We start from the raw sequence: 72,089 nt of genomic DNA, 5'->3' as shown, positions 1-72,089 counted from the left end.
ATTAGGAACCATTTGTAGAAATTTCTTTCTAAGATTCACATTATCATTTTGAACATTTGCGGTGGTTGGAAACATGAAAGCAACCGATCCAAAGACGACAACGATGTTGGATATTTTAGTTTATAATTTATTTTAAAGTTAATTATTATTTATTTAAAATATAATTACTATATTTAATTAACTTTTTTGACTTGGTTGTAACCAAAAAAAAAAACTTTTTTGACTTGGTCAGATTGAAAAAGTAATAGCTTGCGGTTACATTCCTATACTTGTGCTTGCACGTTTTATTTACGTTACATTCCTATGCTTATTCAACTCATATTAATTTGGTTTAATATACAAGTCATAAAGGGGGATAGGGTGAGAGAGATGAACAAGGTTTTGAGAGAATATGTATGTGACAAAAGGCTGGCTACTTCAATCTCTCTTGTTTTCTCACTTTCTTCTCTTCTTTTCAATTTTGGTCTCTAATAACTAATAACAAATATATTCTAAGTTCCTGAGACCTTGCTAATTCACGTGCGGTGTATCCTGGAGGGTATTAGCTATGAGATCTACTGCATCGGATAATCTATCCGGGGTGGCAAAATACTCCCGGTGCTTCGTGCACGCCTCGGTCAATAATCGATAAGTTTACTTACTTATTCTCTATTCCATTGTATTTAGAGTTCTATTAATTTAATGCTAATATTTCTTGTTGTTTATTACCTTATAATAATTCTATGTCTAATTTTTCCTACAATCTTAAGAGTATTTATTTGATATAGAATTATTAATTTTGTTTTAAATTTGTCAATTGAATTAATTTTATGAAAATGAATTTTTGAGAAATGAAAGTGCCCTTACGTAATTGAAGTATTTTATTCTCCTTCATATAATTGATCAAGGCTAGTAATTGTTGTATACATATGCTTGATGTTCCTGTAATTGTTTGAGTATTTCTCCTGTGCCGTAATATAGCATGTAAAACTAAAGCCTACTTTAATACGATGATGTTAAATTGATATACATCTATTTACACTGTTGTGAAGGGGAGTAGTGGTTGTGGCATGTCTTGATTTTGAAATACCAATATTCTCTTAACATAAGTTTTATTATTACGATTTTGATCATTATCAATTGTAATCTGATGTGCTCAATTATGGAATGAAATAATCGTTCTATTAGTCTATTCGGTTGAAGTTCACGGAGTGCATTCTTCCGCTTGGTTGCCAATGAAACTAAAAGAGTATGGTGTGATCGACTTCGTTGTAAGTTTTAAACTATTACTCCCTTGAAATCATCCACAAGGGATTAGGTACACACTCAAACTTTTAAACCTCACAAATGTTGTTTTTGTGTGTTGAAATTGCGAGAGTATTGTATTGAATATGTTGGTAAAAATAGTGCCACTAGTACAAAAAATACTTTATAGATTCGTGCTTAAGTCGGTTCGCTCTGCCACCCGTCTTAAGAAGTGATGCGGTGGCAATCTTGTAATTATTTTAAACTTTCTTAAGTCAGTTATAAGTTAACCCGACTTAAGGTTGATAGAATAATAAAACAAAATTATTTATAATTAATTTACTTAAGTTAGTCTGCTGACCACCCAACCTAAAAAAATTTCCCTTATTTTTTTGTCAAGATAAAAACTTTCCATTATTTTCTTTGTGAATCAATTTCCCTCTTTTATTTATTAATTATTAAATTATTAATTAAATAAATTAAATTTATTAATTAAATTTATAGTTATATATCACACAAGGTTTTCACTTTCTCTCTCTTTCTCAATTTCAATCGAACCAGACAAAGCTTCCTTTCTCACTTTCTCAATTTCAATTGAACCTCCATCACGCAAAATCCTACAATCCCACACAAGCTCCCTCACAATCGAACCTTCGTCACAAGCTCTCTCATTCAATCTAACCTTCGTCACTCACAATCATACAAAAGCTCACTCACTTCGTCAGGCACGCCGGAACCTCCGTCACTCACTCGATGAACCTTCCTCGCCACTCGCTCATTCACTCTCTCAGGAACCTCCGTCGCGCACGCCGGATTAAAGCCATCGCTGATGGAATGGAAGAAAGCCATCGCTGCCGGAACCTCCGTCACTCACCCTCTTCGTCATTCACTCTACCCCCAAAGGTATTTTTATTCTTTCATAATTTCTTCTATGATTTGGGAATTAGGGTTAACTGAAATTGTCATGTCTTTGAATTGTTTTGATGAAATTGATAATTCTAGAGCTTGATGGTTTTGATTTCTACGAAAATTTGGGATTAAGAACAGTGAAAACTTTCTGGGCAATAACCATGACTGTATGTGTTTGATTTGAAAAATATTTAGTGTTAGCTCATGAAATTGATTAGGTTCATATTATTAATTTTGATTTTCAATTTTGGATTTTGACTGGAGAAGAAGAATCACTCTGTATATTATGCTTTTACCGTGTAGCAGAATCTTTCTTAATATTAACTAGTGGAGAAAAACACCTTGAAGCCTCTAAAGGCCTTACAAATTAGTCATAACTCATAACACCCGTCACTATAACAATCACATATACTAGGACCCAACAAGTATAACAAGCAAACAAGCAATTCTCTATGGAGTTTGTTATACAAACAAGAAATTCAGTCTAAAGGGAACCATTAGTTACACCAGCAACATGAGAGAGCTCTGTTTAAGAATTATAAGTTTCCAAATGAGTACAAAGGAGTCCTCATGGGTATTATTATAATTGGTATTCATTTGGAATTCGCTAATTAGTAATTTGGTAATCCACAAAGAATAAAGTACTTCTCAGACTATACCATGAGTTGAACGAGTAGTTAACTAACAAAGTATTGATATGCCAACACAGAATACACAAGTATATAAAGATTTGTGACCAATAACAATGATGACAATATTGTTTTATATATCTTTCCTTTTCTTTTACATTTTTTAACCGTATAGCAGAATATTTCTTAATACTTGCTAGTTCTTTTGTTTTGTATTTGTAGACTAAGTGTATGTGATAGTTGCGGCTGATAATTTGCTCTTCGACTAAGTTTCGTTTTGTGGTCTCATGATGTAATTTTATTGTTTGGTATAGATGGTTGTAGAAAATTGAGCTCATGATCTTTTTGGAGATTCGAGTTTCTTAATATCACTTGTTATATTTCTGCCTTGTAATGATTTGCGGTAATTTTTTTAAAGAGAACAAATGATTTTTCTGTTATATATTATTTGACATTATATGAATTTTCTGTTATGTTGACCTGCATTTGATATAAGAGTTCTATTGAGAAATAGATACAATTATTTAGTAATAATGCAAAGTAGCACCACATAGACTAAACCATTATAAGATCTCATGAAATTGATGAAATTGTAGACAAACTACATGTATGGGATCAAACTACACTCAGATTTATAATGGACTTTAAAAATCAATTAGTTTAAAGAAAACCATGTATTTCATTAGTAGTATGTTTCTTAAATAGATCATAATGACTATTTCATTAATAATATGTTTATTTAGGTATAATTGACTACTGTCAAAAAAAATAAAAGGTATAATTGACTACATAAAGCATACACGGGACAATTATTTATTTTCATGAATCTAATGGTTAAAAGAGAAATATTTATTTCATTAGTATAATGATGTGTCTCTTGAATACATTTCTAACAAAAGCAATGGCTATAATACTTTCTTCTTTCTAATAAAAGCAACTGCTATAATGCTTTCTTCCTGTTCTCTCCCACCTGCCCCAAACCATTCCATTTCTATGAAACATTCAAACATGTATTTTTATTGCAATGGGACACGCAACTGCCATGCATGATAAATCTTGCTTGGGAAGTTAACTTATTTTAACCATGTTAATCTTAATTTCAATTTCATTTTTTATACCTCAAAAAGTTCTATACATTACGCTTCCTTCATTACTACTTCACGTTCAAACTCATTAAAAATACTCAACTCCTTAAGATATAGATACTCTTGTATACCTAGTGGCTCACATTTCTTTGGCATAGCTGCCTGTTCTCAGGGGCGGAGGGACCATGGGTGGCTGTGGTCCCCCCCAATTTTTCAATTTTTTTGCGAGGGGGTCAAACATAAAGAAAAAATAAAATAAATTTTAAAAACTAATATATTAAACTTAATCAATAAGTAAAATAAATTCACAGTAATTTTTACTTATATTTAATGAAACAGCAACAAAAAAATAAAAGCTTGCATAAAAAAAAAAACAAAGAAAATAAAAGCTAACAATAGTTATTTATAAAAGTTAAGTTATATAGAGTTTTAAGAAGTCAAATTTATCCATAATAGACACTAAACTAAATAGATTATCAACATTATTTTAATATCATCTCTCTTTAAACTAACAAAATTGTTTGGAGTAGCCAAATAATATATTAATGGGGTAACTATATATTAAACTAGGTTAATTACTCAAGTTTTTTTTTTCTTTTGGGGTAGCCAATGCTACCCCATCACTAAACAACCATTCGCCCCTGATTATATATTACTATTTACACATGGTTATGAATATGGTCCCCTCATTATTAACATTTGTGTCTTTTTTATGTTGGGCCTTTGTCTTTTATAGTAAAAAAATCTTTCTACTTCTAAAAAAAAGTCCATTATGTAAGTTGGAGCCCTCAATTCTATCTTTTATGGTAAAGACCTAATTAACTTTGGATGTAACTTAAATTTCTTATATATATAATGCATTGGAAGATTTAGTGTTTCTTTGCTAAAGTATACCTATTACGACTTGGTCCCCCCAATGTATAAAACCTGGCTCCGCCCCTGCCTGTTCTGGTTTTGCCTTTGCAATTTAGTTTCAGTGTCTACTTTCGGCGTTTTGGGCTAAGCTAAGGCTGGAATATTAATGATGATTTTGTCTTTAACTTAGCTTTGGCTTTTAGGTGTTAACAATAAATATAGTTTTCTGTACTGATATTGTTCTGAGCATCTAATTAGTAACCTTGTCTACTATCTTTGTTGTTGCAACTAGAAATTGCTTTATGTCTGCTATACTGTCAGCACAAATTTTTTTCTTGGCTTAATATGTTCGTCTCTTGTTTTAACTACTACTTATATAAGCTTTGTTAAATCCTTGTTGTAGTGAGACAATGTTATATCAAATAAACTGTGACTGTGTTGCTTTCATTAAAATTTGTTGTATAAAAGCTCTATAATGAAAGGTTGGGGCTAGGGAGAGATATACTTTACATTTAAATAATAAACTAGTTGGAGATGGCAGGTTCAGTGCAACCTGTGTATGAGCACTAGTATTTGCTTATATGCAATTTTCTTATCATCTACTTTTCTGATCAGCCAATATACAGGGGAACATGTGGATTTGTATTCGACCCTGAAACATGTGAGCTGCAATTTTCGTGTTATGAATTGGTTATTATAGATATATACGTAATTGTATTTTGCCATTGTCATTATTATGTATAGTTTCATTTCAGTCTTTTGTGTATTAAAACGGTTCACTAATCCATATAGCTTTGAATTGAATTTTCTGATTGAGAAAACATCGAATAATAGAATGCCTTCTGATTGAGAAAACATCAAATAATAGAATGGCAAACTGTGTTTGCATGGTATGGGTCACCTTGCCTTGAGAAAAAATTGACTGAACATAGGTTGCAGGACAATTATGCATATTAAATTGGATGATAAATTTGATGTTGTAGGATTCTCTAGTGTCAGACGAATTTGTGCGAAATGGACGTGAGGACATCTTGGTGAAATCCCTTGGGCAACCTGAACACCCTGGTCATGTTCGTGCTGCTGGTCGAGGCGTGGGTATTCGAGAATACTTTGGATCAAAATCTCATTCTACCCCATCTGTTACCAGTGATGCCCAACTAGCAGCCTTGACTAAGAAGATTACACAAGACGTGCTGCAGTCTCTTAACTCAACAAAATCAAAATTTCCCAATTTATTCTTCTAATACCACTCAACATGTTAGCACAAAGGGTAGTTGCTCTATTGTTCCGCAGACGCCAGATGATGAAGAGAATATCCCAGAAGAGTGTGAATTGTATATTGATGGAAGCAGTAATGTGGTGGCACACGCTTATGTGTACAACGTAGGGCCCACCATACACAATCCGGTGCTAACTAATGATATGGTTAGAGTGGCTGTTACCAAGGTGATAGATGCAACGACTCAAGTACCTGTGTCCACTAATGAGGTGACAACAATTGCTGAGGCCGTCAACACTTTTGCAAGTTATTGCTAATAAGGTATTTATTATATTTATGTCTATCACTATTTACACTTGATAGTGTTTAGACTTGTGTAAGGTTTTATCATAATGGTTTAGGATGGTTATATACCTATGAAAGTTGATGTTCCACCAAAAGAGTCGGAACTTATTTGTCAAAAATTGATAGTGAAGGCAATGTACATGGAACAAGCTTTGAAGTTTATGGCTGATCATAGTGGGATTGATATTGAGCTACAAAGGGGAGATATCATGGACTTGTGTTTGGGTAAAAAGGAATTACACTTGACTATTTTGCAAGTGTGGCTAACGTAAGTATATTTTATTTGTAAATTTAATGGTCATTCAATTACTTAATTTTATTTATAATGAAATTTTGTTTCACCATCTTAGGTATCTACAACGTCGTTGTGTTGAATTGGGCAAAAGTGGCATGTACGGATTTCTTGATCCATATTACACTCTTAGTCAAAATGACCAAGTTAGTGTCAAACCTACATTCAAAACACGATGGACCATAATAAAAAGGATTTGTACCTAGCTCCTTACTTTAACAAGTAATTTTTCTCTCTCTTTATATCCAATCACTTGTAATATAGAGATTTGAATTTTGCAAATAATTTAATTGTTTAATGCTTGTAGTCTTCATTGGCAATTGCTCATATTAATCCCAAGAAGTGTGAGGTGACCTTTCTATGTTCGTTAGGAAAGAAGCCGGCAGATAAAAAAATATCAGCCATTGTTGATTCGTAAGTATTCAATTTTTTTTTGTACATGAACTGTGATATGTTTAATGATATAAGTTTAACGATTAAGTATTAATTATTGTAGAGCTTTGGAAGATTATAATAAGCTACAATGGGTGAGAAAGCATAATAAAGTAGTATGGTTTTATCCCATTGTAAGTTGTTTACACATGCTACTGCTTCATCTATCATCTCTGTGTTGTTTCTGTATTAAATATCTTCTATTTTGAATAGTTTTTACCGACTAAACGGTCACATTTGATCATATTCAATTTCAGAGTCCAAGGCAATTAGTTTGTTATGAGAGCGGATATTTTGTCATGCTACATATGTTGAACATTGTATCCGATGGTTTTGTGGATTCATGTACGTATAAGATATCTTTAACAACTATTATAAATTAATTAATTTTATTTTTACATGTTTATATGATAAACTAATATTATGTCATCATTAATTTATTCAGTTATTTGCGGATTCAACTCCCTTTCAAAAGGATGAAGTAAAAAATGTTCAAGAACGCTGTTCAAATTTGATTCTGGAACTTATTGAAGCAAATGCCGAGTCATCTTAGTGAGAGACTGGTTTTTGGAGTAGGTGGGGAGTAAGCTTTCGTGTGATACTGGTTTTTTTTAGCAGTTGGGGTTTTAGCTTAGTGTTAGTCCTGTTTTTGATTTTTTTTTTACTATTTGCATTTTGGTTCTAACATGTACTATACTCTGTCAGTGCAATGACTATCTTCTTTCGTATGACAATATAGTTCTATAGTTTTTTTTAATTAGTACATGTGGATTTTGGTTATGGTTTTCTCTTCAATGTATCTTTCTATTACTACAAGTGACATTAGATATTCTGCATGTATGCAGTGGACAACAGGAAAACAAATAGAGCATATTCTGCATGAATGCTAAAAATAAAATGAACTTTTTAAGTCGGTTAAAATTGGGTGACTTAAGAAGTTAATATGATGCCTTAGGACGGTTGTTAAATCTGACTTAAAAAGCAAATACTTCTTATGACGGGAGCTATTAGGTCAGACGCGTGCCTGACTTAAAAAGCCATTTTTAACCGTCTTAAAAAATGATGCCTTAAGACGGTTGGTAAATCCGACTTAAAAAGAAAATACTTCTTATGACGGGAGCTATTAGGTCGGACGCGCGCCCGACTTAAAAAGCCCTTTTTAACCGACTTAAAAAGGGTTTTTTGTATGCTTATGTGAATTTCCTAAAATTGAGCTCTTGTAATTTTCTTTTATGTCTCTACATTAGCTATTGGGTTCTATTTTGATAATGATTAATGATTTTATTGTTGAAATCTTCGAATAATTTTTTAGCTTACATGCTAATTCTTGAATGCGTGAAAATGATCATGAATTTTGTTTTTCTTCAATTGAATGTTACTAAGTAGATGGTGTACGTGATATTAAAACTCGGATTTAAAGATGATTATTAAAACTAGGAGAATGTTAACCAGTGTGCCCCAGGGGCATTGGTTAAGCACCAAAAGAAGCAAGTTTTTGTTAAAAAGTAATGTAATTATTACTTGATGAAAAATGACAGTTTATAATTCCAAGACAAAAAATTCTATTTTTGGATTCCTTAACCAGTGCCTCGGGAGGCACTAGTTAACAAGACCCTTAAAACTAAAGGCTTTTAATAGTGGTGAACTTGGTGTAGAAGGAAATGGAAAATAATTCTCTGCCAATTATATTAGATAGATGTTGTTGTAGACCATGATTTTCGGGTGTCAATCCATTGATTGGTTTTGAACCCTCAATCGTTTGGACTTTCTCGATTTTTCGTGGGAAGGGAAAATGAGTTAAACCCTTATTTGGATCCGGGGGTCGGTTACGATTAGGGAAGGTGTTAGGCACCCGCATCGTCCACGGTACTCCGTGGGAACCTCTTTCTAACTTTATCTTGTTCTAGGTTATTTTTATTTGAAAATTTATTGCTTAAAGTCTAAGTGAAAGAATGGAGGGAGAAGAAGTATGAGTTTTGTTGTTTTTTATTTGATCGATTTGGAAGGAATAAACCCTTGCCTACGTACCCATAAAAGGGATCAAAACCGCCGTACGTAGTTCTCTCTTAAAAATATATTTTTTGTGGGTTAGGTTGATTTTAATTTTTTTTGAAAATGATTTTAAGAAGGGTTGCGAGACCTCAAGATATAGAAGAATAAAATAGAAGTGAGGTTGTTTCATTTTATTTGAGAAATTTGGTCTAAGTTTAATTAAAATTCATTTAGGAATTTGATTAAGAAAATAAAGGAAAAATCTCTTGGATTAGGATCCAAGGTTTATTAAGAAAAATAATTTGACTTTTGCTTATTTGATTTTTGAGATAAAAAGATTTTTCTAAACTAATGGAAAGCTAGCGTAATGATGCGAAAAATAAAGCATGCATAAAGCAACGAATAAAATGGTGTAGTGTCGGTGCTTGTGTCGGTGTGTGCAATTACTACGCTATTACATACCCTTCCTAGATGCAAAGCCCCAAAATAAATTACATCATTTCCCTAATTATACACACTAAATACCATGGGGCTTTCCCAATCATGATATAATGAGATAAAGAGCAAATTAAAAGCATCATATACTAAAATGAAATGAAATGATGATAAGAAAATTTTATCAAGGCATAAAATAAAGCAAGATTCACATGGAAAATTATTGAATAAGACATTAAAATGCATGAGATAAAATTTTAAAGCAAAGAACTAAAAAATAAAATAAGGCATAGAAAATAAAACCTTAAAATGGATGAGACAATATTATTTGAAAGAAATTAAAAGAAAAAAGCATGAAATTATTTTAAAATATTTGTAAAAAATTAAGCAAGTAATGCAGGGGGTGCTGGAGCACCACAGGGAGGGATATGAAGCAAAACAGTAGAGGAAAAACTAAAACAGGATTAAACTGGGCCTTCACTTGGTCCACTGGGCTTTAGGATTTGATCCCGGCCCTTGGATTGATCATAAGGCTAAAAAACAGTGGGCATACAGTAGGCTAAAGGCAAGAAAAGCATGAAAGTAAGCAAGGAACTCCAGTAACCTTCGGATCTGTCTGAGACAAAGGATCTGACGGTCCAAAATCAATAGAGCACCCTATAACCAACTACTGCGTACAGTAATAAATCAAAGAAGCAAGTTGTGACCGTTTGATCGGAGAAGGGAGATGGATCCGAAGGTGTAGAAGGGAGGAGAAAGAACCAGAACAAACCGGTCCAGTTCAGGTGAACCAGACCGGTCCACTTAAGCTTATAAAAGGCATTTGTGGTTCGGTTCTTTCATAACTCCTTCAACTCCCTCTCTCTAAAAATTCTAGTGTGAGAAACTCTCTAAGGAGAGTTGTCTTCTCCGGCAAACTCATCATCGCCGGCGCGACAGTGTTAATGATTGGTGACCCCCCAACAGTGTCATAAATGACACTATTTATACTGGATTATTAGGGTTCAGATTGGTGAGAACAAATGTCGAAAATACCCTCAATTGACTCTGATGAAAAATACCAGCACAACAAAATGAAGTTTGGGGACCAAGTTTCTATTATGACCAATTAGAGACTGACATCTGGACAGATAAATGGACCCAAAGACTTGGACTAACAAAATAAATGAAATAATAAAAAACAAAGAAAGCTGCTTAATTAAAAGTCACTCACGTGACTTAAGGAAAAAGAAAAAAAAAAATTAAAAGAAAGAACTAAATAAAATAAATAATAATAATAATAATAATAATGATAAAAATAATAATGATAATAATAATAGAAAAGGAAATGAAAAATAAAAATGATAATAATGAATAAAAACTAAAAAGTCTCTTTCATTAAATGAGGTATTTGACTGAAACGGCTAAAATAACGCAGTGTTTTAAAATGCGAGCAAAACTTTTTTAAAGCTGTTTAAAAAACGGACAAAGGGGAAATTTTAAATTAAAATTTTTAAAGGAAATTAAAAATAAAAACAAAACACTAAATACTAAAAAGAGCGCGTAAAATATTTTAAAATGCCAACAAACAAAAGAAATGATTTAAATTACACAAAGCTTGGACAAAAGTGAATTTCACTTCAAACTGTAAAATAAAGCCTCAAAAATTTTAAAAGACGATTAAATGACTTTAAATAGTTAAAGCGAAAAAAGAGTTTGAGACGTTTTAAAAATATGACTAGAAAAAGAAATAACTGGTCCAAAATTGGGGTATGACAGATGCCCCTATTTAAGTTTCTTCGTCACGAAGATTTGAAAGAAGACTTTTAAATTGATGGGTCGAAGAGACTTAAATACTTAAATACAACACTTTTGGACCAGTCAAGATGCTAAGAGTGCAATGCTCATGAGTATTGTGGTATGCATGCGTACATTGTCATTATGAATGCAACGACGACGAACATATACTGACTGGGGTACAAAACTAATAAGTAACACTGGGGAGATAAAGCCTGTCTATTACCAACTGTCGCGGTATAGACGGAAATATAGATGATAAAGCTTGTCGGAATGTAAAGCTTGAACAGACGGTAAAGCTTGGACGGAAGATAAAGCTCAGACAACAAATAAAGCTTAAGACGGGAAGTAAAGCTTGAGACGGAAAGTAAAGCTTGAGATAGAAAGTAAAGCTTGTCTATTACCAACAGCCCGTGTGGTAGAGACGAAAATAGGGAAGATAAAGCTTGAGCTGAAGATAAAGCTTAGACGAAAAATAAAGCTTAGGACGGGAAGTAAAGCTTGAGACGGAAAGTAAAGTTTGAGGCGACAATAAAGCATGAGACGGACAATAAAGCTTGAGACGGACAATAAAGCTTGTCTATTACCAACAACACGTGGTAAATGACGAAAGTGCGGAAGATAAAGCTTGAACTGAAGATAAAGCTCAGACGGAAGGTAAAGCTTGAGACAGAAAGTAGACTTGAGACAGAAAGTAAAGCTTGAGACGGATAGTAAAGCTTGGGACGGAAAGAAAAGCTTGAGACGGAAAATAAGGCTTGAGACAGAAAGTAAAGCTTGAGACGGAAAATAAGGCTTGAGACAGAAAGTAAAGCTTGAGACATAAAGTAAAGCTTATCTATTACCAACAGCACGTGGTAAATGATGAAAATGCGGAAGATAAAGCTTGAACAGAAAATAAAGCTCAGACGGAAGATAAAGCTTGTCTATTACCAACTGCCCATGGTAACGATAAAAATGCGAAAGTTAAAGCTTGTCTATTACCAACTACCCATGGTAACGACGATCAAACAAAAGATAAAGCTTGTCTATTACCAACTGCCCGTGGTAATGACGAAAATGCGAAAGATAAAGCTTGTCTATTACTAACTGCCCGTGGTAACGACAATCAAACAAAAGATAAAGCTTGTCTATTACCAACTGCCCGTGGTAACGACGAAAATGCGAAAGAAAAAGCTTGTCTATTACCAACTGCTCGTGGTAACGACGATCAAACAAAAGATAAAGCTTGTCTATTACCAACTGCCCGTGGTAACGACGAAAATGCGAAAGATAAAGCTTGTCTATTACCAACTGCTCGTGGTAACGACGATCAAACAAAAGATAAAGCTTGTCTATTACCAACTGCCCGTGGTAACGACGAACAAACAGAAGATAAAGCTTGATTATTATCAATACTGGAGTACTTTAAGCAGGGAACTGGCGAACTGATTAGCATTGGTAAAGTGATCATTTGATGGGACCTGCCACTTGAACACGTACTGAGTGGTGACATTTATCAATTAAACACTTGGGGATGACATTTTTATGTATTGGAGTAAGACAGAGGAAAATAATGCAACTATGTATGAATGACATTTGTATGCATGCTATGTATGCATGGGTGAATGAATGCATATGAGGCTTATTTGACAGTATAATGGTGAGACTGTTGAGACAAGATTGGGCAGGTCCAAAGAAAGTGGCCCGACATCATGTTACAAGCATCCGACACCCTTCATTGGGGATAACATTACCGGGGATGAATCAAAACACCGCCGGGGTAAAACCTTTCAAATCAATGACGGAGTAAAGCCTTTCAAACCACTGATGGGGTAAAGCCCGCATTCTTAACCATTGATAGGGTAAAAACCCATATTCAAACCAAGCTGATGGGGTAAAGCTCATAATCAACTATTGAAAGGGGGGAAGGGTGCAATAACCAGTTACTGAAAGGAGTATGCCCCATAATCAAACCACTTGAAGGGATAACAACCCATTGATCATACTGCTGAGGGAAGAATGCCCTATAATCAAACCACTTGAAAGGATAACAACCCATTGACCATACTGCTGAGGGGAGAATGCCCCATAATCAAACCACTTGAAGGGATAACAACCCATTGATCATACTGCTGAGGGGAGAATGCCCCATAATCAAACCACTTGAAAGGATAACAACTCATTGATCATACTGCTGAGGGGAAAACAACCCATTAATCATGCCACTGAAGAGGTACCAAATACCAACCCATTAATTGAAACACTGAAGAGGTAACAAATACCAACCCATTAATTGAAACACTGAAGAGGTAACGAACTCTTTAATCAGGCCACTGAAGACGTAACATATCATCAATTCAACCACTGGAGGGGTAACAACCCATTAATCATACCGCGAAGGGGTAATGACACATTAATTATACCGCTGATGGGAATATGACCCCATAATCAAAACCACAATAATCAAACCCACTTATGGGGGATACAACCCAACAACCCAACAATCACAGTTGATGGTGAAGTGATCATTCCTTGGGGTAAAGCCCGCCAATCAGAAACCTGACAGAAGTCGCCATTTCTTGAGATAAAAACCCATCAATCAACGCACAAGCAAAAGATGCCATTAATCAAGCCACTGGCGGAAGTCGCCATTTGTCAAACCACAGGCAAAAGACGTCGTTCATCAAACCACAGACAGAAGTTGCCATTTCTCGGGATAAAACCCATCAATCAAAGTCTGGCGGAAGTCGCCATTTGTAAGCTAGCACAAAGTGCGTTCTTCCATTTGTATTGTTTTTTTTTTGAATCTCTAATTTTTGCCTGGATCGCCCTTTCGGGTTTTCAATCCACCGGGAATATATTCTTTTTGTTTGCCCCTAATTTTTGCCTGGACTGCCCTTTCGGGTTTTCAATCCACCGGGACGCTCATTTTTGCCTAAGCCGCCCTCTCGAGTTTTCAACTTAGCGAGCTTTTCTCTTTTTTTTTGTATTCTTCTTTTTTCTCTTTTCTTTTTTTGACAGAGGTCATCTCACAGCTTTTGGGTCATGCTTACCTTGCAGAGTTTAACTGTCCTTGAGACGAATGTTGATGTATGTTTCTACTACTCATAAGTTCAAAGAAGATGTACCTGTTGTATATGCTTTTCAAAAGACAATTAAAAAAGTTTTAAATTTTTGCTTTGAGTATTCACATCAAAAATAGAAGAAAATTATGCAAAAAGAATAACTGAGAATTTCAAATAAGTGGGCACAGGCTCAAATTAGATGTAAAAGAGTGGTGACCTGCCAAAGACGTGGCTCCACAGATTTTAAAAGTTTAGAAAATGGTAATTATATGGGAAAGGTACATTGAACACATTAACCGCTATGCTCTCTAACAACTTTGAATTCCACTGTTCTGAGTTTTTGATCTGCAGGTGCTTCATATCGGAGGTCTCTTGACAGCTAAGATGCCCCAGGTGAATCATATCTGTTTTGATGCAATTACCTTGCCATGAGTTGGCGGTCTTTTGACGACTGAAATGCCTCAAGTGAATCATATCCGACCAGTTGCAGTTACTTTGTCATAATCCTTAACTTTTGCATAGACCGCCCTTGCGGGTTTCAACCTATCAGAATAAACATATTTTTTATCATTTTTTTTGCATGTCTCTAACTTTTGCATGGACCGCCCTTTCGGGTTTTCAGTCCATCGAGATGCTCTTTTTTGCCTAAGCCGCCTTTTTAGGTTTACGACTTATCGATCTTTTCACCTTCTTTTTTTTTACATGTTTCTAACTTTTGCCTGGACCGCCCTTTCGGGTTTTCAGTCCACCGAGACGCTCTTTTTTTTGAGCCTTTTCATTTTAACAAAGCATTTCTTGACTGCACTGGTATTCATAGGACATATAAGTTTACCACCATTCTTTGTAATTTGGCATCCATTTGCCCCTGACATCAGGTAACATATTTTTGAGCACAAAGCCATATTCTTGACATTCACGGGGGCGAGCCTTCTTTGTTGAATACTTGCTTTATCCTTTTGATATAACTGTCCATGGCACATTGCAATAACATTTTTAGTTTCAATCAAGCTTAGCTTTCATTGGAATTCCCGTTGGCAGGACCTTGACCTCCATGTAGGGCACTGCTTTTATATTGTATACTGAGGGATGGTGGGGGGTTGCCCCTGTTGAAGTGTGCACTTGAAGTATAATATCCATGCAAGGCAGATAGTAGCATCTCGTGCCAGTCTTTGTACATGGAGGTCCTCTTCTGGACAATCTTTCTTGATACTTGCAGCTTCGACGGCCAAAATGCCCCAGTAGGCAGTATATCTCATTGGGAAACTTTCAACCTCTTTTCCTTCAGTCTCGGATACAAGGAACTCAAAGTCGAGAGAGAGTACAGGGTTCCAGGGTTCAACGGGTTTATTAATGCATGATTTGATTATTGATATAAACATTATGACTATGCAGATATGTGAAAATGATTTAAAGGAAAATAAACTTTTTGGTTTTTTGTATTACCATTTTTCCAGGAAAAAGCACAAAATAAAAACGAAGTCGGGATCAAAGCGAATTTTTAATTAATGATGAAAATACATAAAGCAAAAAAGCCCTAAACAAGTTCACTTCTGTCTCGGGTGGGACGAAAGGTTTTATTTGAAAAACATAAAGCAACAAACTAATATATAATTTGAACAAATGAGTAGTAGAAAGAAACATCAACAAAGACCCAATTGCAGCTAAACATTCCATGTATCAACATCAAGCTCCAAGATCCGATAGCGGATTAACTTGCAGATTCAAATTCAAACTCTTCAAAAGGTATGAGGTCTTTTCAGATCAACTTCTGAACTATCTTTTGAAATGCAAAACATTGTTCAATATCGTGACCTGGTGCCCCTTGATGGAAGGCACAAGATAGATCAGCTCTATACCCTGCTGGCAATATTGTCGGTACTGAAAGAGGTGCCTTGGTGTGGATCAAATTCCTTTGAAGAAATCTTGGAAACAATTATGCATACTTCATAGGAATAGGATCGATCTGAGTCCTTGGAGCCTGTTGTTGATATTGCTGAAACTGGGACTGATAACCTGGATTTTGAACAGTATTGGTGATGGGCTTAATAGCAGCAACAGAGTGAGAAACCGGATACTGTTGTTGACTTTGTTGAAACTGGGGTTGATAACCCGGATTTTGAACAGTATTGGTGATGGGCTTAATAGCAGCAACAGAGTGAGAAACCGGATACTGTTTTTGAAGTAGCACTTTTATATCTGGGTCTTCGAAAAAATCGGTATTATTTTCAATCAACTTCTGAACTTCTTCCTTCAAAGAGTAACACTGCTCAGTGTCATGACCTGGTGCCCCTTGATGGAAATCACATTTGAGGTCAGGGCAATACCAAGATGGAAGAGGATTCGGCACCCAATGAAGTGGCCTGGTTTGAACAAGTTCCTTCTTAAGCAAGATGGGAAGCAAAGTTGCATATTTGATAGGAATTGGGTTAAACTGTGATGTTTTCCAAGCCTGATTTTGAAGAATAAGTTGCTGAGGAGCCCAGTTCTGGGAAGTAAACGGCTGAGGAGCCTGATTCTGAGTAGTAAGCGGCTGAGGCTATTGAGGAACCTGTTGTCGAGGTCGTTTAATGCACCTTGTCTGACATAATGGCTGAGACCTTTGCTGAACAAGCGGTGGATCCTTTGCAGCCATCAATGAAGATACTAGGCTAGTTAACCTCTCTACCTCAGCCTGAAGTGTTGTTACCTCTCCACGAAGCTCATGGACCTCTTGCTCAAGCTGATCCATCTTTTGTGTTTGCACGAGTGTTTGCATAAGCGAGCCGAACTTGGATGAAGACATCAGACCACTTTACTGATGGATTGACCTTTTGTAGAGAAAGACACATGATAAGACACAGACTAGAAACTTTGAATGCAAAAATGATGCATGATATGTTTATGCAAAAATGTACAATATTTTGTTATCGAAGGATTTGTCAAAGCGAATTGCAAACATTGCAAAGGAGCATGGTTTCATTTGAAGATTTGTAAAGATATTGCAATCGATTCTATTTTCAAAAGGTAAGAATGAAACCAAGGAAGAATTTCTTTAACAAAAGCAAAAGCTTAGTTAAGATTTTTGAAGTTGTATCTCTTTTGGTGTTAATTCTTACAAGATCCATGTCTTTGATGTTTACAAGACGACTTATGTAAGTCCTTTGATATTTTTATGGATGGGAAAAAAAAGTTTATGGATGAATGCATGTATGTATGATTATGCATAGAAACATGATGAGATTTAAGGTATACAATGTTGGAGCTTAGGGACAATAACGCCATTTGGTACAGACTATGGTTTCAAATTTGCACAAGTAACAAGGGTTCTACCAAGGTTCCCGAATTACAACCGCCACAGGACTTTATCGGATACCGAGACAACACCCGATCCAACATCGTTCGTAGGAAAGTCTAGTTCGAGTGTAACATTGCAAGTGAACTAATACCGAGACATCACCTAGTTTAGCCACCCGCGCTACGTCCTAAAAAAGGCCAAGATGGGTTAAGGGTTACTAAAGGTCCTTAGCGTTCAACGAAAACTTAAAAGCAATAGAGTCTAAGCGTGACAACACCCGCCGACATATATCACATTAAGCTCCTCCGCTAAGCGTGGTTATCTCACGTGGGTCAAGACACGAGAATACTCTCGGTATGGCACTATGAGTCTACCACTCCTATCTTATGTTTCCCTCAAGCCCGGGTATAGAGCTTATCTCACCACTCTCGTATAAATATTTACAAAGTATATACAAATGATAAAGCATAAGAAATAAAGAAAGAAAGGTGGGCTTAACCCGCGTAGGATCCCCAGTGAAGTCGCCAATTTTGTAGACCATGATTTTCGGGTGTCAATCCATTGATTGGTTTTGAACCCTCAATCGTTTGGACTTTCTCGATTTTTCGTGGGAAGGAAAATGAGTTAAACCCTTATTTGGATCCGGCGGTCGGTTACGATTAGGGAAGGTGTTAGGCACCCGCATCGTCCACGGTACTCCGTGGGAACCTCTTTCTAACTTTATCTTGTCCTAGGTTATTTTTATTTGAAAATTTATTGCTTAAAGTCTAAGTTAAAGAATGGAGGGAGAAGAAGTATGAGTTTTGTTGTTTTTTATTTGATCGATTTGGAAGGAATAAACCCTTGCCTACGTACCCTTAAAAGGGATCAAAACCGCCGTAGTTCTCTCTTAAAAATATATTTTTTGTGGGTTAGGTTGATTTTAATTTTTTTTGAAAATGATTTTAAGAAGGGTTGCGAGACCTCAAGGTATAGAAGAATAAAATAGAAGTGAGGTTGTTTCATTTTATTTGAGAAATTTGGTCTAAGTTTAATTAAAATTCATTTAGGAATTTGATTAAGAAAATAAAGGAAAAATCTCTTGGATTAGGATCCAAGGTTTATTAAGAAAAATAATTTGACTTTTGCTTATTTGATTTTTGAGATAAAAAGATTTTTCTAAACTAACGGAAAGCTAGCGTAACGATGCGAAAAATAAAGCAAGCATAAAGCAACGAATAAAATGGTGTAGTGTCGGTGCTTGTGTCGGTGTGTGAAATTACTACGCTATTACATACCCTTCCTAGATGCAAAGCCCCAAAATAAATTACATCATTTTCCTAATTATACACACTAAATACCATGGGGCTTTGCCATAAAAAAAAAACATGAATAGGTATTAAAATTAAAGCAATCATGATATAATGAGATAAAGAGCAAATTAAAAGCATCATATACTAAAATGAAATGAAATGATGATAAGAAAATTTTAGCAAGGCATAAAATAAAGCAAGATTCACATGGAAAATTATTGAACAAGACATTAAAATGCATGAGATAAAATTTTAAAGCAAAGAACTAAAAAATAAAATAAGGCATAGAAAATAAAACCTTAAAATGGATGAGACAATATTATTTGATAGAAATTAAAAGAAAAAAGCATGAAATTATTTTAAAAAATTTGTAAAAAATTAAGCAAGTAATGCGGGGGGTGCTGGAGCACCACATGGAGGGATATGAAGCAAAACAGTAGAGGAAAAACTAAAACAGGATTAAACTGGGCATTCACTTGGTCCACTGGGCTTTAGGATTTGATCCCGGCCCTTGGATTGATCATAAGGCTAAAAAACAGTGGGCATACAGTAGGCTAAAGGCAAGAAAAGCATGAAAGTAAGCAAGGAACTCCAGTAACCGTCGGATCTGTCTGAGACAAAGGATCTGACGGTCCAAAATCAATAGAGCACCCTATAACCAACAACTGCGTACAATAATAAATCAAAGAAGCAAGTTGTGACCGTTTGATCGGAGAAGGGAGATGGATCCGAAGGTGTAGAAGGGAGGAGAAAGAACCAGAACAAACCGGTCCAGTTCAGGTGAACTAGACCGGTCCACTTAAGCTTATAAAAGGCATTTGCGGTTCGGTTCTTTCATAACTCCTTCAACTCCCTCTCTCTAAAAATTCTAGTGTGAGAAACTCTCTAAGGAGAGTTGTCTTCTCCGACCAACTCATCATCGCCGGCGCGGCAGTGCTCAGCCCAAACGGGTGGCGCCACCGCGTCGGAATTATTTTTTTATTTTTTTTAAGGAAAAAGCGGATCTATGTATCTTTTCTCTTGCTAAACTCGAATCCGAGCCTAGATTCAAAAGATGATGTGTGGATCGGAGTAGATCTAGGTTTTTGTTTCGAAAATTCTTTTCACCAAAATGAACAAAACAACATAATAATCACAGTAGTATAAGAGGAAGAAATCGATATACCTTGCTAAAAAAGTCGGAGAGTATCACTTAAGAAGGGAAAACTTCAAGATCCAAGCTCCTTTCCACTCCGATGTGCTTGATCTCGTTGTTTGTAAATAGAAACCGAGTTTGATGCCACTGATAACCCATCCTTGTTGATTGAGGAAGAAATGGTGCTGTTGTGAGGCTTGCAACTGACCCAGAAAAATGATAGTGTTTGAGAAAGCTGCTGGAAAACTTTAGGGATGAAAATTCACGGTTGTATTCATGATGTTCATGATTTTTGGTTTATTTTTTTGTGTTTGATTCGAAGAGGAAAGAAAGAGAAAAGGAACAATGTTTCTGTGAGTTGAATTCGTGAATGGATTTGAAGCTTGTATTGAATTTAAGTTACTGGAAAATTTTCATTCATACTCGTAGTGTTCTTCATGTTCATGTGAATTTTTTGTGAGTTTTTGGTATTTTGATCGGGTAAGGAGAAAAGAGAGAAAGGATTTGGTGTTTATGATTTTTTATTGGCTCTCTCTGACGCGTGAACAGTGTTAATGATTGGTGACCCCCCAACAGTGTCATAAATGACACTATATATACTGGATTATTAGGGTTCAGACTGGTGAGAACAAATGTCGAAAATACCCTCAATTGACTCTGATGAAAAATGCCAGCACAACAAAATGAAGTTTGGAGACCAAGTTTCTATTATGACCAATTAGAGACTGACATCTGGACAGATAAATGGGCCCAAAGACTTGGACTAACAAAATAAATGAAATAATAGAAAACAAAGAAAGCTGCTTAATTAAAAGTCACTCACGTGACTTAAGGGAAAAAAAAAATTAAAAGAAAGAACTAAATAAAATAAATAATAATAATAATAATAATAATAATAATAATAATGATAAAAATAATAATGATAATAATAATAGAAAAGGAAATGAAAAATAAAAATGATAATAATGAATAAAAACTAAAAAGTCTCTTTCATTAAATGAGGTATTTTAAAATACCTCTCTGTCGAAAATTTGACTGAAACGGCTAAAATAACGCAGTGTTTTAAAATGCGAGCAAAACTATTTTAAAGCAATTTAAAAAACGGACAAAGGGGAAATTTTAAATTAAAACTTTTAAAGGAAATTAAAATAAAAACAAAACAGTAAATACTAAAAAGAGCGCGTAAAATATTTTAAAATGCCAACAAAGAAAAGAAATGATTTAAATTACACAAAGCTTGGACAAAAGTGAATTTCACTTCAAACTGTAAAATAAAGCCTCAAAATTTTAAAAGACGATTAAATGACTTTAAATAGTTAAAGCGAAAAAAAAGTTTGAGACGTTTTAAAAATATGACTAGAAGAAGAAATAACTGGTCCAAAATTGGGGTATGACAGTTGTCATGCAGGTTCTATCAATTTCATCTTACTTCTCATTATTATATATGATATGATTTGCTTGTGCCAATTATAAATGATTCATAGCCATGATAAAATTTTCAAGTTTATTTGGTTCAAGTTTAAGCTGTTGTAAATTGATGTGTACAAGTACCTAATTTTGGTGTAATTCTAATGCTAGGTTTACTTATGCATCTAACTATGTTATATGCTTCATTTTGATAGTTATTTATTCTATGAGATTTGGATATTTTTGAGCTTTGTTTGAGTCAACACTTGTATAAACTTGTTTGTTTATTGTGTGAGCATCACATAAAAATTTCATGAGAATGACTTGGAATTATTTTTATCTCTTTAATTTAAATTTAGATAGTGAGATATTGAGTTGTCCATTTTTTATATTATGCACTAACTGTCATTTTAATGGATGCAATAAGATTGTAGCCATTGAAGCATGAAAATACATACGTGACAAATAAAGAGAAATTCATTAAGATACATGTATGATATTCATGAGTGAAATAAGTGCAATTGATGTTGTCGCTTAGAAATAATCTAAGTAGACCTGAATATATTCTTGCGACACTTGCTAACTCATCTGTTATATATTGAGATTCACCTTAAAATAATGGTGACATCTTGTGGATTATCCATTGTATTAAAATAATACAATGATGTTTGATTTGTCTATGTGTGGATTTATTTTCCCCGATGTGGGGGCGTCGTCACTTGAAAAATAATTCAAGCAGACCTGAATAAAAATTCACACATGGATTTATATTTACCCAATGTGGGGGCTTTGTCGCTTGGAAGCATTGCCAAGTAGACCGTGTAATAAATCTAAATATATATTTAATTTTCTCCTATGTGGGGGTGTTGTGGCCTTGAATCTAATTAAGCAAACCTATGATAATATATCATGGATGATGTTTTGATAATATATATGAGATACTGACTGAGAGACGTCTTGGTCAATGTATTATTTGTGATACGACTGTATAGTGAAAAATATTTTTACATCGAAGGGGGATGAATTATGTCCAATACAAAATTGAGAGTGATGGTAACCCAACATAGATTGTGAAAATTCGCAAGGCTATGTTCATATGGGTAAGAACAAGTCACTTGTCAATTTGTTGAGACACTATTCATTTTATTTTTGAGAATTCATCCCTATGGTGTAGGATAGTGTAAACTACAACGTTGAAGGTTGAGTTTATAAACTCTTAATCTATAGCTCATACGTTTGAGTGGTGTACTTGACTGTGGTGTACATTTGATAGGTTTACCTATATGAGTGTTGGAGGTGGGGCCTCCTCTATGAAAGCTTGGGCAGACTTTCTAGAGCCACTCATGAAATCCAGGCATAGGTGCAAGGCCAAAATGCACCACACCGAGTTGAACAAACTATGGACGAGAGATCAATGTGAGTGATGGGGTCACTGATTCACATACGGAATGAGGTTCATAGAGGTTATAATCTCACCGACATTCTAGTGGGTCAAATTTCATTTGCTCTATGTGCTAGTTCATAGTCCAAAAGACACTAGTACTTATGCATTGATTTTTCACGCTCTTGGGAACACCTAAAACTTTAAAATAAATTGTGGGGGATTGTTGGATATTTTAGTTTATAATTTATTTTAAAGTTAATTATAATTTATTTAAAATATAATTACTATATGTAATTAACTTTTTTAACTTGGTCAGATTGAAAAAGTAATAGCGCGGTTACATTCCTATACTTGTGCTTGCACGTTTTATTTACGTTACATTCCCATGCTTATTCAACTCATATCAATTTGGTTTAATATACAAGTGATAAAGGGGGGATAGGGTGAGAGAGATGAACAAGGTTTTGAGAGAATACGTATGTGACAATAGGCTGGCTACTTCAATCTCTCTTGTTTTCTCACTTTCATCTCTTCTTTTCAATTTTGGTCTCTAATAACAAATAACAAATATATACTAAGTTCCCATGAACATCCAAGAGTAGTTCCTGAGACCTTGCTAATTCTTAGAGGAAAAAGAAGAAGAGAGTGCAGTTACTTGAGCTGCAAGTAACTTGAGATGCAAGTTACTTGAGCTGCAAGTAACTTCCTTGGCTTGGCTTGATAAGCAGTTAGTTTTAGCTGATAAGCCTTTGATCTTATCACATTTTGTATAAATACTACTTGTATTCTCTTTTCACAATTAATGAGAATGAAACTTTTTGCCATTTGTTGAATTTCATAACATGGTATCTAGAGCCTTTTCTCCCATTTCCATGGAGAAAGTTAGTTACGAGTTTGTTACGTTTTCAATTCTCATCAATTTTCATTGATCTTTGTTGAAGATTTTTGCGTTGTTCTTCAATTTCTTTGCAGATTTTCTTGTTGATTCTTGTTGAACCATCTTCATCTTCTTCATTTTTTCTGCAATTTTTCTTCATCTTCTTCGGTTTTCACCATGGTTCGCCAAATTCAACCGGATACTGAATCGGTTTTCTACGTTCATCCAAGTGAAGGACCAAACTCTGTTGTTATTGCTCCTCCTCTGGATGGTTCAAACTATCTCGCAAGGAGTCGTTCCATGATTCGAGCTTTTGGCGCGAAAAACAAGTTGAAATTTATTGATGGATCTATGGAGATTCCAGATGAAGATGACTTGAATCGTAGTGCATAGGAACGTTGTAATCATCTCGTTCAATCTTGGATCATCAATTCAGTTTCACCACAGATTTCTCAAACCCTAGTTTTCCATGAAAACGCCATTGATGCTTGGTCTGAGCTCAAAGAACGCTTTGCTAAAGCTGATCATATTCGAATTGCTTCTTTACGTTCCAAGATTAACAATTTGAAACAAGGTTCTAAGACTGTTTTGGAGTATTTCACTGAAATGAAAACTCTATGGGAAGAGTTGAATTCACAGAGGCCTATGCCTCATTGCACTTGTCCACATCCATGTCGTTGTGCTGCAATGAGAGAAGCTAGAAACTATAGGCTTGAAGATCAGGTTATTCAGTTTCTTACTGGTTTAAATGATCAATTCAATGTTGTGAAAACTCAAGTGCTCATGCTTGATCCCCTTCCTTCTATCAACAAAGTGTATTCATTAGTTGTTCAGGAAGAAAGTAATAATCATTCTCTTCCTTCTCCCATTGATGAACAACTCTCAGTTGTTAATGCTGCTGAATCACAAGGTAGAGGCTATGGTAGAGGCAGAGGTAGGGGATACTCTAACAATTTCAGGCCACCCAGACATTGTAGCTTTTGTGGGAAAAGTAACCACACAGTTGATTTTTGCTACCAAAAGCATGGGCACCCCAATTTTCAGAAGCAAGGTGCTTCTGCAAATGCCTCTAGAAGTATTGAAGAAGTTGAGGCACAACCAGGAAGTAGCAATGAAGCTTCTTCAAGTTCAGGTTCCACTATTTCTCAGGAGAAGTATGATCAGCTTGTCAGTTTGTTACAACAAGTGAATTTACTTCCTGCAGCTGCCTCATCTCCTAGTGCCAATCAAATTCATGCTCCTTCTAGTTCAACTTCCATCAATCCCTCAGGTATATCATCTATTTTCTCATGTTCTTTGCAATCTAAATCTGATTTATGGTTGTTAGATTCTGGTGCCAATGAACATGTTGTCAGTTCCCTTCATTGGTTCACATCCTATCACAAAATCACTCCTAAACTTGTCAATTTGCCTAATGGATCCTTAGTAATTTTTGATATTGCTGGCACAATTCATTTTACTCCTGAATTTTATCTTGAAGATGTTTTATTTTCATCTCTTTTTACTCTCAATTTGATTTCCATCCTCAAGCTTTATGATTCTTTGAAGTGTTATATCACATTTTATAACAATAAATGTTTCTTACAGGATCTTCAATCACAGAAGATGATTGGTTTGGGTGAACCATTTGAAGGTCTCTATAGATTGAACTTAGATTTTTTTGCTTCTTCCTTGAATAAATCTTTGCTTGTCAATAATGTTTCTCTTAATCAGCTTCTTACTATTCCTTCTTCTGCCCTTTGGCATTTTAGATTGGGACATGTATCCCATAAAAGATTAGCTCATATGTCTCATTTGTATCCTTCTTTAACTTTTGATTCAAAATCCACCTGTGATATATGCCATTTTGCTAGACAAAAGAAACTTCCTTTTTCTCTTAGTTCTTCAGTTGCTTCCAAAAACTTTGAATTGTTGCACTTTGATATTTGGGGTCCTCTAGCTGTGCCTTCCATTCACAATCATAAGTATTTTCTCACCATACTTGATGATCACAGTAGATTTGTTTGGATTGTTCTTCTTAAATCCAAAGCTGACGTATCACAACATGTCAAAAATTTTATTACTCTCATTGAGAATCAATTTCATGTGACTCCTAAAACCATTAGAGCTGATAATGGCCCTGAGTTTCTTCTTTCTTCCTTTTATGCTTCTAAGGGCATTACTCATCATAGATCATGTGTTGAGACTCCCCAACAAAATGGGAGAGTTGAAAGGAAGCACCAACACCTTTTAAATGTAGGCAGAGCCCTTTTGTTTCAGTCCAAATTGCCTGCATGTTACTGGTCTTATGCTCTTTTGCATGCCACCTTCATTATCAATAGAGTCACTTCACCTCGTCTTCATAATAAATCTCCCTATTACTTGCTTCATACTAAAGTCCCTGACATTCATAGCTTCAAGGTCTTTGGTTGTCTATGGTACTCCACTTCTCTTTAGGCAAACAGAACCAAATTGTCTGCTAGAGCAAGAAAATCTGTCTTTTTGGGGTACACCATTGGTTTTAAAGGATTTGTTCTCTTAGACATTCACACCAGAGACATACATATATCTAGAAATGTCAGCTTTCATGAACACATTTTACCCTATCCCTCCAATACTGCATCTATTACCACAAACTGGGATTATTTCCCTTCTGTTACTTGTCCCACAAGTCAACCACCACCTGCAGTCTCCCATCCTTCTCCACCTCCCTTTATAGATCCTGAGCCTTCATTTCATGACCCTACCCCACCTTCCTCTCCTTCCCCACCACCTGTCCTCAGAAAATCAACCAGAACTGTCAATATGCCTATCCACTTGCAAGATTATGTTTGTAATCATTCTCATGTTTCTTCCACAGTTTCTTACCCAATTTCTGACTATCTTTCTTATACTAATCTCTCTCCTTCACATTGTGCTTTTGCTTTGTCCATTGCCTCTCACACTGAGCCAACCACATATGCTGAAGCTAGTAAATTCACTTGTTGGAAGCAAGCTATGCAAGCTGAAATTACTGCTCTTGAAAATACTGGAACTTGGAAGCTGGTTGATTTACCACCAAATGTGAAGCCAATAGGATGCAAATGGGTGTATAAAATCAAACATCATGTTGATGGTTCAATTGAGAGATACAAGGCTAGACTTGTAGCAAAAGGTTACAATCAAGTTGAAGGCCTTGACTACTTTGACACATATTCACCAGTTGCTAAGCTCACCACTGTGAGGACTGTACTTGCTTTGGCATCCATTAATAGTTGGCACATTCATCAGTTAGATGTCAACATTGCTTTTTTACATGGAGACCTACAAGAAGATGTTTACATGCTTGTTCCTTAAGGTATCACTCCTGACAAACCTAATCAGGTGTGTAAACTCCTCAAATCCCTCTATGGTCTCAAACAAGCAAGTAGAAAGTGGTATGAAAAACTCACTTCCATTCTGGTTCAGCATCAATATGTCCAATCCAATGCTGATCACTCTTTATTCATCAAGAAAACTGCCACTTCATTCACAGTTTTACTAGTTTATGTTGATGATGTCATTATAATTGGTGACTCTCTTGATGAATTCCAATTCATCAAAGATATTTTGGATTCCACATTCAAAATTAAAGATCTTGGTCAGCTTAAATACTTTCTGGGTTTGGAAGTTGCCCATTCTTCTCAAGGCATATTTCTTTGTCAAAGAAAATACTGTCTTGACCTTCTCACTAACACAGGCTTTCTTGCATCCAAACCTGTCTCTACCCCATCTGATCCATCATGCAAGCTTCACAAAGATAATAGTGCACAATATTCTGATGTGCCTTCATACAGGAGATTGATAGGCAGGCTGCTCTACTTGACAAACACCAGGCCAGATATCACTTTTGTTACTCAACAACTTAGTCAATTTCTTACTTCTCCTACTGAGAAACATTATCTGGCTTCCACTAGGATCTTGAGGTATTTGAAGAAAAGTCCTGGTCAAGGGTTGTTCTTTCCCAGACAATCTTCCTTGTTTTTATCTGGTTTCTCAGATGCAGATTGGGCTGGATGCTTGGATTCTAGAAGATCAGTTTCTGGCCAATGTTTCTTTCTTGGAAGCTCTCTCATCTCCTGGAGAACCAAGAAACAATCAACTGTTTCAAGATCTTCCTCAGAGGCTGAGTATAGAGCACTTGGTGCTGCAACTTGTGAGCTTCAGTGGTTACTTTACTTGCTTGCAGACCTTCATGTTTCAACAGTCAAGCTTCCAGTTCTTTATTGTGATAACCAGCGTGCTCTCCACATAGCTGCCAATCCTGTGTTCCATGAGAGAACAAAACATCTTGAAATTGATTGTCATCTGGTCAGAGACAAAGTTCAAGCTGGCATCATGAAACTTTTTCCTGTTTCATCCACAGATCAGTTGGCAGACTTTTTCACAAAGCCCCTGCTTCCTCAACCATTCAACATTCTCTTATCCAAGCTGGGAATGCTCAATATTTACCATTCTCCAGCTTGTGGGGGGATCTTAGAGGAAAAAGAAGAAGAGAGTGCAGTTACTTGAGCTGCAAGTAACTTGAGATGCAAGTTACTTGAGCTGCAAGTAACTTCCTTGGCTTGGCTTGATAAGCAGTTAGTTTTAGCTGATAAGCCTTTGATCTTATCACATTTTGTATAAATACTACTTGTATTCTCTTTTCACAATTAATGAGAATGAAACTTTTTGCCATTTGTTGAATTTCATAACACTAATTCACGTGCGGTGCTAGCAAGATGTGACTGTTGTATCTGGAGGGTATTAGCTATGAGACCTACTCTATCGGATAATCTATCCGGGGTGGCGAAATAGTCTTAAGCCCAGTGTTTCATGCACGTCTCGGTCAATAATCGATAAGTTTACTTATTCTCTATTCCATTGTATTTAGAGTTCTATTAATTTACTGCTAATATTTCTTGTTGTTTATTACCTTATAATAATTCTATGTCTAATTTTTCCTACAAATGATTGCGAGTACATTTTTCCTTCCTCCTCTTGTTGTGGAAGGAACTGGCCTAATTCTTTCACTGATTTGTCCTTGGTCAAGCGAAGATAAAACATCGTCACATCATAACAGCAACAACTGTTGTGACGTCATCATTGCAGTTTACTAAAAAAAAAATATTGGTTTTCTCAGCTACTTAACTAACACTTGAGTGAAAGTGACTCAGAAAATGAACTTACTTTGAGAGCAAAGAGTGTACTTTCTGACAAATATTTTTGTCAATAGAAATGGTTGTACTGATTTTTCTAAATCAATCTCATATTATTATATTGAGGAGATTCTTACAATATTGGTTTTGATCTTATTAATATTGATCAAAATTAGTTATGTTACGTTGTTTGTGACTAAGAAAGGACAAATATATTACAATCATCACTTAACGCATGCAAGCAAGCATAATCCAAAGTAAAACCTAAAAATCTTTACTGTCACAACATAACTCAAGAGCTTTACCACTATTACATCAAAATCAGTAAAATCATAAAACTAACTAAATGGTCCTAAGCTAACTCGCAGCTCGAGGGTTGCTTCTCAGCATCCACATCTATGCCATCAGTAATAGTTCCTCCAATCCGCATATGATTCTTCAAAGTTCAAACAATATTCTACACTGACCTAGCTAGCTAATCCAGTACCTTGATCCCAATTATGTTGAATCAGATAAAATTTACTTTTTATCTTGAAGGAACAGATTCCACAAGTAGTCCACCAAGATGTCCTGAGATTAAATTGTTTGTCTGCTTACCTTAACTATTCTCCTTCATTCATATTGAGCTTGTTGAACACGATTGGGATATAATGGAATAGTGCCTCAAGGAGCTTCCTGAAACACCAGGCGATGCATGGGGAGGAGGAACAAGGAGGGAAGGGATGCTTTGTCCTAGAACTTTTTTCAAAATGCAGATGCTTTTTTGACCAACATATAGAAAATTAAGAATTAGAATCAGAACTTTTTGTCTGTGACTAGGAGATTAGTGAATATAAAAAGTGTGATGCTTGCTTTCATTCTCACTCAACTCAACAGCCATTGAAATAAACAAAAATATTCAAAAATTAATCTTCATATTCCCCATACTAAAATAAACTAAGAATAAAAAAAATATTGAGGTGAATAACGAACCCGTAGTAGAGAGGGAATTGATTGAAAAAAGTTCTTGGCAAAAGAGCATGGAATCCAACCTGCTCGCAACAAATTCTTCACAAACCTTCCTTCCTTTCCTAAATATACGGAAATAACAAAATTTTTATTAAAATAAAAATAAAAAAACGCAACCCACAACACAAAACGAAAAACGAGTCTTTGTTTTTCACTTCTCTCAATGAAAATATGAACATGGCATTGACACCGTTTCAACAAGGACCACCACAAATGGTGAAAAGATTGGCGGTGGAAGTTGTAGACGCACGCAACCTTCTTCCTAAGGATGGTCAAGGAAGTTCAAGACCTTACCTGGTGGCGTTCGACAATATGATTAATTGATTTGGACAGATCAGATTTGGTGTCAAGTGTCATCGGATCTCATATATATATATATATATATATATATATATATATATACAGAGGCGGAGCTACACGAGGACTGGGGTAGGCCATGGCCTACCCATTTATTTCGTGAAAAGACTATAATACCCCTAAGGTAATCTCAATATTATTATCATGCCATGGCCAATCATAACCATCCATGTATTTTCCTCTTCTACTTCAGTTTGAGCCGTGTTACTTATTTTCCTCTTCTACTTCAAACTTTCCTCCTTCTTTGGTTGCTGCTTCATTTTCTCTCAGGCTTCATCATAACCACCTGAAACTTCATCATAAGAATGAGTAGTGGCTTTTGGGTTGCATAGGTTTGAACCTGTTTTACATCTGATACCGATTCTGATTACCTAAAGTAGTGGCCAATTATTAGTAAATATTTTTACACCAACAAATCTGACTGTGATTATGTGAAGGCAAAAATGAGTTTTTATTTTATTTTGTATTAACAGGTTTATGAGCTAGTAGGAGAATGATGGATCTTGCGGACATTGATATGGTCAGTGGACATTGTGGACAGATACAAGTAAGTTCAAGCCCTTTACATAGTTCATTATATGGTAACTGTAGTTTGATAATTGAAAAGTTATAGAATGAAACAATATCAAACAAGAAATCCTTGATATGATTAGCATAACTGTATAAGATATGTTGATTTGGGGCCTATGTTATGTCAAGTGAAACAGGGAGGGTACCATGGGCAAGTTAAGGTACCTTGTAAACTTACTTATATTTGGTTTATCCATCCATGTATTTGATGATGGACAATAAATGAGAATTTTTTTGCCTTGTGGTTCAGATTGGGGAGGGTACTCCAAGAAAGGTCAAAAATGTTTGTAGTAGTTTTGCTAAGATTAGTTCCTTATTTTGCAGCTTTACTTTCTCAAAACTGTTTTCCCTCAGATTCTCATTCATGTACTTTAAATTTTGGCTACAATGTATAAATTTCTAATTTCCATTATTGCTACAGATTTTGTTTTTCTTTGATTTTGTTTTCCCAGTTTGCAATTCTTATTGATATTTTAAAAGGTTTAAAGTTCCTAATTGATATTACTAATCCTTATAAACTTGTCCAGTAATTACTAATCACTTGAGTTTTTGTTCCGGAGCTCATAATCTCACTCCTTCTTTGGTTAATTCAACACCACCTTGTTTTTGAAGACCATCTTCTAAATCAACTTCATCTTTCCTAGCTGCTTTTTTTAGATCAACATAGTTGGTGAATTTTTGTCATTAGGTAATTCATTTGTTAATGAATTTGATTTGTGATTTGGTTAATTAGATTTGCATATAATCACATGATTGTTTCTTTTGTAAGAATTCTCCATAAAAAAATTTCAATTTTTTCTCTGATGGCGGAATGCGGCCACCCCAAATTTTTTTGGCTGGCTCCGCCACTGTATATATATATATATATATATATATATATATATATATATATATATATATATATATATATATATATACACTTACTCTATGATTGCTTTAATATTAAGGTCATTAAATCCAAATGCTTTGATATCTACAACATACTCAATGAATACACATTCATATACTCTACTAGTGAGTTTAACTCTTTTGGGTATGGAATCTGAACATACGTCAGACAGTTCCAAGTTGGACCGTCTTTTCTTCAAAATTTCATAAGTAGAAATTTTGTTCTAATACTTGAGTACTCTATTTAGAACATAACAAACAATTAATAAAAGTTTTCTCGCCAATGAGGTACAATACCGAAATTAAGCATGATTTAAATAAATAACTAGCTCGGTAGTTGTTCTAATTTTATTTTCCTTTTTCAACTTTACCGTTCATTTCAAGACAGTAAGATGTTGTAGTTGTTTCATGAATAATTTTGTACTCTTCAAAAAACCCATTGAACATATGGGGATCATATTATGTGCTTCAATAACCACGAAAAAGTCTGGCATGACAAATATTAAAATCACACAAATTGTAAAATAAAAAGAGAAATTTAATTTTGAACATACATTCAATGGTGTCGTATTTTCCAAGAAGAATACATGTTGTACAAGTCTCTTTTAAGTTTGAGTGGACTCAGTCTTATTCAGTAGAAATTTGTAAAGATTCTTTCTTATCTATAGAGCATGCATCACGTCCTAGAGAATAATTTCCTTTTCGGACGTGAATTACAACTCTACCACATCTCTAATGCAACAACTATTTCAAATTGAGTACCAAATATTTTCTTGAAAGCACCAAAAGGAAGTTATCTATAGAAGAAGGTCATACTAGCATCCGCTAGCAGGAGGAGCTTGATTCCATCTGGGGTTATATTATGTACCAAAATATATTTCAGATCAAGTACGAAAATATATTAGATTGCATAGCAATTTAATTTAACATTTTCAAATAATAAAATATATAAATATATATTTTTTGCTATTGTTTATTTTGTTTGCATAAACATTACTAATATATGTGATCTATCCAATGTAGGACTTCCACTTTTCTTAATTCATACAATACTAGCTCTACTTAATGTAAGAATTTGTGTTTAACAACTTTAAAACAGTGATTAACTTCAAAGTTCATTTGTGAAATCAATCACTACTCAAATGAATTAATTAACCTTAAATCACTTAGCAAAGCAAGTTTTTTTACTCAGTGGTTGCCACCTCGATGTCTATAAATACTCTTCTCATACTCAAACTCAAATTCTCTCCTTCACAATTAACTCAAACTATATCCCTAATTCTTCTACTTATTTCTTTTTTTTTCATTGATTTTCACTGTTAGAACAAACCTCTGCAGTTTTAATCCATTGATAACTCATCATTGGTTCACTCGCACTAATTATAAGGTATGCACTAAAATTTAAAAACTTTGGGATCGAAAAATTAACAAAGACAAAATTAAAACAGAAGTGGTATACTTATGTGAGACAGTAATTTGTGGTGCATTCTTTTCTTCTCTCTTTTAAAAAGTATATTCATTTCTTCTCTCTTTACTAATTTGTTCTTCTTTAATTGCCAATTCATTTCTTCTCTCTCTTTTTTTATTTTTTTATTTTTTGAGGGATTTCTTCTCTTTTTTAAAAAGTATATTCATTTATTCTCTCTTTATTAATTTGTTCTTCTTTAATTGCAATATTCATTTCTTCTCCTTGGGATTGATTTAATTTGTTTTGAGCCATTGTGCTGTTGATTTTATTTTATATATATATATATATATATATGAGTTGTCGTGTTTTATGAACATTTATTTAGTTTTGTATAATTGTTTCACTAGGTAACTGATCTTTGCTGTTGGTATTTTGTTTCATTGTGTGCATGCTTTGTTGATTTTAGGACTGTGTTGTTGTTCTTTGTGGGTTGATGGATTCCTTGTCTTGTTAATTTTTCAGATAATAGATAAAACAGGCGGTGGGCAAAATAGACAGTGTGCAACTAAATTTGCAAAGGTAAATAATAATCTAAATTTTATTTCACTATTTCTTGGTCCATAATATTTTAAAAATCTTTTCTGTTTTTTTTATTTTCTATTTTTAATATGACCCTTCTGTTTTTTTTAAAAAGGAAAATATGACTCTTTTGTTGTTTTGTGATAAAAATAAGTCGCATTTAAGAATACAAACAACGTCCTTATAGCCACTCTATTACTAAATTTTATTTTACTATTTCGTCGTCTATAATATTTCGAAAACTTTTGTATTTTTTTTTCTTTTCTATTTGTAGTTCTCTCTGGCCTCTGCCCATAAATTGAAAAGGAAAAAAATATGACCCTTGCGATCTTTTGTGATAAAAACATGTCGCATTTAAGAACACAAACAAAGTCCTTCAAAAAAGGAAAACAAAATTAACAACATAACAAAATTTATTTACTTTGGCTTCCAAGTGAATTTTTTTTTTTTACACTAGAGTGATGGTGGGCATGCTCATTGTGCACCCAAAATTTATTTATTAATGTAAAAATTTACAATTTTTCGACTAAGTAAGTGAAAAGTAGTATATGTTTGATTTACCTCACCATTTGCTTAAGTTAAAACAAAAAAAAGATATAGTACTTTTCCATGCCACTATTTTCTCTTTTAGAACATCAAAATATACAACAAACATTCTCACTAATAATCTTGTAGGTCTGAATCACAAGTTTGAGCTTTTAGTTGTGAGTATCTTCAACCAAAATGGGATCAAGTGGTGAGAATATGACAAAGAAAACGCTGTCTGTAACAGTCAGCAATCCGGAAGTGGATAACTTGAAAGCTCTCGGGAGGCTCTTAATAGGTGAGAACCGTGAGAAGTTTGTTAAGCGATATGGGAATATTCTTGACTTTCTGGAACTGGATGTTCAAGTTGATGCTATTAGCTCGTTGGTGCAATTTTATGACCCCGATCTACGATGCTTTATTTTTAAAGACTTTCAGTTAGCCCCTACCTTGGAAGAGTTTGAGCAGATTCTAGGGTATCCATTAGAGAAAGGGAAGCCTTATTGTTACCCAGGAAAATACCCCAGAGTACAAAAAATTGCTAATGTGTTAAAAGTCAATGATATTAAAAAATTGGAAGATATGATTCAAAATAGAAAAGGTACTTGTGGGTTTCCAAGGAGTTTAATTGAAGAAAAGGCACGATGCTTGGCAGCAAATGGGGATTGGGCTGCGTTTAGGGATGCGCTAGCACTTATTATCTATGGGACAATCTTATTCCCGAGTGCAAAAGAACTCATAGATTATGCAGCAATTGATGTATTCCTAGCTTACAAGGATAATGGAGAGAATCCAACATACGCTGTTCTTGCTGGTGTATATTATACGCTAAATTATTGTTATGAGAAAAAAGGCAAGAAAATTTTGTGCTGTCTTCCAGCTTTATATGTTTGGTTGATGACTCACATATTCAAAAATGGATGCAAGAGGAGTTGCCCTATTATGGATTTTATAATGTGTGATGTAAAGCCTAAAACAAGACATGATTGGACTAAATATATGGTAAATCTTGATGCAGGAAAGGTGCGGTGGTCTCCAAAATGGAAGGACATAGACCATATAATTTTTAAATGTGGAACATTCCCTAATGTACCACTTATGGGGACTAAAGGTGTAATAAACTACAACCCAGTTTTGGCTTTGAGGCAACTAGGTCATCCTCACAGGGGAGAACCTGCTAAGGAAGCATTAACTACTTTTGTTATATATGACATGGATGCAGAAATTGTTGAGACAAGGAGAGTACAACAAGCTTGGAATGATATTGTCAAGGTGGAGGGACGAGATATTGGAAAAAGAAGTTGTGAAGCAAATACTAGTTATCGCTTATGGCTTAGAGAAAGAGTTCAGAAGGTCAAGCTTCCCTTCCACCATTTAGTATCAAATGTTGAATAGACATTGTTGTAACCTCTAATCGATAAAAAGTGTGTGAATCAAAAGAAGAAAAGGAATAGCAAAAGTTAGAAGGATAAAAGAAAAGGAAAGTTTAGAAGGAGAAGTTCTTGAATTCCTGCCTTGTCACCTTAATACTAGAATGTTCCTTTTGCTCTACAGCTGCACAATTCTCTTAGTCATTAGTTGATGGCTACCTACAGTTGTCCCTTAGTACTAGGATTGAGTTCTTATATATCGTATATGTATTAGAATGTTTTATGAAATAAAGACAGAAATAATTGTTCAATCATTGAGTCTACTGCACTCGGGGAGCTTATTTGTATTCCTTGCATTCTTTTTATCCTTTTCCTTTTTTTTTTTTTTTATCACAGAGTACCTTACAATTACATGTGACATTAATTTACCCCACCTTTAGAACTTTGATTTTCATAGAAAAGAAAAAAATAATTGGGATTGAAGTTTCTTTTGTTATGATTTTTTTTTTATAGGGAAGGTTCTTTTGTTATGATGGAAGCCACGATCCAAAGTTTTTTTTACATTATTGTCAAATTTCGACCAAATTCAGCCACTAAAAAATAGTTTTTTAGTCAATTAATTTAGAAAAATAAATTGATAATGAACTCCATAAGTCCTAGAAGAATCGACGATACCTTTTATCACACGGTTGAAAGGTTGTCAAAATCGAGATTTTTACTTCAGGTCGAAAGGGATTACAACAGAAATGACATTTCACATCGGTCGAAATTGACTTTTCACATCGTGTCATAGCCGATGTAACTAAAGGCAAGGTTGTATGTTAGCAACATTTCACATCAGGTTTGGAACAGTTGCGATAAATTACACTATATCAAAAGTTTTCACATCGGATAAACCATTGAAACTGATGTCAAATATATATATTTCACATCAAGTATAGGATACACCGATGTGAATTCAAGTTCATTTTAATACATATACTTATTTCACATTTGCTAACATACCCACCGATGTGAAAAATACTGATAAATATTTTACATCCAAATATTTTTCAGCTCAAATAATGAAGGTATTAAAAAAAAAATTGGAGAGTAAACACACAAATGACAAAATCAATAACAAATGTTACCAACAAAATAAAGAAATTAATAAATATAAGCACTATAAATGTCACCAAATATCATAATTCTAAAATTCAATCTAATCTACTTCTACAATTTCAATCTCTACAACATAATTAGCAGACACAACTTGATTTCCATTAACATGTGTTTTTTGGTTACTTCCATTAACATGTGTTGAAACCAAAGACGTATTACTTTTCTTCTTTTGACATTCTTTAATATCTTTAATGGTGCCCTCTCTGACATCCCTTCCAACTATAGCCTGAAATTAAAAAGGAAAACATCCAATCAAACTCAACACACAAAGGGCTACTAAAACCATCATTTATTTAACTTCTAAAAGACAAGAACAATATGTTATACCCTAATTTTGGACCTAAAAATACTTATTCAATTCTTCTTTTCTTGCATTATAAGTCATATGAACTGTCTCTGATCAGTTGCATCTTTCTCTGCATTTTATTTCAATATTACTTGCAAAATTCACATAAAAGGGTATTTTAGTCATTTCCTGCATTCAACTCATTTTAATCCTTGAAAATTGTTTGAGTCTTTTAAATTGGTTTGTATAAGTCCTTGTTTCAACCTCATGTCAGAATTCATTTCAGAAAATATCAGCTGAGTCATTTTTAGTCAGTTTAGCCCCTAGGGGCATTTTAGTCATTTCCTGTGTTAAAATTTCTTTCAGTCTTTTAAAATTTGTTTGAGTCCTTTCAAATAGTTTGAATAAGTCTTCATTTCAATTCTATGTCAAAACCCATTTCAAAAATTACATTTGAGGTCATTTTGAGTCAGTTTTGCCCCTAGGGGCATTTTAGTCTTTTCATGTGTCAAGACTCTATTTAAACCCTTAAAATTGTCTCTGAGTCTTTTAATTTTGTTTGTATAAGTCTTTGCTTCAATTCCTTGTTAAAAATCCATTTTAAAAATTCATCTGAGTCATTTTTAGTCGTTTTAAGCCCCTAGGGGCATTTTGGTCATTTCACATAAAATCTCTTATTCGCTTCGTTGTTTTTAATCGTCTCGCTTTACGTTAATTTTCAATTTACTTTTTCAATTCAATTTTAGTTTAATTTTCGTTTTGGTCCTCGTACTTTTGTTATTTGCGTTTTAATCCCTTTTTAAGTTTGTTAGAGTCCAAGTGCCATGTGTCCAAATGCTATTGGTCCATAAGAGTTTGTTACAAGTCTAGTGCCACATGTCCCACTCCAATTGGTCCAAGGCCTACCACATCACCTATATAAGTCAAAGTCATGGTCAAATTTTCAACACCAATCATTTTTACAAATTCCACAAAAAAATCACAAAACAATTTTTTCCTCTTTCCCTCTTCTCTTCTCTCTCACGTGGCCACTCATCACCACCACCATAACCACTTTTTTTTCACCACTTCCACCACCACAACCAACTTTCAACCACCACAACAAACTTTCTCCTCCACCCTAACTAACTCCTCTAACCTCCATAACCACCACAACAACCTTGAATCCTCCATAACCAAACCTTCATCATCACCTTCAACTAACAACAATCATCATCATCATAATCCATCACCAACACATCCATTTTCGTTTTCCTTTACCACACAAACATTCAAACACAAAGCAAAAGCCAGAATTGAATTTGAAGCAAGGAAAGAAGAAGGAAGAACGGAATCAAGAACAAAGGAAAACGATTCGCGAAGAACTTCGAATTGGAAGCTCCAAGAGGTATCGCTGCTCCTCTTCATTTCTTTTGATTTGTTCGCAAATTTGTTCGTGTTAGATTTAGGTTGTTTTTGATTTAATTTTGAAAAGCCTGCTCGAATTCGAATAGAGAAATAAAAACCGGTTCCGAAATTGCAAGATTCGTTTAGATCGGAGCGTTTTGGGACTCGCCGGAATCTGCACTTCTCGCCGGAGAAGATGAAGTTTCCGGCGAGTTGATGAATTTTCCGGCGATGTTCATGTATTTTCCGGTGAGGTAGGTGAGGGAGATGAAGATTATGATGTGTTCTTGATATTGTTTTCAAAAAAAATTTTGAGAGAGAAGAGAGGGAACCGTGTTTTAGAGAGAAAGAAAATTGCTTCAATTGTTTTTGTTCCCTGTACGTGAGTTTCTTTACTAATACTACTTGCCATAACCCATATCAATGCTCCATGCCCATATAATCCAACACTAACCCGCTCCAGCTCTTAAGCCCAACGAATTTTTGCTCTTTTTTCCCAGTATGCTTTTCACACCCCCCTTTCCTGCGTGTGTGTGTTATATTTTGCTAATTGCACCCCTGCATGTTCAAAAAGTCCTTTAAAAATTCGTAAAAAATTCCTATAATTTTCTTTGTACTTTTTGATCAATTTTGACATATTACATGTCAAGATTGATCAAGAAATACTGGAGAATTATTTTTACTTTGGTTTATTGTCTTTTCTTCAATTTTTGTTGAAAATCTTGATGAAAAACTTGTAAAAACCTTGTGATTTCTTTTACATTTGTTTTGAGTGATTAAGACTTGTTTCTTGTGATCTTTTACATGTTGAAAACTGTTAGAAAAAATACATGTGCAATTGTGAGTGATTTGTGTTGTTTCTTATCATATTTTGTGAAGTCTTTCGCACATTTTAATCTCAATATCTTGGCTTATGAATAATTGGTGCTTGAAGAGCAATTTTGGGGCATTATTTGTTGTTGATCTGAAATATTTGGCGATGTTTGTGATATGTGATGATTGGTTTCTTATATGGCAAGTTACTTGAATTTTTAGCGTGTGAATTAGTGCTAAATAGACCTAAGAGTATACCATGACCCTTTGGCTTGTGATTTTCTTGTGTCCCTCATATTAGGGCTGACCCCAAAACCCCTTGAAAAGTGTCATAATATGAGGGTTATGAGTCTTTTGTGTGCTTGGGATTTTGGTATTTTGTTAGGTGTATTTTGTCGCCTTTTCTTGCCATTTTTGTTATGTTATCATGCCTTATTTCTTTGCCAATTTTCTACTATCCTATGCCTTATATTACTAACCATTTTGTTCCATGTTTCATGAGCATCTTTCATCATCTTCATCTCATTCTCCATCCTATATCCTTGGTTTTTATTTTTCTGACACTTTAAAATTCCATGCAAAAATTAGAATGTAAAGACTTAGGAACTTTGTAATATTTTACTTCATGTCATTTTAATTCTTGCAAGACCATAGAATGTATCTAGGCCAATGATGTAAAGGACAATGGACTCTAATAATGTACACCGACACAAGCACCGACACATGCACACACTCCACTTTAGGTATATAGCTAGAATATGCATGTTTAGATGTATGTTTAGGATTGTATGTTTAGACTTTAGGTATATAGCTAGAATATGCATGTTTAGATGTATGTTTAGGATTGTATGTTTAGATGAATGTTTAGGCTTTATACTTAGAAAAATCAATTTTCCCAAAAAATATGAACAAACTTCATTCAAACCATTTTCAAAATAAACCTTGGGGTCCAAAACCCCATTGAATTTCCCTTTCATTTTCTTAATCAAATTTCAATGAACTCTAACCATGTTTGGACCACATTTTGCAAATGACTAATTCAACCTCACAATTTCATAAATCTCATGCCCTTGAGGCCTCTTTCTCTCATTCTTCAAAATTCCCATTTTCAAACTTAAAATCAACCAACAAAAACAAAAACATTTTTGGAAGAGAACTACGGTGGATTTGATCCCTTAAACGGGTACGTAGGCAAGGAACAAAATTCCTTCAATTCAACTAAAATAAAAATCCAAAAACATTCTTCTCCCTCCAATTCTTCACTTAGAATAACTCTTAGGTTTAAATAAATACTTTCAAAATAGCATTTAAAAATAAAGCGCGTGCGTAGAAATTAAAGACGGTTCCTATAGGATACTATAGTCGTTATGGGTGCCTAACACCTTCCCGTAGCGAAAACAACTCCCGGACCTCGATTCTCAAGGGTTTTGCTTACTTTTTCCCTTCCCAAGAAAAAATAAGATATCACCGGTTAGAAAGGTTCAAACGTAATCAATGTTTGACACCCGAAAAACCAAGATAAAACACAATACAATGACAAAAATAACGAATTTAAAACTTAATCAAACTCAATACAATGACAAAAATATCGAATTTAAAACCAAAAACAAAACTCTTAAGACAAGAACAGTTGACAATATTTGCTATTAAATTAAAATTTTAAAATATAGCTATCATGATGTTTCCATACCTTTAGTGCAAGTTCCTCAAAATTGCCATTTCTACACTTTCCATGATCATTTTCTGCGTCTCTGCTACATCAAATGTGTAGAAGTGAGTAACTAAAATTTGGAAATGTGTCAAGATACATAAATTGTGTACTCATAACAACACAAAAACAGAGACCACTAAATAACTAATCAAGATTAAGAACCGTAGCCCCACACATAATACACAAGCATAGGTGTCTGCAAGGCAAGATCAATACGCATGATTAAACTTCCCCACACATTCTGTATGATCTATCAATTACTCTACCACTACTAGTACCTTCACCATCGTCCTTATCATGTGCAGCCCACTATATTCATCAACACTGCAACATGACTACCAGTGACATGAATTGACAATTAAATTAGGACAATTGAGAAATAAATAATAGATACACCATACAAAAATCTAATTACAAAAAAAAAAAAATCAAAACTAAAAAGAACCCCTAAAATATAACAACCATTAAAGAGTAACCTAATAACAACAAGCTTCATTTCTTAAACCTAATAAATCAAACATCTTTTTTGTTCAATTATGGATTAAAGAGTAATCTTCTCGAGACACATTGCTTTGCACTACTCTAACAAACTACGCGTTGCAGTTGCCACTGTAGTAAATACACGATAATCTAATACATAAGTAGCAACTATAATATGAATCAAACATATATATCATCTTATACTTATCATCTTGCAGCTTGTTATATAGTAGTTTTTATCATTCACATTATTGTACAAATATAAGAACATGTCATTGTTGCTATAATTTCAAAATCATACTAACATTTTCTACATTTGATACGAATTTACATACTCTTACTCTGATTTCATCTCTCTCTCTCTCTCTCTCTCTCTCTGTCGTTCCTTCCCTTTCTCTCTGATATGTTCTTTCCTTCATTTAGTTATGTGTATGTGTGGCTGAAAAGTAATTTCTCCCTATTCACACTCTATGCTTACCAAATTGACCCTCCTCCTTCTAATAATTTCTACTATGCCCCCAAGAGACTCTAAAATTATGATTTGGGGTAGTTAAATTTCTTTGCCTAATTTTTTTGTTGTTGTTTTGCTACTGACCCAAACTCATAACAATGATTAATTGCCAATACTAGAATTAGTTACTCCTTATATAATATTAATTAATATTTGGTCATGAAAATGGGATGTTACAGTAAATACCAATACAACAGAAGCAACAACTTTATTGTGAATTTGAAACTCAAAATCATATCAATCAATCAAAGATGTATAGAGTAAGTGTCATTGACAACCAAAAATCTAACAGTCATAAGAAAAAACAATATATATGGATCTAATCTAGTGACCAAGTGCAAATCAAAATAACAATCAAACCAAAAGAACAACAAGATAAAGAGAGTAGAGAATAGATAACAACACAACAAGAATTTGTCCACCTAATTCGCCCTAACAGTGACCTACATCTAGAGTAGAGAGATCTTCCCACTCCACAATCAACGAATTTCTTACAAAGAGATACAAAATATTTACAAGACATTAACATGAACAAGCTCTCCAAAGCACACTTGATTTCTACCCTTTTTCTAAATCTCTTCTCGTGGCAAAAAAAACTCAATGATTTTTACTAACCAAAATGTTTACGAAAAATTTCCCAGCTCTAAAATCTAACCCCAAAAGGGACCAACCCGTAGCCTTTGATATTATAAGGATCTCCCTTGTTGGTCTCTCAAGATTCACTCAAGCTTTCCACAAATCTTTATGTCCCTCGTATGTTTCCCAACCAATGAATCTCTCCCCATAAGGCACCAACCATTTCCCAACCCTCTTTTGGTTTACAAATACTACATGTTGTTGGAACAAAATGTGTTTAACAATGAACCTTAAAGAGTTTTGATGATAACAAGGTATTAAAAATTGTAAATTGGACTAGCTAATATTTGTTCAAGTGTACAGGACCATAATTATAAAGTTACATCATCATTGGTTCTGAATGAGCAAATAAAGAGCAAAAGAAAATGAAGCTTAGATGATTCTGAAGAAATAGCGCTCCTGAAGTAAAGCTGCTCCTGAAGAATAGTGCTTCTGAAGACAAGAGGTCCAGAAGCCACATCATCAGAAGCTGCGTCATCAGAAGCTGCAGAAGTCATATCATCAGAAGCTGCATCATCAGAAGCTGCCTCATCAGAAGATATTTCACCAGAAGCTGAATCTCAACTGGATTTACAAAAGATTCAAGAATTGAAGAATTATCAATGCAAAAGCTGTCTATTGGATTCGAAAACACAAACAAAGGATTAGTGGAATTTTGCAACGGTCATTTCAAAGGTGTTTGAAGGCTTGTGCTTGCAATTTGGACGAAAGCGTTGACATTGTACTTTGTACGAATTGTACAACCACGTTCTCCACTACTCTGTTTTGTGTCCACGCTACAAGACAAGAAAATAGCTCCAGAATACAGCTTCGCCTGCATAGATGTTCCTTTGGATAAGGAATGAATTTCAAATTGGTTCTTCGTAGGACAACAGCCAAATCAGGCAAAAGATCATTGGTGAAAGATCAAGCTTCAACAAACGACTCTTTGGTGTGCTGGCAATTTCACAACGTCTCTTTCACACCTCTATATAAAGGAGTGAAGACCTAGAGATTTGGTAATGCAAGAACGCTGAACGAAAGACTCACAAGATTTTCACAAGTACCAAACCTCTGCTGAAATTGTTCTGCATTCACTTAGAATTTCTGTGTCTCAAAGTCATATCTTAGAAATTCTTAAGTCCATTGAGTCTGTATCTGATTTGTATTGTGAGCACCTCTGATTGTATATCAAGTGTTCAACCTTAAACAATTTTCTGTGTAATTTTGTTTAGTTAGGAAGTCTCTTGCAGTTGTGCTTGAGCAGGAAGTCTCTTGATTGTGTTCTTGAGCAAAGGAAGTCTCTTGCTTGTGTGCTTGAGCATTGGAAGTCTCTTGCTTGTGTGCTTGAGCATTTGTAATCAGATATTACTCATAGTGAAATCTCCTTGGAAGTGCAAGGGGGACTGGACTACTTCCGGATTGTGGAAGGAACCAGTATAATTGCTTTGTGTCGTTCTTCTTCTCTCTCTCTGTTTTATTCCGCTGCATTTAGATTCTGATTATCACTTCAGAAGCTGTCTCACCTAGCTTCTGATCAGTGTGTTCAGTTTTTAGGAGAAACGAAGGATTTTTCAAAACACAATTCAACCCCCCTTCTTGTGTTTTTCTCACCTTCACATGTTTCTAACCCTTAAATCTCACCCAAAGACCCTAAATCCTTAACATATATGGTTCCTAAAAGTTCCATCATTTGGTTTCAGTGAGATTTTTTTTTTTTTTTTATCAATTTGGTTAAAAATTACACTTTATAAACACGTTACAATTACCCAAGCCATGTCCTGATCCCAAAAGTACATAATATTGTTGTCCTGGCTGGTAGGAAATTGTGTCGTGATCCCATCTTGCCAAGAATATTTTTTACGTGAGTTAAACACATAATTTTGACTCAAATAACAATAGGTCTCCATCTTAACTCTAAATTAGTTGTGATGCCAATTTAACGATCAACCACCTATCTTCTTAACCTTGCCTCAAACTAGTCCTCAAGAAAGAAAAAAAAATGTCAAGTTCAAAGCCCCGCTTGAACCTTGATCTAGAGACCGGCCTCCACTAGCATCCAACCAACATCGATAGTCTCAGAAGCTTCCAAGTTTGATCCTTCTCCTTGCATGCAACTACAATTTGTAGTCACACAAGCTTTCACATTGACCTCTTTAACCTTAAGAATACCTTCAACCCTCTAAAAGATCCTTGTATCCAAACACACTAGCCTTTTTTATGTAGTCTCACAAGATTCACCATAACCTCTTCAGCCCAAGAGTGATCATTCACGTCCTTCAGAAGATCCAATTGCCTCAAATTACCTTTGTCCTTTTAGGTGATCCCACAAGTGGTGTCGTACACTCTTCAACCCTCAGAACGCATTATGTCTTCTTGAAGAACCCCATGCTCTAAAATAGAGCATAACACCCAAGGTGTCCTTAGTTGTACCGCTTTAGTGCAATAATATCCTATCTTTTCCTATCTCTTACCAAATGGCTACAAGTCATCGTTGGTTGTCTTCTTCTAGTTCCATTAGTGGAAGACTCCACTCAATATGAGTTTCCTCCAATAACCTTGGCCTTTGTGAAAGCACAATATCACCTCCGCAACCTTCGCAACTTCCTCTCTCAACATTTCACCTCATTTGATTGTGTTAGGTTGACCAACAACACCATCTCACCCTTCAATGCTTTCATACACTTCCATTGAACCAAGCTTGCTTCCATCTCCAAGATGTCAAACTTGGTTCCCATGGTGCTCACTTGATAAAACTTATCATATTGCCTTACGGTGGACGCCAACTGTCGTGAATTTGGAACTTAAAATCACATCAATAAACTTAAATATATGGAGAAAGTATCAATGGAAACGAACCAAACTGTCGTAAGAAACAACAACATATCTAGATCTAATCGAGCAACCAAGTTTAAAGCAATATCACATTCGGATCAAAGAACAACAAGATAAAGAGAGTATAGAATAAATAACAACACGCCATAAGAATTTGTTTAGCCAATTTGCCATAACAGTGATCTATGTCTGGAGGAGAGAGATCTCCCCACTTGATAATCAACGAGTTTCGTACAAAGAGATACAAAAGAGTTAAGAAATTAGCTTCAACATGCTCTCCAAAAGAACACCTAATTTATAATCATTTCTCGAATATCTTCTCGTGACCAAGAGACTGCATGATTGTTACTCACCAAGGTGTTTACTAATTGTTTTCCAACTCTAGAGTCTAACCCTAAAGAAATTAACCCTTAGTCTTTGATTTCCTAAAGATCTCCTCTCTTGATCTCTCAAGATTCACCCAAGTTTCTTACAAATATCTCATTCTCTCACGTGTTTCCCAACCCATGAATATATCCACAAAAGGCACTAACCCTTTTTAAAGATCCCTTTCTTTTGGTTCTCCAAGATTGCACGTTTCTACACACAACCACTTTCCTAGCAAAGCATAATTAAAGATATACCTTGTTAACCACTTTTCAAGATTACAAAATTTGTCCGTTAATTTAATTTTAGGTAACACTTTCGTCCTTTATCTTTTTGTTTTCCCAATTTCATCCTTTATGTTATAATCAGGTAACACTTTCGTCATTTATCTTTTTTCTTTTCCCGAATTGGTCCTTATGTTATAAAATGTCAACATTATTATCCTTTTTTATGGGATTTTTACAATGAAATTTGGGTTTCTATGTTTTTACGGTGAAGATTTGAGTTTGATGAATTTTTTATAAGTTTTTTTTTTATGAATTTTTTTTTATTTTGTTTTGAGAGAAAGGACAACAATGTCGACATTTTATAATATAAAGAACTAAATCGGAAAAAGAAAAGGATAAAGGACGAAAGTGTAGCTTAATTATAGCATAAACGGTTAAATCGGAAAAAACAAAAGATAAATGACGAAAGTGTTACCTGAAATTAAATTAAGGGACGCATTATGTAATTTTGCATCTACTTTTAATATATAGAATAAAAGACCATATACTCTTATTTATTTATAATTTATACTTTATAAGGTTAAAGATATTATGAAAAGACTTGAGATGTTATATTTTATTATTATAAATCGAATACATATAATACTATATAATAGACGTCGACAGATTCGGAGTTGGTGAAATTAATCCAGAATTAAACTTTATTCTTAATAAATAACAATGGAATTTTGAACCTAATAAAAAAATACTCAGTCAACATAAAACAATAAGATATTAATACTCAGTCCATATATGAAAAAATATACTTAAAATGATAAATAAAAATTAAAAGGCGAATTGTGTTACCTGAAATGAAGTTAAAAGGTGAATTGTGTAATTTTAACTCTACTTTTAATATATAGAATAAAGGACCATATACTCTTATTTATGTTTAATTTATACTTCATAAGGCTAAAGGTATTATGAAAAGACTTGAGATATTATATTTTATTACGATAAATCGAACACATATAATACTATATTCATAGACATAAACTAATATGGAGTAGGTGAAATTAATCAAGAATTAAACTTTATTCTTAATAAATAACAGTAGATTTTTGAACCTAATAAAACAATAAAATATTAATACTCAGTCAACATAAAACAATAAGATATTAATACTCAGTCAATATATGAAAAAATATACTTAAAATGATAAATAAAAATTAAGGCATGCTGATTATTAATATCTAGATATTTTCAATTATAATAATTTAAAGGATTCTCTTTGTCTATAAATAAGTACATATTGATCTAACATACCACTCACTATTACATATACACTACTTTGTTTTTCTTTGAAATCATATCTTGGTCGAAATGAAAACTCTGTTGAAGATGTTCTTGACTTTTGTGGTGTTTCTTGTTGCTGTTGTAGGTGCTTTGATTGGCAATGTAGAAGGGAAACCTTGTTGTGAATTTCTTAAACCATGCATGCCACCTGTCTGTCCGAGGAAACCATGTTGTGGACCCCCATCAAGTGAAATGAAGCCCTAGAACTTTGTTTCTCTTATATTGATTTTATGCCAATCATTTTGTAATAGAGAAAACTCTATATCTTATGTTGTAATCGCAGTAATAAGATTGGTGAATAAATTTTATGTAATAATTGCACAAAATAATATTTAACAATTGGTATCTGCTTAATTCTAAAGTATATCTTATATTACCTCTTATTTGTGGTGATCGTTATACTGTATTCGATGGACAACAATTTTAGTGTGATCGACACTACCTAAGCTTTCATTCTTACATGGTGAATGGTTTGATATCTTTAGTCTCGGAAAAAGGAATATGGTGTTTTTGAAGTTTGATAAACCATAGGGCTGGAAATGAGTCGAGTCGAATCGAACCTGTCTGAGCTCGACTCGTTAAGAATTGGCTCAGTTTATTATCTATATTTGACTAACCATAGTTAGTATAGAGGTTTGACCTTGTTTGTACTTATTACACCTAGTTAATATAGAGGTCTGACTTCTATACTAACTATGGTCAGTCAAATATAGATAATACAGTTCGAACCTCGGTTCAAGTTTGACACGAACTTTTTTTCAGCTCAAGTTCGGCTCGTTTAAAGTTCACGAACAGTTTGGTTTGGCTCATTAGGTTCATTTCGTTTGTTCAAAGCACATAAGTTTAGGTATGGAAATAGTAAATCCACTTGAACCACGTAACTCAAAAGTCAAAGAATTTAAATTTTTGACCCATAAATATATTGGAATTTATACCAATTTTTAATGGATTGGATGTGGCTATTATTACACACAGTAATTAACACTGATATGCAACCACCAAATCCAGTTTTCCCTTCTTATGGCATATGATTCTCTTCTTATAAATAATCATATCCTCCATTTTTCATGCGTGTTCCGATGCGGGACTATTTTAGTTTTGAAATGCTTAAAAACTACAACAACATTGTGCATGGCGTTGTCTATCAATTTTAATGTAGCTCATTTTTATCCTATTATTGTCAAGTGTTTGTCTTAGTTTTTAAAGTATTATATATAATCAATTATCTAATTGTATAAAATCAATTATATATAAATTTAAAAATATTTTTTAAGTGTTATATACATATAATCGAGTCATCTCGTGAACCAAACGAGTCGGACTACATATAGTTCAAGTTCAGCTCAATTAGTTGACGAACTTAATTTTCAGCTCAAGTTCGGTTCATTTGGTTCATGAATCAAGTCCGACGAATCAATTGTCGAATCGAATTACGAACTTTAATCGAGTTGGTTCGGTTCATTGCCAGCCCTAATAAACCATATTATATTAAATATTTATTTAATTAAATTTGAAATTAAAAGTTTTTTTTCAAAATTATGTTCACCTAAGTTTTTTACTTTAATTTTATGCCCGTTTAGCTTATAAAAATGTTTTAACTTTTTGTTTTCTAAGATGAACAAATCGTTAAAACAGTTATATGAATTAAAATTATATTTTCCATTTGGCGAAAATGAAAAATGTTTATCATCTTGTAACCAAAAAAAAAAAAAAAATGTTTATCATCAAGACAATGAAATTGAAGCCTATCAACAAAAAATTATGACAAGTTTATTATAATTTATAACAATAAAAGTAAAGTATAAGGGTAAAAAAAAAAAAAGATGACATGCATTGAATGACATAAGAAATGAGATTTTAGTCTCTAAGAAATGAGATTTTCGTTTCTTGTGTTCTCGTTTATTGTGTATTATTATAGCGATGCAGGTCTATTAATTTGATATTTTGAAGATGTTTTGTTGTCTATCAATCGAATTAAACCGAACCGAAATCAATATTTTAAACGGAATTGTGTGTGTGTATATATATATATATATATATATATATATATATATATATTTTTTTTTTGTATTTTTGCAAACTTAATTGTGTTTTTGGTTCCTTTTGCAAACTTAATTATCAAACTGAGTTATACCGACCGGTGGCGGCACCCTTTATTATGTATGGGTGTTAGGGAGTAGTTTTCTTTTCGTTTTTTTTTTTTTCCATTGTGCTAGATGGCAACAAACTCATAACTTTGTATTACTTTTGGATGGTTCTTTTCGGCACACCTTGTGCAAATTGAGCCGCTATTGTTGAGTTATATTTCATTTTGGTTTCTTTAAAAAAAAAAAAAAAAACCCGAGTTCTCCCAAAATATGCAAAATCTACTAAACCATACCATAGACAACACTTGAGCTAAAGAATACATCATATCTGCAAAATAATATAAGCTAACAGGGACTATGTTGGATCAACTGCTATAGTGGAAGAGCACAATTATTGAGAATTGCTTATAATTTAGTATAAGCTTATAACTATAGCAGATTCTCAATAAATTTTAAGCAATTATAACTGTACTTAATTTAGTATAAGCGATTCTGAATTTATATAGTATAAGCAATACTGAAGAAAGCTATATAATTCAACTTTCATAGCAGAATTTAGTATATGCTTATAATTTAGTATTAGCTTCATCCTTCATGCCATGGTTCAATTCCAACCTTCAGGTTTCATGCAATGGTTCAGTATGCAGTAGAAAGAGAATAAAATTATAGGTTTTGTTGGACAAAAACTGAAATTTTTATCCCCAGTAAATCACGTCACAATTTTTTGTCCCAAATATAAGTTGTCTTAAATACAAAAATAACATTTTGTCCGTCAAACATCATACAAGATAAAAAGTTGTGCAATACTTTAAGAGTATGTTTGGATGAGGTAATTTGGGAAATTTTGTAGAATGAAAACAACTCGAATGAAAACAATGCAGTTATGTCAAATTGGTTCTAATTCAGTCTCTAAAATCGATCTACGCTAAAATAAAATTGGTTACTATTATTGGGAGAATGACTCACCTTATAAGTTTATTTTGTAAGGAACTTATGTCAAATTTCAGTAGCTACATATTAGCAACTAATGATAGACCAACCGAATAAAATTGGTCACTAATGCTATAACTCTACCAGAATTATGCAGTTTACGTGGGGAATTCGTGCCGAAAACAATCCACAGGAACCAACACTACCTGTATTATTTGTGTCTGGAGATTTATAGAATTTGTACGACTCTTCTTGCAGGTACTACTTGCAGACATGGGAACAGAAAAGACATGTTTAGCATTAAGATTTCTCAAGGACCAGTTCTTTCAGAACCAGGTTTGCTTGTAATTGATATCATTAAATGAGAGCTACTTTCATTATTCATGTTATTATTGTAACAGAATTTAGTAACCTGATTATTAACAATCTACACATAGAAACCAACCATAGGAGCTGATTTGTTCACACAAATATTAACATTATCTGAAGCAACTGTGAAGTTTGACCTATAGGAAACAGCAGGACAAGAAAGCTAACAAAGTTTCCCTCCTATGTACTACCGTGGTGCCGAAGCAGCAATTGTAAGTATTCATTTTGTTCAATTTGAAAACAATCGACAATTTCAAAAATGAACAATCGAAAGATTCTAGATGACTAACCTATACTAGTCCTACCATAAATTTTGACTTGTAGGCTTTGGTAGTAGGTTTTGGTCGCAAATAGGTTGTATCTTTTGACAGTGTTGCCATAACTCCATGAATTGTCAGTGTTCTATGTAAACATGATACTTTCTTACGCTCTTGTTCTGTTCTAATTGCAACTTGGGTTTGAACTACTCACCCCATGAGTTGAGTTGCTAAATATCTTTGTTGCTACTTTTATCTCTCCTCCAAGATAGTTTGACAACACTCCTTATACACCGAATCTGCGACGTTGAGGTTTAATCTGAGACAGACACTAATAACTATTGTGAAACCTTTTTCTGTGAAACCATGTTAACCATTGGAGCCAATGGAAACCTATCTGAATGTTTGGTTAAGTCATCAACTTATAGTAAATCATCTATACGAGCTACAATGTTAAATGCCATACTCGCGAAAACTATTGAATTTCCAACGTCTTGAAATGTTTGAAATGAAACATGTCAATTTGAAGTTGTAATTGGGTCTGTTTGATGAACAGCTTGATTAAGTGCGCATAGTATAACTGTTTATCATAGACGTGTTTTTGTGTAAACTACTTCTAGAAGTTGTTTTCATAAGCTATCCTGAAGAGCTTATGGAAAGCTTGAAAATATTTTATGAACATTTCATAAGTTGTTTCCATAAGCTCTCACAGACAGTCTCAAAAGTGTTTACGGCAACAGATAAGATCAAATGAATCAATCCAAATTGCTCCTAAATAGATTTTCACTGCTAGAAAAAGTTGAATTACCAACAAAAAGTTATGTCGCTAGTTAGAGATGAAAAAGATAGATATCAGTTTAACTTTATCTTCTCATTTCAGTTTATAATTCAACTTATTATTCTAATAGGTTAAGATTGCAATTACATTAAATAAGAAAGAGAAGAATGGAATCTTGTTGCATTGGATCTTGCTAGTATCTAATATAGCTTGACTTAAACCCGGGAAATGATGCTTCAATGAAAGTAGAATATTTTCAGCTCTTTCTGCAAACAATCCTCTCTTATCTCCAACAACCATAAAGTCCTTAACAATATCCCAGGATGACTTTTTAATTGAACAACTAGGATAAAGTGGCGGTCTAGAGTGAGATCTTCGACGCCATACATAAATGGCGGCTTCCAAACGGTCAACAATCTCTAGTGCAACATATTCGTTGGACAGGTCTATGCAATCAAGCAAGCACTCCAGAGAAAAAGATTCCCTTGTCATATGAGGCGTTCTATCGAGACGCCCTTGAATATCTGGCATCGTCAAGAGTCTTGAAAAAGATTCCTTTGTCGCTCCGAGCTGGGTATAGCGGCGTCCTGAAGCAATGAGTGGAGGTAGTTGGCATTTAATGGTTTGATCTGAAACGTTTAAGATGTCATGACTGTTCAGTTTTGCTTTCCACATGTCTGCTTCGTGGGTTGCACCTGTATTGGGGATTACACTTCACGTGTGCGCCACTTGCGTGCACTACGTTACTCGATGCTATCTCATAGCCGTTGGATTGTGACTTTCTATTTTCTTTCCATCTGTGCCATTCATTTGAAATCTCTGGAACCTATAAAAGGAGGGAAACCCCTCATTTCCACTCTTTACGTTTCTGAACTTCCAATATTTCTAAGAAAAACTTCCCACTTTCCTTCCTCCTTCAAACTCTCTATGAGACATCTTTGCACCTTGCTTTTACTCCTTTCCTTGATTTCCTCCGAATATTCCGAGTGGAAATCTCCTTTCCTTAGGCTAAAGTTTCAGGATTCTGCAGTTTTACAGGATATTTCACCCTTTTCGTCCGAAAATCATCTGATTCTTCAGGTACTTTCCTTTTTCCCTTCTTTGCGCTTTGTTCATCTTCTTCTTTTTCGCTTTTTCCGGTTTAGAGAGGAAAGATGAGTGTTTGTTCCGGTGATTGTAAGAGTTTGAGGGGTTCATCTTCTAGTGCATATTCGCCTTCTAGTGGTTATGAGAGTACAAAGTCTGGTGGTCGTCGCCTCCGCCTTAGGGTTGGCATTGGCTACGAATTCCCTCTGATAACTTTAGAGAATCCATTCGTGATTACTGATTTTATGAGGGATGCTTCATACTGCGAGATGAGGGAATCCCTTACTGGGTACTTAGGACACGCCCCCTCTCTCAGAGAAATTGTTCGGTGGTTGGAGGAGTGTTCCAGATCTCGCACTCACGGTTTCTATTATCTTTTCAGGAACGACGTCGTTCGAATGGCGAAGGATCTGGAACCTTCTTGCCCGGTGATTGATTACAAGTGGAATCATGAGGAAGTTCTGAATGTCAAAACTTACTACCAGACATATTACTTATTTGATGAAATTACTTGGGATGACCACTTTCCTGGTAAATGGGCGCTCGAAGGGACGAACGGGAAGAGACAGGTGAGTAGTCAATTTAAGGGGTGCTGCTTCACCATGTATTATATCTTGATGCGAGAGCTTGATGTCTTCGTCCCTTTCAATGACTTTGAACTCGGGGTCCTGCATCATCTTAAGGCGGCTCCCTTACAACTTCACCCACTGTCATAGGCGCTTGTGAAGGTGTTCCAGTTCTGGTATGAATACAAACAGAAGTAGCCTACTTTGCACTTGTTTTTCAGCACGGTTAGATTCCAGCATTAGCACAAGGTGGGGCCATAGAGTTGGGTGTCCCTTCACCAAAAGACGAAGCTATTTAAGAACTATGTTAATTCCCTCAAATCTTAGAAGCACAATTACATGTTGCTCCACCCTTTGAATCGGCGCGCCCATGAATATATATATTGAGTTCCTGCAAACCATCCGGAACAGCGTTCAAATTCTGAGAGCCCTAATTCTGAGGAGAACCATGTTCATCAGATTTCTTCATGGCGTGGTGGGAGGAGGACCATGGTTGTAGTCGCGCTTCCTCAAACACGCCGGTGACTTCTGAACTGGTGGCACACGAGCCTTTTTTCCCCACTTCTGGAGGAAAGAACACCATGTTTCTTCAAAGATATTGGCCTTATTCCATCTTATATATATATATATATATATATATATATATATAGGATGTAATGACATGTTTATATGAGAATGATGAGAATACATGTAAACCTTTAGATGAAAAATAAATGGTCCAGATTAAAACTCTACTTTAATTAACACATCTGCCTTTCCAAACTCAATCAATATTCCTTTCTCCTTTCCGTTAAACTTTCTTTCCTCCCACCGTCAGAATTCCTTTCTCTCTCCCCACTTGTTTCCATCGCCATTATTTCACATCCGGCTTCACCACCGTTAACATAGGCAGTGTTGACAACAAACAAGACAAAGTGCTTCTCTTTCTTAGGTAGTAATTGGTGTTGGTTTCATTTTTCAACACAAAATTAAACACTTTTGATTCATCTAGATCTAGAATTTCTATTTCACAAACCAGTTTTGAATTTGCTGATTAAAAAACGAATACACAGAGTGGAAATTTAAAGTGTGATACGAGTGATTTGATGAAGATGTACAGTGAACGTATAAAGCTAATTCTTTAATTCTAGAAAATTATTAGTATAAATAAATCCCCTTCAAAATAAAACCAAAAATAAATTAATGGATTGAAGGAGGAGGAGAGATCCATTGGTTTTGGAAGCTAATTTGAACAACTGTGTAAAATCAATTTTAAGGGAAGTGTTCAACTGTGTCGAGTAGAGAGAGACAGAGAGGGAAAGAAAGAGAGAAAGAGAGATAGAGAGATGACTGTCGGAGGTAGGTGGTCGCCGAAAGTGGGTGGTCGTCCGAGAGAGGTGGTCGCGCGGAGAGAGATGGTCTTTGGGGGAGAGAAACTATCGCACATCAGAGTTTAGAGAGAGACAGTTGAATTGGAATGAGAATGGCACATGATAATGTCACATGACTCACTTAAGTGATAATCTAATCTCAGCCATACCTTTTAATCCGAAGGTTCATATTCATTCTCATCATTCTCATATAAATATACCATTCTCATATGATACATTCTCTCTCTCTCTCTCTCTCTCTCTCTCTCTCTCTCTATATATATATATATATATATATATATATATATATATATATATATATATATATATATATTGAGTTGGTTCATGAACCAAACGAGTCGAATTATACTTAGTTTAAGTTCAGCTCATTTATTTAACGAGCTTAATTTTCAACTCAAGTTCGACTCATTTAGTTCGTGAACCAAGTTCAACGAACCAATTATCGAATCGAGTATCGAACTATTCTCAAGTTGGTTCGGTTCATTGCCAGCCCTACCTTTAAGTAAATGGACATGGGATCTCTCTTTCACTCCCTTCCTCCCTATCTTCCTCCCTCTTTCTTACTTCTTTTTAAAATATTAAATATATGTATTCGTATATGTGAAACAATGAACTATAAAACTTATTTTAAGACGGATGAAACATCAGTTTCATTTTCTGAGTATATTATATTAAGAGTAAGTGGACCTTTGTTTTATAAAAGGGACCTCTCTCTGTCTCTTTTCACCGACGGACTAAAAAAAGAGTAATGATATTTTGACATCCATTTGATGACAACTTTGTTGACAACCTTGTTTTTCTCACTTCTTATTGGTCAAAAACAATGGAGAGAGAAAAATGAAGAGAGAGAATAACAACATCATGTGAGTATGAGAGAGAAAGTTGTCCAAAAGTTGTCAAAAAGTGGTTGTCAAAATATCATTTCTCCTAAAAAAAAGATGAGTGGGGTGATGCAAGATTGGATTCAATATATCAATTAAAACGGCTATAAAAAGTTGAATTAAACTAATCAAATTATTATTTTCATGGTGGTTTGCATGGGGGAATATAGATTGGTGATGGTGAAGGATGAACGTGTAGGACCGAACGTGTGGTAGGATAAGAGATTGTGGTTGATCTAGTTCACTCACTAGTTGATAATGAAATGTTAACGATATTGAATTTGGCTTAGTCAAAAAACAGAATCCATGTGACCAAACTCAGGTTGCATTTCATTGTGTCATGAAATAGGCAGTATTTGTCGGTTATGATACCAGCACCTGGAAGCATACATGTTGCTTCATCCCCACACGCAGGGCCGTCCCTATGAAATAGGAGGCTCGACTCTCTTTCTAAAATAGGTCTCTAGTAAAATAAAAACATAATTTTTGTGTGTAGCTAAACTTCATTAAAAAATCAGAATAAGAATTTCTAAACATGAAACGAAATAAAAAAAAAAGAAAATTAAGTGAAAGAGAGATGAAATTTACGTAACAGTCGTTTGGATTTGTCACTCATTCGTTGTGGGAAGGGAAAACGAATGGTTTATGTGGAAAAAAAATGATTGTTGTGATTCTTTCAATGAAATAGCTTTCTAAATTGACTGATTAAATGATTTTACACATTAGGATGGTCTGATAGTATCAGATTTATGTACAGGAATGAGAACTAGAGTCTAAAAAAAACTCAAATGTGTACTGAAGAAAGAAAAAGAAGTAACATATATTTTTTTTATTTAAATGAGGGGTGGATATTATACATAATTTTTTGTTTGTGGCCCGTAACATTTGGAGGCCCGGCCTGGTAGAGCACCTTGCACTCCCTCAAGGCCGGGCTTGCCCACACGAAAATGTTCCTCTATGGATTTTTCTCTCACTAAAGATACTATCTTAATTTAAATTTATGTAATTAAAAAAACAAACACAACTAATGATGAAAATGATAAGTTTGCGAACAAACTCACTACACTTAAGTTTATAGCATAAAATAATAAAATATATAACTATAAACAATGTGACAAAATCAAAGTAATTGGAATATTCTATAGATGTTGCATGATATATCGGTTGTTGGGATATTATTAGATTTTTTTTCCCTACAAAAGAATTATTATAACTCGTTATAAGGCATTATTAGATTTAGAAAGGAGAAACTCATTTTTTTTATTTAAATTAAATGATGACTTTTCAAATAAATTATATGTTTTTTAAGATTTTCTAAAATCAAAATCTAAAAAATAAACATTTTGAATAAATACTTCATTAAAAAATTATCTTTGCTACGGTAAACAACCATAAAATAACCTCATTTTTTTAAGAACATTTTGTGCCCAAAGTGGAGCCATGGTAAAGATATTCGAGTCGGTAAGAAGGTGGTTCGAGTTCAAGCTCCAACTCTAGAGAGAGAAGTTCCCATTGCAATTCGAACCGCAATATGGAAGAATTGTGATGCCAAAACATGACACTACAAACACAAATTCAGGAAATGACAATCGGAGACGCTCTTGAAGAGAACCGGGAGCGGCGAGATAAAGAAGATTTGCATAGGAGACACCGTCTTAACATCATCACAAGAGGATTTTTTTTTTTTTAAGAGATCAAACTTCTAGAAGAAAAAAAAGTAAACCTACTTTTTTTTTCCCTTTTTATTTGGACTCCATTTGGATCATCTAACCATTTCATGCTCTAAAATTTTAAAATTACCCTACACTTTTTTGATACAAAAAGAGGGGACACTTTACCATAAAAGGAGGATATAGACATATAAATTTGAGAGTATGTGTTCTTAAAATTTGGAATGTGGGAATATAATTATAATGATCTTCACTGTTTTCTAGTAATAGTAATAAGTACCTACGTCTTTTAGCTTATGAGCTTCACCGGACCTTTTATCTTTCTCTTTTCCTCCATTAGCATCGGGACAGTCCTACAACTTTCGGTGATACTTGATTACAATTTGAAACTTAGCTTATACTAATTAATGATGAAGTCTAGATAAAAACAATTCTTAGTACCAAGTGCAATTCCTTCATTGTTTTGTGTTAGAGGAACTTTTTAATTGGGTTGATATGGATAATGAGTTACACTAAATGATGAATTATTTAAGACAATTTGTGTTTGATTTTTGGATGGAATAATTCTTGATCACTCTTAACAAAAAAGAAAAGAAAAGAAAAGAGGACAACCATAATTGAGATCAATAATTGGTTTATTCATCTTTTGGTTTTAACACTTACGTCTTTAGAGAAAGGATATGGTATTTTGAAATTTGACAGGAAATATGCAAATTCTGATTAAAGATTGTTTCAATTAGATATTGAACTTAGATTCTTAACTGAAGTTTTTTAACCATCAATACTCAACCGCTTAGGTGATGAATTGGCTCAATTCAACTCTCAAATTCGGAGGAACATCCCTAAAAAACAAAGTTATGAGTAACATGTTAGCTTTATATTTTTTAGCTTTGTAGGTTTTGTCTCTTTTTCTCTTTTTTATATTTATACATATATGCACACTACACAAAAATTGTCATATTATTTCATTTCACACAAAATAAAGAGAAGATAAATCAAGAGAATAATAATATATTCTCAAGTCTCTCATGTTCCAAAACATAGCTCAAATCACAATGAAATTCTTCCCTTTTATCATTAGCAATCAAAAAACAATACAAAACATTGACAGGGTGTTTTATACACTTATCTTTCATGCCTAGACGTCTCAGATTATCTAAGAACTAAGATCATTATTGACCAAAACAAAGTAGAAACACTTATCTTTCATGCCTAGATGTCTCAGATTATCTAAGAACTAAGATCATTATTGATCAAAACAAAGTAGAAAGCTCACCATATAAATGGTGCTATTGAAAGTTCGTATTGAGCTCGTAAACATCATATTTGAGCCAAAAATATAATTATTCTTTGAGTAATTGCTGATTTTTTGTTTTCTAGACATTGGACTTTATTCTTGATCTTCAACCTGTTTTGAGGATATAGCTACTCAAAAATTTAATTCCATAGACTTGGTGTTTTCTCATGATAAAAAATTATTAGCAAAAGAAAAACACATTTCATTATCGGTAATGCTTAGTATAGCAAAATCCAAAATGACAATAGTATCCCGAAGTGTACATAAGTGCTATTGAATTGAAAGTTTGACTTCAATACACCCATGACTCCATGATTTCCGGCCAGAACACAATTTTATTGGATGCATATTGGTTTCATGATGCCCTCGTGAGAATTTCTTTCACAGTATATAGCACTGCTCTTTCATTATAGTCTTTCTCGGCACATTAATTGCAAAAGAAAAACACATTAATCCATAGATTTAGTGGCCATTCATTTTTCAAGTGAGTATGAAAATGACTTGAGGGCTAAGAAAAGAAAAAATAAAGCTTTCTTGTATGATCAAGTAAGGTACCTTATAGAATACAATACTTTGAATTCGTCATATATATACTTAGAAAGTGTAGAAGAACAATCTCAATATAAATAAATAGTAGTGCTATAAGAGGGAAAAGGTGAGAAGATTGTTAAAATTGAGAGATTATCCAACATGTTCAGATAAGCCAACTAAGAAGTAGTAAAACGATTTGCTGTATTTGAGTAGGGAGATCAATTACACAAACATATAATTATAGGTTTGTTTAAGCATACTATCATCCTCTTTTAAAACAAAAATATTGTAGCATTTTTTAGTCAAACAAAGTGAACAACTATTAATATAAGATGGTATATAAGTTAATATATCATATGCTTTGAGAAAAAAATTGGGAGGTTGTAGAAAGTTCATGCTTTCAACCTCTCAAATAATTCAAGAAAAAAGCAAGAAAATGACGAAAGAAAGACTACTATGTTCTACTTCCTATGCTATGCTTTTGATCATACTGCATAATTTAATCTAACAAATTAACTCATCCATCATCCTTAGAATCACTGTCAATTCGTCATCCTCAGGATCACAGTCACTTGGTTCATTCAAATCCTCTGATGCAAAGACCCTTCCTTTTTCCTACCATACTTCCATATGTACGAGTCGGGGTTGCAGACCTATAATATAAAAAATATCCATTAGAAAAAATGAATGCAAAATGATAATGGTCGAAAGTGCAGGCATATCCATTAGGAAACAGAAGGAATTGAACTAGCTTCAACAAAGATGCCATGAATTTAAGCCTGAACCAACCAGGGGTCATGTCATTAAAGAATAGATTTTATTACAATATCATTTTATTGCAATATCATAAACATCGAATAAAATAATCGTTACTTTCAAAATCAGCATGGATGAGCTTGAACTGGGCTACATAAAATTTGATCAAGAAGAATATCTAATACTATATTAATTTGCACTATATAGCTTAAACATGGTCTTAGGATCATGAACCTGTTCATGTATCCCACTTTTCACAATGTTAGTTTCATTCTGTTTTAATTTTCTCTGTAATATGCAAGAGGGAGTAAATCTTTGTGAAAATCACTTTCTAGATTATAATTAATTAGTAACTAATATAAAATCAAAATAAATCCTCAATCCAATAGATTGCCAAACCATTAACTAAGGCCAAAAGATAATCATTCTACAATATAATCAACCTAAGGCATCATATGAAATCCTCACATGTTATTAAAACATGACAAAGATTGTAGAACAACATATATCAATTGTCATACATTCAAACAATTGTAAATAGTAGAAGAGTACTTACTTTCAATCAGTCGAAACCAAACTTTCAACGTGAGAGAACGGACATACTTTACCGGAACTTCCTCTCAGTAAACTTTCTCCCCGATTATAGCTCAATGCTCTAATTCTCCCTACTACTCTATTTTCTCTCTGATTATAGATAATTGTTATGCCACCATATTCATATGTCAATACCAAGGTATCTCCATTCTTAGAAAGATACAGCGGCAACAAGAATAGATTATGGTATCTCTTATCATCCATTTCAAGATTGAAGTAATCAATTCTAAATAACTGAGTCCAAGACTCTTGAACCCCAAACTCCTTCATTTGCCATATAACAAATTCGGTTCTCTCGAAATCATGCGAAAAGCAAAGGTGGTCCATAAGAACCTGAAGAGTTGGCTGATTGTCTACCCATCCGGAGAGCCATCCATCGTCCAGCACCTCATATAAACCGAAAGGCAGCAAAAACTGTGTAAGTGTCTCTGTCGAAAGATCAAGGGAAACAATCACAAATCGCTCAACATGATCCCTAAGAGCCAACCAACTAACAGTGCCACTCAAATGCACACTATTATATTTAGAGGTGAGAGGAATCAAAGGGAAACCAATAATATTTCTCCAACAATTATCACCCAAACTCAGAACTCTAACAGCATTTTGTTTTGCAAATAACGAGACGATCTTGTAAGTTCCGGTTAAAATATCACAACCAAAAGTGAACTCAACAGAGGAGCCCGAAGTCCCAAATTCCCAAAAGTGCGAAGGTGTATCTAAAGTCCCAAATTCTGCAGATATTTTTCTTGTGGCAGGATTCCATAAACAAAAGCGATAATGATCCTTCCGTTTAGGAGAATTTAAAAGCAAGCAGAGCAATCCGTTGCAGGAATTAATAATCCTGTACTTGGAATCACGGTAGCTCTGGTAACGGGAAACAATGGAAGAATTCTTTAATAAACGACGGACTGGGAAGGAATGGACACTCTTAATAGGGTAATTCTGATATGGTGGTGTGAGTATGATGTGTGGGTTTTGTAACGAATTCTTTAGGTGCTTTTGGACGAAGGTTGGATCCGAGATGAGATTTTTCCATGACTTGCTCACGCACTTGAATCGCAAAATGGTTTTCACATCAAGGAACGATAGGATTTCATCGATGAGTTCGTGGGGAATGAATACCAGTGGCGGCAATGGTGCATTAGATTCAACTTGGCTGCTCATAGTACTCATATTAACCTTGTATAGTAAGGAACCAAGCAAAGCATAAATAAATAAATATTATCATTGCAATATTAAAACAAGCTGAATATGAAATAGATATCAAAAAGCAAAACAATTTGGTTTATGCAACACACCTCGATAAGCCAAGCCAAAAGACTCTCGCTTCTAACAATTAACAAAGCCAAAAGACTAAAAAATATGGAACAAGAAGGAAAAGAAGATGAAGCACTAAAGCTCAAACAAACCTAAAACTGAAGGATTCAGGAGCTACTCCGCCACAGGATTTGTGCAGCGACTTGAGAGTTGAGAGAGACGCGTGAGGGAGAATGAGTAAGAGTTATATAAACCCTAAAAACTTTAGGGGTATTTTAGTAATAACCTACCTATTATTATTTTTTTGAAGGAACCTACCTATTATTTATTGAAAATTATTTCCTCTAGGGGTGATATTATGGCTCCAAAAATAAAAATACCCACAACTATGTCAAACCTCCTATCAAACTAGTTTCAATGAGCTATTGTAGTCCATATATATTGACACAGTTCAAATTTTATAATCTGAACTGTGTCAACACAGAGATCAAAATATGTGACAATAAACACACTTTTTTTTTGGCAAATTTATGTCAATTTTGCAACACAAATCAAACTATATTATTGGCACTAGTGTTTAAACGGGCATTTCATGTCTGTCTGTCCGTTCTTCTTATTGCACTAACGTGTATAAATTACGAACAATAATTTTATGAAATTTTGATTAAAATTAAATTGATTTTGATTAAAATTATAGGTATAGATAATAGATATTTTGCACTTTTATATTGTAAAAAATTATATTTATCTTTTTCAATGATAAATATAATATCTTTCAAAAAAATTATAACAAATATCATATAAATTCTTATCTTCACCAACAAAATAGTATTTTTATTTTTTATGGTCAAATTTGCTTAAGGGTATAATTCGAAGGAGAAAAAGTCAACCAAAAAATAATCTACTTTTCTTTAGATATATACATCAAAGTTGAAACAAAACATAGCAGATTTTTTTTTTTTTTTAAGGAAAAACATAGCATATTATTCACCAACAAAATATTCAATGACCATCGTCAAATGATACAAATCCGAACATTAGTGGAATCATAAAAATTCAAAATTTAAAAAAAAATTATCACCAGTTTTTTATAGTAAAATATTTTATCAATATTTGAGTGTTTAGCCGGGAGTTCATACCTCAAAGGCTTCTTTCCTTTATAAATTGTATAAACCGAATAGAGTCAGACAAAACGCACGTTTGAAACGGATTAAAATAAAAGTGATTTTGACATAAAATAATTTAGAGATTGTTTTAGAGATTTTATGAAAAACAAAATCTATTTTGCGACATACAACTATAGATATTTAGAGATTCATAATAAAAATAACTTAAAAAAAAATTAGTTACCTAAAATAAAGTTAAGGGACTAAAAGTGTAATTTTGCCAAAGTTTTTTCTGTTACAAAACTCGTTGAATCTTTTAACCTATATTTTCTCTATCCTCAAAAAAAAATCTATTTTTTTTAAAGAAAATAAAAACTACAACAAAAGGCTTTTAATTAGACCAATGGATTAATTAAAGCACAAAGGGTAACCATTTTTACACCATTATTACCCTTCAAATTACCAAATTCCGTTCTTTCCATAATTGCCCAACTTCTACAGACTCAAGTAGAGCCAACAGAAGAAAGTGGCAAAAATATCAATCACAAATTTTGACACAATAAGTAACTTGCAGAATACCTACGGAATTTTAACAACTGTGAAAGGTAATAGAACAAAAACAATCCCAAGCGATTCTCCGAGAACTGGGAAGTTTAAAGTATATATATCTCGAGCAAGATCTGCAATGTATGGTCAAAACTAAGTCAGAAAAAGGTGCTAGTTTAACTGACACGATAAAAATTGAATCATAATCAATGAAAAGTAATTTGATATTAGATAGGGAAGAAAAGAATTCTATCGTGTGCTCTCATTGTATGCCGGTGGACTCTGCATCTTTTGTGGTATGAAATTTAATAAAAAGGACCATTAGGAAACCATCTTATATGGGGGGGATTAAAAGACGGGTCAGGAATGGTTTAATTGTCTCAAAAATTTGAAGATCATGATCTCTTCTCCAACCAAAATGCAAATATACAATTCAGACTTAATGACTCTGGATGTCTCAAAAGGGACAATTCGAAGTTTTTTTATTGATTAATCTCATCTGTAGTTTCTAAGTCTCGGGAAGGCATAAAGCACACTAAAATTCGTCTGAACCTACACCTGTTCACCCTTTAACATACGCAGATAATGGAAAACACCTTGAGATAACTCTTTGAAGTATTAATCAGGTAATGAGCATTCTTTAATTGAATGATTATTAGCAGTTCATTTCATCTAAATTTTAAGGTGAAAACATGTAATCCACATCAAGTAAAACATGGAAGCTGCAATCTATTAACAAATAAAATCTCATTTAAGGCTCATTACCTGTCTGAAAAGAATGACAGGCTCTTATGGCTCAGATCTGACAAGCTCCTCTACAGATTTTGTGTAATTGGAAATCAAATCTCTGAAATAGAAGAAAACAACATATATTTAGAATCTATGAACTTAACCAAACAGAGATGTCTAATACAATTTGTACAGACCTTCTTTGATTTAGCAATTGCTCGCTTTCCTCCAGCTTCTTTTTCTGTCCCTCAACAGTCTGGATTAAGCAACCAAAAAGCTATAAGTTAGGCCAAAAACCCCGGCTTCAAATTACTAGCGAAAGACTTAACGTTTTAATGGTTTGAGGACAATCACATTGAGAAAGGCAGATCATTCTTCTTATTAATAACATCAGTAATTATTGTTTATCATGCACAGGGCATGTTATGAAATATAAAGGCAAATGTTTAGAAACCAGAAGTGAAGCTTTTGAGATGAATAATACATTGAATTTTGAATAATTTGATTTTCAATAAAAGCTTTCTAAATCTTGATTCTTTAACAAATGCCTTAGGGTCCTGGTTACTAGAAGGACCTGAAATAATATTAAAAACACAAATCTGACTATCTATAAAGCCAGAACTAAACAGTATTAACAGAATGTCCATTTAGACACAAAATCACACACATATCTATGAGAGTAAGTATTTAGAGTTATTCTGAATATTGACCCACTGTTTTCTTTTAATCTAATGACTTCAATTAGTCATTGATTTCTCTCATGTGTTTTTTCAATTAGTCATTGATTTCTGTTCTTCTCTAACATCACCTTCCTAGTTCGTCTGTAACTTTACACGAAAAAAAACAGCTTAACCAGCAGAAATTTATGAGAGCCTTATTTCTTGAGTCTATGTATTGCGTCATTGAAATCATTTGTTTTATTCATTCCTTTTCTAATTGTCAAGGTATGTCATATACCATGTGTTTCTGTCCATTGAGATAATGATGTGAAAACAACTACTAGGTATAAAAAATTTAAAAAGAGCAGTATTTCACAACCAGATGCTATAATCTCCAGAATACCCAATTTTTTGTGGTAAGATCAAAATAGAACTTTCAAGTCAAAGTGTTGTCAAATGGCAGCAATAGCGCCGTAGAATAACGAAATTCAGTGTTGTCTATGGCAGATGGCAGTACATGGCGGAGATCCAAAATCCCGCCATACCGGCCACTCTGTGGTGCCGCCACATCAGATTATGGCGGAAAATCCCGCCATATTGGTCGAAATTGGGCATTGCGGAGAGCCCAAAAACCGCCATTGATTTCCTCCATGGCTGATATTCGATAACACAGGCGGAATTTGAATAAAACGCTATTGTTCTGCAATCTACTATTTAGTACAAAGTGTTGTCAAATAGCTGCTATTGCGGCGCTATAGCTCGGTAGTATAGAAAAATTCGAACAAAACACTATTTTCCGTATTCCGAGATTGACAACACTGGAATCAATATGAAAAGCCCAATTTGACTTTTTCACCATCATGATTACGAAGAGTGTGCAATCTTTTTTAAAACCATAATCGATGGCCCGTGAGTATAGATAGAACTGGCCTTTGATGGTAATTTAATGGTATACCTCTCCATCATTACCCTAAGCCATCTCACATGTGCAAGCTCGAGGAGTATCACGTGAGTGATAATTAGTAATTAATCATAGTCATTAACCAATAACAAATTTAAAGGTCAAGATTTGTAGTATCACTAAATACTTACTTCTAGAGTCAACGGATCCCTTCTCTTCATATACTTCGATTAATAGCATATTACTATAAACATTGAATTTTACCAATACAACTTTTGACTATTTTCATACTACATTGATGATCAAGGACACAAAATAAATATATAAAATCACAGCGCAATGAAAGGAAGTAAAGAAGAGATAGATACCATAGCCTTGGTGCTAATAGAAGCAGAGATTGAGTTTAACAGCTGCTGACACTTCTCAAAATGGTTGCTCAGTTCAGTGATCTTCAACCAACAAAATCAAACAAAAATAACATAATGAGTAATGCATTCAAATTCAAATAAATAACCATGAGATGAATTAATAAAAAGTCTTATGAATTAGACATGACCCTGACACGTCTACACCGGTAAAAAAAAAATTGATTAAATGAATTAATTCAACGTAATCACATGTGTCGGTGTTACATAGAAAAAGAAAAAGTCATACCAATGCATCAGATTGCTGATCCGGGTTTCCATGTTCAACAACTTCGGCTAAATTCTCCACCAACTATATCCACAAGAAGAAATCTTCAATTAATTAAATAAATCAAATGTGAAAATAATAGAAATGAAAATTAGGGTTTTTGAAGGGGTTAACTAACATACGTTTAAGAGATGAAAGTGAGAAGCGAGTGATTGATGAAGATTCTGCTGTTGCTGTGGAGGTTGTTGTTGTTGTTGTTGTTGCTGCTGTTGCAGAATACGTTGTTGTTGTTGTTGATAAAGTTGTTGTTGTTGTTGGAATTGTGATTGTGTTGTTTGAGGTTGTTGAAAAGGTTGTTGGTGTTGAAGAAATTGTTGTTGTTGCTGTTGAAGATAAAGATTTGAGTCTTGATTTGATTGAGATTGAGATTGAATTTGGGGATTGGAATTAGGGGTTGGGATCATCGTCCATGTTCCACCAGGAGAAGAGTAATGCTCCATTGTTCTATCTTTACACCTTCGCTTCAATTCGATCCCTCTTTTAACTATTTTTTTAACCAACAAAAACAAAAAAAAATTAATTTTTAAAAATTAAAAATTTGAAAGGAAAAGAAAAAAAAGTATTTTTTGAAAGATCACCCCACCCTAGAGGGGTGATTCACCAACTAATGATACTCAAACTTTACAAAGCCAACATTGCTAATCTTAAGGATGCTGCAACATTACTAAGTAGGCTTATATATGAGGTAAAAACATGAATATCATTAAAGGAAGCAATGAAAACAACTCTTCATATTAAAATTTGATAGTACCGTGTTTGCTTTATATTATTTTATAAGCTCAAATTTTATATTATTTTTGATAAACTAGGTCATTCTCATAGAAATACTAATCAGAAACTAATGCAAAAGATGTAATTCAAATGTACACGCTCAAAGAAATGCTTAACCAACTTTATACCTAAAAAGAGTATAAGTTAACCTAAAATACATGACATTACCAGATTGATACAAAACAATACAAATAACATCATCATAAATAAATGCGCTCAAAACCAACTTTATGCAGTCACCTGCTATGTGAGCATATTCTATGAAGCTTATTAGCTTAGCAATGATTTTTTTAGCACAACCAGTGTTACCTTTGTGGATTTGAAATCGAAAATTAACATTTCAAAGAGACCCAGAAATCAAAAAGCTATAAGCATAAGCATAACAACTAGAAATCGAAAATTCTATACAAAAAACAACAAAACCACAGTAGAATGAGCATACCTGTGACGAGAGGAGTACGAAAATGGATTATAGGAATTGGGGCTAATTTGGGATCGATTTGGGTTAAGTTAAGTGAATTGATTTTGTGAATTTGTGATTTGGGATCGATTTGGGGCTAGGACTCTTGAATCATCATCGATCCCTTTTGCAATCGCTTTTGCCATGGGTTCCTTTTTGGCATTTTGTGAATTTGGGCTTCAGAGGTTGTTTTTTGTGATATTTAGAAAAAACGGTTCTTAAACCTAAACCGGTTCAAAACTGAATTTAAATTGGTATTTAAAAAATGGTTCAGTTCAAAACTTTTTTAAGTGGTTCATTTAAAGTATGGTTCAATGCAGTTCAATTAACTGAAATATAGTAGTTTGGTTCAGTTAACTGAATATTTTGAACACCCCTAGGGCCTAGAGAGCTCTTTATATGATGTTTTATTTATTATATATATATATATATATATATATTTGTCATTTGGATGTAACCACATAAACTCGTCTTTAATGATAATGGTAGTATCTTTTAATTTAGATAATGTGGTTATGTAAATCGATATTATCTTTACCTTGAAAAGAAATCGCAAGTATTTCTATATCATCAATAACATCGTGATTTAAATTTTTAGCATCAAAGGGAATTGGATTCATAGTCTTGGGTGCAAATCTTACATTACCTTCAATAGAAATATTTAAGTCAAACACAATATGTTCATGATTATAAGGTACTACTTTTGCGATGGTATACTCATCAGTTCTAAACACCATATGTAAGATGTCTCTAGTATTTGGAAATTACTCGATGTTAAATGTTACACTGGTATTTTAAAGCTACAATTGTTTTGAGATCAAGAAAAAAGAAGGTAAAGTAACAATTAAAATGGGACCAAGAATAACCATTATAAATATTTTTTAGGACAAAAACTGTCTTCAAAATTATTACCACCAAACACAGCCGTAGGTGGTGAGAAAGAAACAATACAACACCTCCTGATTTCAAGGTCCGAGGTGCAAGGAAACATTAAGGTTTAGATTCACTGTGTCTATTCAATTCTATTTCAATCCTCACATAATCATTTTCTAAAGGTTTTTCATCTTTCAGGTTTCATCATATCAACCTCCATTTTCATTTCCAGGGTTTACTATTTTTCAATTCAATCCCCTTTTTCTCTTAAGCTTTAACTTACTGCATATTATATATTCTACATGCCTTCAAAATTATATGTTCAATTGTTTTGTTATATATTCATTCCTGAAGAATTTGATCAAGATTATGAATTGGGGTAAAATTATGCTTTTTTTTAGGCTTTATTTAGCTGGGTTGATTGTGAGTTTGTGATATTAGAAGTTATTTAATACTGGAAAATGAAAAGGAAAAAAAAAAAGGACTTTTTTAAGTTTTAACTAATCAATGCTTCAACTTAATTCATGTTCAATGAGTTTGAGAAAAAGGGGTTTTTGTACAATGCTATGTTTTTTCTATACCCCCTTATAATTTTCATTGAGTTTGGCTTATGCTTCCACATTAGTCCTTTTCTCCCTACCCTGCTACCCATATGATGCAACGATGCAAACCTTGCAGGACTAGTATAACGAGAATGAGATATCTTGATTGATTGCCAGCGTTGTCCAATAACGGCTATAGTAGCGCTATATCGCTAGTAGAATTTGAAAAAATGGCTATTGTTTCACGATACGCTGTTTTGTACAACATTTGGTCAAATAACGACTATAGCGCTCTCGCATAGCGCAGTTTGAACAAACTGCTATTATTTGTGATTTGCGATTTCCTCTCGAGACTTCTGAGCCTCCTAGGATACTTTTTCTCGTGAAGTTACTGTGTCAATTTTCTGAGTTCCTTCAACATGGTTCTCTCAAGCGCCTTGATGACACAGGAAGAAATAGGACAAATGGGAAAAAATTATGTTTCTGTAATGATGATTGATGGGAAACATTGGAATTGTTGAAAAGTTTATTACTTTTGTTAAGTCTGTTTTGGCTTATGGTATGCAATCCTTCAGTAAAAAAATGAGAAGTAAAAGCTAGAGTCCACCAAGAGAGTTGTTTTGGACAATAGTTGTGATCAGAAACTGCTTCTGATATACTTTCAACACCAAACTGTAGGAAGCTGGGTGCATTTGTTGACATTTAAAAGTTATATACAAAGTTCTAATTACTGTGAACTATGTTTTTAATGGCTAGCTCCAAGGAAAGTAAAATCACATTTTGTATGAGGAGAGTTACTTAAAAGTATTTTGATGTGTTTCCCTTTTTCCCCTTTCCTTGTCTTACAATTCTTAGAGGGTATCATTTTGCGTCAACGTGGCTTTGGATCTTCTTCAATAGGTGCTGTTTAATGTATATGGCCTTGTTAATTAATTTCTCAAAAAAATTATAGAGGAGATGGCCTTCGTATAGGATCTACAAGGTTTTGTTGTTTGTAAGGATTTAAAAGGAAAATAATCATATTTGTTCCTTAAGGTTCAACTAGTTCTGTCTACTCTGGAAAAAAAAAAAAAACAAGTCTCGTGAACAGAAAAAATTGACATCAGTACTGTCACTTAAAACATCAAACCCATCTTTTGATCATTATGCTTGCATATCAAATTATTGAGGCTTTCTCTAGTATAAAGTATATGCTATTCTTGTAGTTGAACACTGATGAGAATGAGTAGAATTAAACAACAACAATAAGAATACAGCTTAATTGAAGCAAATTTAAAGTGTTAGATAAGAATACAGTTTATCAAAAAGTGAATCTTCCAGTTTTTTTTTTTTTTTTTTTAGGCATGCGCTCTTCAGACCTGTACACACAAGTTTAATCGAAGCAAATTTAAAATGTTAGATAAGAAAACAGTCTATCAGAAAGTGAAGTCTGATAACTCTCTTTCTTTGAAGTTAGATAAGAATATAAATATCTTCGTCTTCATGCATAACATTTCAAGGATGCAATTACCATGATGAAGTGCTATCTTTTTCAGTGTTAAATAGTAAATCATAAATGTTTACAATTAGTCTGTTTGCATTCATTTAAGTTGTTGATATTTCTAGGTTGATGGAAACCATGATGGTGTTAGTGTAGCGTGCCATGATCATCCTATGTTTGTGTCGTGGTTTGTGAAACTATTTAGTTTGAAAAGTATCAGTTTGCTCTACATTTTGCAGGTTATCCCTATCTTATTAGCTATGGCAGTAAAACCAACTGTTGCATTAAGAGCCATCCTTGTTGGAGGTATAGCGGCATTTGCTAAAATAGCAGGTGCAATGAAGGCTGCAGGTGGTGTAAAGATGGGTGCGGCTGCAGCTGCCATGACAGCAGCAGCAACTGCAGCTGTGACTGGTTCAAAACAAGAGCAAAAAGATCCTTCCCAACAGTCCACAAAATAACTATCTTTTCGAAAGTTTATGTAGCATAGTTCAATATCCGCCATTCGGTTAGTTGAACCGAAAGATAAGAGGCCATATGCGAATTATAGTTTCGGTTAGTTGAACCGAAAGATAAGAGGCCATATGCGAATTATAGTTTTTGCAGAAGATACTGTATTAACCTCATCGAGTCCTTGTAGCAAGCTTTCATTAAATTTGTAAAGTTCCTGTAGTTTAAGACGAAGTTACGAAGATTTGAGACAAAGCTAAACAAGATCTTTGATTTTGTATGAGTGGATTCACCCTGTTTGTCAATTGAGCTGATTGTGATCATATTTTTAATTTCATTTTTAAAAGAATAAATTGACACTTTTTCTAGCACTCTTTATAATTTTTGGATGTGATAGGTCTATTCTTTATTGCTGGAATCAGTATGAAATTTCTTTTAATAATAGAAGCATGAAAAATAAGATGTCAAAAGAAGGATTTGTTTCATTGATAAAAAAAGTTCTTGTTGCCATTTTGACACTTTTTTATGCAGCACTTTTACTTGTTCAAAAGTCCTATTTGGAAAGAGTGTTGGATTTGTTGGAGAATGATCGTAGCATCTAAGACAAGAGATGGTTGTTCAATAGGTCACTTGGATTGCTTAGAGGCCCTTCCCCCAATCGGGCTGCAATTTGCGATCAAATTTTTGTTTGTATGTTCGATCGGGTTGTAAAAAATGTGAGCAATTTGAGGGGCCATTGAGCAATCATCAAGAGCTTTATTTTTCACCTTCCTCGCTTCTAAAACACTTTTTCTAAGGAAAAAAATCAACATATTGTTAGATTTCTACCAGATTATTGGCAAAACTATTATAGCTGTCTATTTTTATTTTCCTTTTTATGCATTACAAGTTACAAAATCACTCATGCACAATTACTTAGCAAACACTAGCATAAACTACTAATCACTTTGTTACATCTTCACTTTATAACTAAAAAAACTCTAAGCACTCATTTCAATTTGTGAAAAAAGATTTGTCCCTTTATTGATCATCACCTTGGAAATGAAGTAATGGATTGGAGAGAAAACCAAAAAGCTGTATACAAGGGTAGAAGAAAGTGATAAGAGGAGAGGGGCTAGTCAAACAAGCAGAAAAGTTGGCAATGTTTTTGGGCAGAGAAAGCATCTTTTAAGCCTCTTACAATTACAATGACAAGTCAACTAGGATAATGACTCTATAATATCCATCATTAAAAAAAATAAAAATAAAAACTCTCTTCATCTCATATTACTTGTT

General features: G+C 34.0%; 4 protein-coding genes, 1 long non-coding RNA gene and 1 pseudogene across 11 annotated transcripts; 4 read left to right on the top strand and 2 right to left on the bottom strand.

Annotated features, from left to right (window-relative positions):
• Positions 1-1,790: 1,790 nt before the first annotated feature.
• On the top strand, positions 1,791-7,718 carry LOC146923970 (uncharacterized; annotated as a pseudogene). The gene is made up of 8 exons (XR_015009933.1): positions 1,791-2,127; positions 5,686-6,259; positions 6,323-6,534; positions 6,617-6,780; positions 6,866-6,972; positions 7,055-7,124; positions 7,248-7,335; positions 7,436-7,718. The product of XR_015009933.1 is annotated as an uncharacterized LOC146923970 (transcript).
• Positions 7,719-30,160: 22,442 nt separating this feature from the next.
• Positions 30,161-31,117, top strand: LOC146923969 (uncharacterized). The gene is made up of 2 exons (XR_015010946.1): positions 30,161-30,441; positions 30,583-31,117. It is a non-coding gene; the product is annotated as an uncharacterized LOC146923969 (long non-coding RNA).
• Positions 31,118-32,826: 1,709 nt separating this feature from the next.
• Positions 32,827-35,577, top strand: LOC146923968 (uncharacterized). Its single transcript, XM_085709041.1, has 3 exons — positions 32,827-32,954; positions 33,498-33,554; positions 34,230-35,577. Exon 3 carries the CDS (start codon positions 34,278-34,280, stop codon positions 35,472-35,474), a length of 1,197 nt encoding a protein of 398 aa, XP_085565167.1. The 5' UTR covers positions 32,827-32,954; positions 33,498-33,554; positions 34,230-34,277; the 3' UTR covers positions 35,475-35,577.
• Positions 35,578-59,165: 23,588 nt separating this feature from the next.
• Positions 59,166-61,878, bottom strand: LOC146923967 (F-box/kelch-repeat protein At3g23880-like). 2 transcript variants are annotated; one of them, XM_085709042.1, is made up of 3 exons: positions 61,757-61,878; positions 60,310-61,526; positions 59,166-59,650 (listed from the first exon to the last, which is right to left on the bottom strand). In XM_085709042.1, the coding sequence occupies exon 2, from the start codon at positions 61,518-61,520 to the stop codon at positions 60,312-60,314; it is 1,209 nt and encodes a 402-aa protein (XP_085565168.1). In that variant the 5' UTR covers positions 61,521-61,526; positions 61,757-61,878; the 3' UTR covers positions 59,166-59,650; positions 60,310-60,311. The 2 variants fall into 2 exon arrangements, with proteins under 2 accessions (XP_085565168.1, XP_085565169.1); XM_085709043.1 differs by having other exon boundaries at positions 61,646-61,781.
• A 1,221-nt stretch (positions 61,879-63,099) lies between these two features.
• LOC146923966 (mediator of RNA polymerase II transcription subunit 9-like) lies at positions 63,100-67,643 on the bottom strand. The gene is made up of 7 exons (XM_085709044.1): positions 67,452-67,643; positions 66,361-66,722; positions 66,200-66,262; positions 65,914-65,994; positions 64,183-64,241; positions 64,022-64,103; positions 63,100-63,390 (listed from the first exon to the last, which is right to left on the bottom strand). Exons 2-6 carry the CDS (start codon positions 66,676-66,678, stop codon positions 64,046-64,048), a joined length of 579 nt encoding a protein of 192 aa, XP_085565170.1. The 5' UTR covers positions 66,679-66,722; positions 67,452-67,643; the 3' UTR covers positions 63,100-63,390; positions 64,022-64,045.
• Positions 67,644-68,220: 577 nt separating this feature from the next.
• Positions 68,221-71,094, top strand: LOC146923965 (uncharacterized). Of its 5 annotated transcripts, XM_085709037.1 has the most exons (3): positions 68,222-68,464; positions 68,541-68,575; positions 70,605-71,094. In XM_085709037.1, exon 3 carries the CDS (start codon positions 70,625-70,627, stop codon positions 70,823-70,825), a length of 201 nt encoding a protein of 66 aa, XP_085565163.1. In that variant the 5' UTR covers positions 68,222-68,464; positions 68,541-68,575; positions 70,605-70,624; the 3' UTR covers positions 70,826-71,094. The 5 variants fall into 5 exon arrangements, 4 of the variants coding, with proteins under 4 accessions (XP_085565166.1, XP_085565165.1, XP_085565163.1 ...); XM_085709040.1 differs by lacking the exon at positions 68,541-68,575 and having other exon boundaries at positions 68,221-68,524; positions 70,604-71,094; XM_085709039.1 differs by lacking the exon at positions 68,541-68,575 and having other exon boundaries at positions 68,221-68,540; positions 70,604-71,094.
• Positions 71,095-72,089: the final 995 nt, after the last annotated feature.

The sequence above is a fragment of the Medicago sativa genome, chromosome 5 (assembly GCF_051527215.1).
Source record: "Medicago sativa cultivar Bolivia chromosome 5, Bolivia_mono, whole genome shotgun sequence".
In the NCBI taxonomy this organism is placed as follows: domain Eukaryota; kingdom Viridiplantae; phylum Streptophyta; class Magnoliopsida; order Fabales; family Fabaceae; genus Medicago; species Medicago sativa.
This window is presented reverse-complemented; position numbering and strand designations above follow the sequence as displayed.

Bases quoted from the DNA above. Each gene is read 5' to 3' on its own strand.
- LOC146923968 (XM_085709041.1), top strand. From the start codon at position 34,278: ATGGGATCAAGTGGTGAGAATATGACAAAGAAAACGCTGTCTGTAACA.
- LOC146923967 (XM_085709042.1), bottom strand. From the start codon at position 61,520: ATGAGTACTATGAGCAGCCAAGTTGAATCTAATGCACCATTGCCGCCA.
- LOC146923966 (XM_085709044.1), bottom strand. From the start codon at position 66,678: ATGGAGCATTACTCTTCTCCTGGTGGAACATGGACGATGATCCCAACC. The intron at 66,263-66,360 runs GTATGTTAGTTA...TTGTGGATATAG, and splicing joins CTCACTTTCATCTCTTAAAC to TTGGTGGAGAATTTAGCCGA. The intron at 65,995-66,199 runs GTATGACTTTTT...TGTTGGTTGAAG, and splicing joins ATCAGCAATCTGATGCATTG to ATCACTGAACTGAGCAACCA.
- LOC146923965 (XM_085709040.1), top strand. From the start codon at position 70,625: ATGGCAGTAAAACCAACTGTTGCATTAAGAGCCATCCTTGTTGGAGGT.